This window comes from Melanotaenia boesemani, chromosome 10, assembly GCF_017639745.1.
Source record: "Melanotaenia boesemani isolate fMelBoe1 chromosome 10, fMelBoe1.pri, whole genome shotgun sequence".
Lineage (NCBI taxonomy): Eukaryota > Metazoa > Chordata > Actinopteri > Atheriniformes > Melanotaeniidae > Melanotaenia > Melanotaenia boesemani.
In genome coordinates this window covers 32,149,901-32,220,928 of record NC_055691.1, presented here as the reverse complement: position 1 = coordinate 32,220,928, position 71,028 = coordinate 32,149,901, and the positions used below count along the sequence as shown (strand labels likewise).

General features: G+C 38.1%; 1 protein-coding gene across 1 annotated transcript; it reads right to left on the bottom strand.

The window, feature by feature from the left end:
* Window positions 1–16,172: 16,172 nt before the first annotated feature.
* On the bottom strand, window positions 16,173–66,670 carry trim44 (tripartite motif containing 44). Its single transcript, XM_041997234.1, has 6 exons — window positions 66,378–66,670; window positions 65,111–65,706; window positions 62,806–62,883; window positions 54,143–54,439; window positions 47,577–47,599; window positions 16,173–17,530 (listed from the first exon to the last, which is right to left on the bottom strand). Exons 2-6 carry the CDS (start codon window positions 65,699–65,701, stop codon window positions 17,446–17,448), a joined length of 1,074 nt encoding a protein of 357 aa, XP_041853168.1. The 5' UTR covers window positions 65,702–65,706; window positions 66,378–66,670; the 3' UTR covers window positions 16,173–17,445.
* Between the last annotated feature and the right edge of the window lie 4,358 nt (window positions 66,671–71,028).

Here is a 71,028-nt window from a genome sequence, read left to right as displayed (position 1 = left end):
AATCTTGAAAAGATACACACTGGGACAGGTTATGTATGAATCTGCAAATGAAGGATGATGATGTACATATTAAATATTATTCTGTTATGCTAACGCCGTAACATAAAATGCAAGAGCCTGTTAAATAAATAAGACAAGTAAATGTAAATAACCGGTGTCTTCTAATGTGCAAATGCTTATTAAACCAATCTGGATATAATGGCAGGAAAAATGGCTTGTTAGGCTAATTATACCACAAATAGAGGGTTACTAATTCATCCATTAAATGTACAGTAAAGATTTACCTTTGTTTCTTTACTGTAAATAGTACACTGGAAGATTGGACTGCATTTTACTTATAGTGACTCTATTGTGATGTGAAACTGTTTGAGTTTGTGGAGTTATTCTGTGGTGAATAAACTCTCAAGGCCACAACCGTCTTCAAACAACAAGCATGGACATTTCTAAATAACAGCCTTAAACAAGGTCAATTATAGCTGAGCAATGGCCAATCTTCTCTCACTTATGTATAATTAGTAGACAGTTAACTCTGATCAGTCATCAAGATTTTGTTCCGCACATTTTGTCCTTCATTTTCTGAAAAATATGAGCTGAACTGATGCTTGTACAACCTTCTATGTCACCCTAAATGATTAAATTATTGACAATTGAGTTTAAATGGCTGGTTGATTAAAGAGAAAGATACACCAGGGGCAGCTTGTCAGACTCCAAATGTCCTTTGTGAGCATCTATTTTGGCACCGTGGTGCCTTGAGCTGAATGCTGTGTACAGCCGAGGCTGCTGGGAATGTTATTAGTTTAGCTCAGAAAACAAAGTATTCACACCAATATTCTAGTCTGATTCGCGTATGTAAGCGAGGGGATAACCAACAGAAACATAAACTATTTCTACCAAACAGTACTCTACCCTAGCCAAGACTGATAATTACTATTGCTACATAAAAAAAAAAACAAATACTCTGTGTGTGAATTTTGATCTCCTAATGGGGCCATATTAAAAGTAAATTTGATCATTAAAAGTCAAAAGAATCAGTTTCTTGGGAATGTATGAATGTATACATCATTGTTTCAGTTCTTTAAAAATGACATAAAGTGGTACTGGCAGAAAAGTTCAGGATTCATAGAAAGATTCATTCCATGAATACCCTGGCTGTCTGTACTGAGTGTATTCAGTATTCATCAAGATATTTCTGGCTAACTGCCTCTGGGACCTGCTGTTAGCATGACTGAAACAAAAGCAGTAATGATTTATCCAAGATTCATGATATCCAGTATTCAGGTTTTTAATGAAACCTTTCTGCTTAGGTTCATACAAATCAGGTTTTTTTTCAACAGCAAAGAGGATAGTAACATCACACTGTTGTAAAAACTTAGCATTAAGAGTTTGCACTTAAGTAAAAAGTAATGAGTGTGTCTCAAACCGCGCACTTACGTGAGTGCACTGGAAGGTGTATTTATTTATTTTAAGATATATGACCTTCCTACCTGCTGCCTGTTGGTAGCGCCACTCCGTTAATATACTTTTTTTTAGGACAATCCGTCCAAGTTCTTCCAAAATCCAAAATCACATTCACGTATGTGTTTGCATATCATACTTTTATGTTATTAAATGCCTTCAAAAGGCCTCATTTGTGAAACAAAGTACCATTGCCTACACCGTATTAATCTACCTAAGTTGATAACAATAGAAACCATCAGCACACACGTTCAGGTGTCTTTGCATGTCTCCCCCCCATACCTGTTAGCTTTTAAATATGCAAAGATATCTTCACTGAATTAAAGTACTTTACATCATACATTTGTTTTCATTGTGTTTACACTGATACAGTTCACATCTGGCAAGTAATGAAGAAGCTAAAACACAAGGATGCAGAAAACTTTTTATTGAAACTTTTTATTTAAACATTTCTCTCTTGCCGCCTCCTCTCCTCCACAGCAGCGTCCTAGGCCCTGGTGGTAAATGCCCTAACCCATCTACGTCCACGAACCCGGCTAAAAAACTGCTAGCATCTACGTGTGCTAACTCTACTGCAGCCTCCAACAAATGATCAGATCCATAACTGTTGGCAGAGATAGAAGAGATAGGAAGCATGCTGCTGTTTATATTAGAATTATGATCGAATAACTTCACACTTACGTCTATACAAAGTAGCCTCCGCCTGCATCTGTACCGCTGAGTCGGTGGCTGCCATTATTCGGCTCTGGAAAACTGGTTGAAAGTCCCTCCCCTTCCGCTACGTCAGCAAGATGGCATCCGTTTAGTGCGTGTAGTGTCCATCATTTCACACTAGATTTTTGACCAAGTTTAGGGCAGCATCCGGGTACTTTTAGTGCACAGTTTTTACTGAAATTTCTGTGTCAGCGCACTAAGCACTTAAATGTAGTGTCCGAAGTATAGAAGTGCGCAGATTGGAACACACCCAATGCTTTTTTTCCTTTCTTTTTTCTTTATTTCTAAAGCAGCATGACTGGACCTTGGCAGAATTTTGCACTTTGATGCCCCCTAACAATGGCTAATTCGACATCTGTCTTGCATCCTGTCTCTTCTCTGAGCTCTCTCCAGCAAGTAAAAATCTGTCCAGTGTTGACTCTTGTGTTATCTCTTGCTCTGTTGCTTTTTTTCTTTCTTTTCCCTGCTTCCTTTACTAATGATCTTTTGAGTTCTTCACCAAATCAGGCATGATGTGTCTTCAAAGCAGCTAGAGTGTCAATATTCAGTTGCAGGTTTGTGGCGCAGTGCCAAAAAGCAAAATGCATCTGTAAAGTGATGCAGTGGACTGAGAAGAAAAAAACAGTTATGAAGTGCATTTTCTCAGCCCTGGGTCATTGCATAGCAATGGTGGCCTCACTAATGTGTATAATTAATGTCAGTGTGCTTACAAAATGAGTCAGAAGCACAGAGTTTTAAAGTTGAAATATATGTAATATTCCTTTAACATGAACTTCTTCTTCATCAGGGGACTTTCTTTTTCATCCTTTACATATTTTTTTTAAAACCATCCCTAATATGGTGCAACATTGAAATTATAAGAACTAAAACTTTTCTATTTTGCTTCACCCCTCAGTGCACAAAAGCCTGGGCATATTTGAATAACTGACCAGACAGAACCTTATAAAAAATAGAACAGAGGGAATGGTTTTACCACAGAGAATGAGCGAGAGGGTGAAGAAAACCAGGCAGACAGCAGCATTAGGGCTAGAAGGTCATGTGATGAAGTTAGGCCAAAATGAGAAGCGGCACCAGTGCTCCCAGCAGGCTTGGCCTGTTTTATAGCGTTCATTTTGGCTTGGCCCACTACTCACACCTGCCAGCTGCCTTCATTTAGAAGACCACCAATTGTCTCAGGTCTCTTTTTTTCTAGGCCAAAGTAGGCCAGTCATTCCCTGCCTCCCTGTGACAGGACCCCGTTCTACATTTGTGTTGGTTAAGGAGACCTAGATTTGCAGAAGGGTAACTGAGTGTAACCTTGAGAAAATTACATGATGTTACATATCTACAAAATAATAGAAAGGAAAGACGTTTAGAGCCCTTGGAAGAGACAAGTGACACATCTGAGCTATTGAATATTGAATTAGAATAGAGGGAACAGCGGACAGTGGATGCAAAAGAAAGTTGGATAAAGCAGGAAAAAGTGTAAGTCTGTGCTTAAGATTCAGCAATTAACATCATGAATGCAGTTGAATGTAAAGGGAGGTTAGGAGAAAAGGGGAAAGGATCCTATCTTAATTAGATAAAAATTCATTGTTGCTGCAAAGAGATTTTGTGAAGAGTGTGATGAGTGGATTGTGTGTGAAGCTCACAAGGCAACGCACAGGGGAGGCTAGCAGTGTAACAGCATTATGGCTGTATAAAGTAATCTAAATAGGCCACGACTCAAATCAGTACTTTGCATCTGGGTGCAGTTACAGCATGCAGGTTGACAATGAGAGGAGGAAATTGGGTTTGAAAGGGTAAGACTCAGCACAGTGAGGGGTTACCAGGCGGGACCAGCAAGATCTGCAAGACTCTGGGATAATAAGCAACACCGCCACAGGGTTATAACTCACGCCTGGCTGCGTTTCTCTGTGATTGGAGCAGCCAGCAGAGGGGAGGGAAAGGAAAATAGGGGGAACTATGAGAGGGGTGGTAAGGGAGCTTGCTGAGAAGCGGGTCTTTGATCATAGGGTGAAAAATTATCAACTCAATGCCCACTGCTGCTGGGTCCCAGCCCCAAAGCACCATGGGAAATGTTCACATTCAAATGTCAGACTTTCTCCCAACACTGATTCATTTATAGGCAATACACACACAAACGCTGAACTAGACACACAAACAAACAAATCACTTTGTTCTCTAGACTTGCTGTGGGGCAGCTCTCATTAGAGTCATTGCTGTGAAGCAATGGGGCTATGACACATTTACACAGTTTTTCCATGCAGAAACACACATTCACTTTTTAGTCTACAATGAGATGCTGAAGCATCCGTTGTGTGCCATTTGTCCCTTGTCTGTTTAACTGTATGTAAGATAAAAATATAAATGAATTTATAAAAGAAAAAAAAACCAAAAAACAAAAAAAAAAACCAAAACAGCTTGAACTATTAAGATGTTTTGTGGGGCATCTAAATTGCCTGTAAACTGCCTGGACAAAAAAGTAGAAAGATGTTTCCTAAATAATGGAAAGGAGGGCAGTGGCACAAAAAAATCTTTATGCTCCCTAGCAAACTGAAGCCCTTTTTCTCTAGTTAGCTTTACTAATAGGGGTTTTCTTATGGCTACACAGCTGTTCATTCCCAGTACTGTTTTTATTTGATTTCACTAAACCTTTAAGTAAATGCAGAATTTTTTTCCCAAACACAATTCTTCCTGGAAGACAATGATTCCCCACTATCCTTCCATTTTTTAATAATGCCTTGGACAGCCAAGATCAATTCCTGGTTTCCCCTGACTACATGTCAAAGTGTCCTTGGGTAAGACAGTGAAGCCCATGTTGCCTCCCAATGTTGTCTGTTGGGGTATGAACGTTTTTGACAGGAGGATAAACTAAGTATATAACAGTAGAAGTGTTGTATGTGTGTGTGTGATTGGGTTAATGTGATATGTAGTGTAAAAATGCTTTGAGTTGTCAACATGTGACTAGAAAAGTGCTATATAAATACAGTCCATTTATATGTTTTCTTGTCTTGATGAAAGCCCGTGATTTGATTCTGACATCTAACATCTTTTCTATGACCACGGGAAGTGTCTTTCCACATGGTTGTTTAAGAAATGAGAAGCTTGCATCAGTTGGGGTTAAATACCTTGTTGCCAGTTGAAAGATAATCACAGACACAGTAGTTATCCAATAGGAAGCTTGTGCCTATTTGCTTAGTTAAATCCAGGTGGCAACTTATTTCTGGCCAGACAGTGTATGAGATTCGTGCAAGGTGTTCTTCACTATAGATAACTACCATTAACTAGCAGTATAAATGCTTCAACATTTCAAATTTTTACTTCTGAATATATGAATGAAAGTCCTAGGGTTCATACAGGCTATGGGAATCAACAGCAATGAAAAGGGCTCTGCCTGGGTCACTTTAAGTTACCAAAAAAAAAAAAAAAAAGAAAAATTTAAAAAGTAAACACACCCTAGAGACGCTGCCAGCTGCCTGCTTGGTTGCTGGTGGTAAAAGATGACTCATCAGCTCGCCTGTGTCTACCAATGACCTCATCCTTTTATGGTGCATTCACACCAGGATAGTTCTCTAGACCTGGTACGATTGGGGACTGGGTTTAGTTGGGGGGGTGTAACATTCTTCTGGACATTGCTTCCAAACCCAGAAATTAATGTTGATTAACTGAAAAGCAAATGGATTAGGATTCTAATCAAAAAGGCTGCTGTTAGTGCACCCTTAAGCCCTTGGATTTAATGAATCTTCAGAAAAACCCTCAGTAGTCAGTTAAGCTCTATTCTTTCTCTGCGGATCTTTCTTGACTGGAATAATTACCAGCATTTCACCATCCTGAGCGAGTATCTGCAACTCCAGCAACTTGCGTGATTTAGGGCACTTTTCTAAATAAAAAAGTTATTTTGACATATTGACATCTGGACTTAATACTGTTTTTTTAATCCTGAATCCAATACAAAACCATAAAAAGAAGTAGTAGTAATAATAAAAACAACCAGGGGACCCTGCAGATAAAGATTTCTTTTTTAAAGTTTCTGCTTGTTATCACAATACTGTTTATTTCACAATAGAAATTTGAGAATATGGCTCATAAGATTGTTGCTACACAAGTGGCATATTTGCCAGTAAGAGTGGTCTCTTTCTTGGTGACAGAACCAATGTTGACTTAAAATGCTAAATTAGCTGATCCATATGTGCTGAGCTGCCCCTTATTACCTTGGTGTATCCTCAAAAGGAAGGGTGGAAGAGAGGTGGTGGAAAGTCACAAAATTCAAGAGATCAGTGTCCGTTTAGCTTTAATTTGTGGTTTAGTTGAGTCTGCGTAATGTAATTACCTAGTTGAGTTTATGCTTTAAATAGCTATACTAAAAACTGCTTCACAATATCAATTCATGGGTTTAATAATGTTGTATTCAGTGTTCCTTCAATGTCAGAAGTTGAAATCAAAAAATTCTTTTACCTCAGCACATTCAAAGCACAATACAGGATTAAAAGATAAAAAAGAAAAACAAAACAAACAAACAAACAAACAAACAAAAAACAAGTTTGTAAACTTTCTAATAACTGACAAGAGTAATGGAAAAATTACTGAGATTAAAATGCTAGGAAATCCCCATTTGGGGGATTTCATTCATTTTTCTTAAGTAATGAAAAAAACCTTCAGAGATGTTATTGGAAGCAGAAATGCTTCCCTTTACGTTCCTTATGTTCATTCTGACCTTGCTGTGGTATGACAATGCCTAAATTTGTCTTTCAGTGAAACATTTATGAAACATTGATTTTCCTCAAACTAAGGAGATGAAAGTAAACACACACACACACACACACACACACACACACACACACACACACACACACACACACACACACACAAAGAAAATAATGATAATAATTTAATAAAAAACACAATAGCTAAAGGCAAACATTTAACACTTGTAAGCAATAACATAAATCTTCCGAGTACTGGGTTCCTGGTCTTCGGAGCATGCCTGAAGATTACCCATCTGACTGATGAATAGGTGTGTATGGTCTGATTGCAGTTTTAAAAAAAAGCAAACAAAAAAACAGGGTGTGGGAAACTCCAGCAGGGGAAGGCCGTACTGTATCTAGCATGTGCATGCTGTATAATGCATAGTATTATAACTAAACTACACAAACATTTGAAACAATTCTAATAGCCTTTGTGGTAATTTTTTTCTTTGTTTTGTTAAATAAAAAAAGAAAAGAAGGGAAAAAGAGGTTATGGAGGTAGATCAATCTGTGTTTTATGGGAAAGTCCTACTCAAGAGTACCTGTTGAAAGCTGTGGATAATTTAATGGAGAAAGTCAACATTAAACACCAATGGTGGCATCTGTGTTCATTGAGTTGGTTCTTTCATTATAGCATGACTGGATGGATGCTTAATCAGACGACCATTTCATTGTCATTATCTTAATGACAACTCATATATCATAGCCTTAGTCCAAATGAGTGTTTTCAGTGTGGTGAAGTGGCCACAGTGTTAAATGAGAACTATGATTGGCTAAGACAGATGCTTCAAATGTAATCTCAAAGCACCCACGGGACATAGAAGGTTGATGTTAAATACAAGGCAGGGGAAAGAATTTTGTTAAATCCACTCAATATTCTACTGAGACACTGACAAAGATTTCATGAGGAAAAGATTTAGTACATGGTGAAATTATGACTCAAGTGTGGAAAAACAGATTCAGGTTCTCAAAAACAAGCTGCTTACTCATTTTCCTCTGAATTATTATCTCGTGCTCTCAGTGAATTAATTTGCATGCACATTGTTGACATCTTTTGGCCTTTCATTTGCCACGAAACCCATTGTGATGGGTACAGAGCGGCCACGTTTGAGATGATGATGCTTTATATGCTTTAGATCTTTGGATGTGGAGATATGTCTGCAGAAATGAGGCAAAACACAAACAAATAAAGAGAGAAGAGAAGCTGTTTTTAGACATTCATAAAACCCATTTATTGGTGTTTTTGGTATTCCACCCACAGACAGAGATCACAAAGCCACTATGAAACAGGCCAAGCCTCTTTGGGACAGTTCCAGCCTTCACTTCACACTCTCCCTATATTGTGAGATGTAGCAGGCCACTCAGAGGGGTGGTAAAAAATTGGAAAACATTCCTCTCGATAGCCTGCCTGCCAGCACTAATAGATACTAGCCTGTTTTGGAGAAACAAAGAAACTGAAAAAAGACAGGATTTCAGGCTCCTGTGGACATGAATGAAAGGGACAAATAGCTGTAATCTCTGTGCGTGCATGTATATTATTCTTAATTTCAAATATAACAGCAGCTTTTAAATGCATATTGTTTTTCAGCTTTGTTAAAGTTCTAATATGCCAGCTGGTAGTAATTAGCTTGGAGCATGGCATGGCTTTTTATTGCTTTTTATCCTTTCATCTCTTCTTTTATTGGTTGAGTCCCATGGCCTTTTGTTTTATCACAGCCAAAAATAAATAAAAATCCCAATTGAGATGTCTAGTTTTGGAAAGAGTGTTAATTTTTTCTTAGTGGTGGGACATCTGTATTTGTGCGTTGAGCTTTGACTACACATCACAAGGTATTTTCTGTCTGCAGTCACATTTACAGCCAGGTGTGGAATCTGCTCCATGCCTTGTTTACTGATTTTGTTTCTGCACTTTGTTTCAAAATGCACCTCAGTTCAAATGCTATTTGTAAGGTTTCCATCTACTTGTAATATAGCTCTGTCCTTTCCAACAAGAACACCTCTCCCTTGAGACTACATATTCTATACCTTATAAATATCTGCTCTGCCAATTTCTAGTTTAGAAATCCAGCAAAGATGCAAAGAAACTCATTTATCTACATATCGATCAGAAAATTCCATGTGCAGTAATAGCAACCTAAAACAGCAGAAGAATGACAAGCAATAAAAGGATTCTTCTACAAGATTGCATCTTACATCTGTTACAAAATAATCTCACAGATGAAATTTGCTCAGTTTTTTTCAGATTCTGATTTCTATGCAGAGGAAAAGTATTACACTGTTCACGATGGTGCAAAAATAGAAAACACAGTTTCCTTTGCTGTCTAGAAGTCATTAGCACATCTGTGACTTACCTGCAAGTATTTCTTTTTCTTTTTTTATGGATTACAAGTGTTACAGCACCAAAGAAGTGACAGACACATAACAGAAACCAGAAGTCAGTTGGATGAAACAGAATGCACAGTCGTTCATCTTTCCTCATTCTATCGCAACAAGAATCTTCTTTTACCTAAAACTTCCTCTCCGATAAGTGTGTCAAACAGAAAAATAAAAAGTTTTATTACAATAAGAATTGTTTAGAAACTTTATCTTCCTTCCTGTTAGACTCTTATACTTTCCTCCTCATCATTTCTGCATCTAATTAGGACCTGTTGTCTAAGTTGCCTGTAATGGACTGATGACTTGTCCAGGGTGTTGGATGGATGGATGGATGGATGGATGGATGGATAGATGGATGGATAGATGGAGTTTAAGGTTGCATGTCCTCTTTATTTAGCTGTTATGTTGAACTGAAGGAGCATTTCATGGGTGGGAACTAAATGGATAAAATCCTGCTGCATGCAGTCATTTTGCTCGTACAGTCATTCCTGCATCTGTGTTGCGTTCCTTGTTTTTTTAATTTCCTAGTTCAGCCTTTTAAAACGTGTGTGGCCATTTCGGATTCCTCACTTGAACCAAAGCCTCTTTAATTTTGTGCTGAATCACTTTATCATAGTTGGAATAAGATAAGAAAAGATAATGCTCATACACTCAAAACACAACTCATTAGGTGAACATAAAATTATGGAAATAATTTTTGTTTAAATCAAACACTTTAATTTTAGTGAGAAAGAATTTTGTTGACTGAACTAAATTTTAATATTCGGGGTCAGCTTGATGTATTTTGGTTACTGTTAGTTCATTATCATGGTTCTGTCCAATTATATCTGTGGATGTAAATGTAGGATCTGACTTGATTCTCTTGTACCAAGTACGAGGTGATTAATTTAGTGGGGTAATTACAACTACCTTTTAAAGTAGTTCAATAACATAATTATTTGTGCTAATTTAAAAAAAAAGTTAAGCTTATTCATCAGAAATGCAAATGAATTATTTGTTTACCCCCAGCTGATGTTAAGATTGGAAAGGAAACAGGAAATTAGATTTGGTGGATCCAGTGGAACTGGATTTGTTTGTCTATAGCCCAGCTGTGATCAGACAAGAGGAAGAACATACTCTGGACAGGTCACCAGTCCTTAGACAGAGAGACAACAACCATTTCCACTCACAGTCTGTCCTACGGAGAATTTAAAATCACATGTTGACCTAACAAGCATGTTTTATGGACTGTGGGAGGAAGCCAGAGTTGAAGCAGGAGAATGCTCCAGCCGAGCCTCAAACCTGCGAGGTAATGGTACTAACCACCGCCACTGTGCCGCCTCATTTAAAATGGCCAGGGACTACAGATGTAAAGTAGCCTTCGGGCTAATTCTGGCATATTTACATTTATTTGCTCATGAATATGCATTGTCCCTTTGAAATAAAAAAAAAAAAAATGAGATGGACATACTGTTTCTTAAACACCAGCAGTCTTAAGTGAAAATAAATCGATTGTCTAACAGATTTTGTTAATCAGAATGTATGTAAAGAATGCATATGTTTTATTCCAAAGAACATTTTTGACCATCTAAGCCATAAATCTTTAGCAGCACTTTAACTTTACAGAAGTATAAGAAAACTGATGGTTCTGGGCCAACTGTGCCGAACAATCCCAGGTGATCTCAGAGTGAGCATGTTCTGGTCACAGCACAAGCTTTATCCTTGTTTTAAAATCCCACTCACATCCTAAAAAAATCCTCAAACCAGCAACAAATAACAAAAGCTACTGATATGTGCAGTGATAACTGGAATCGCTCCACCATCATGATACACCACCCTGAAATGCACAAAATATCTGAGATAACCTAAACTGAGCAATTCTGCATACCATATCTGGCCAAAAGGTGGGCTACAGTGCAAAATGAAAGAGGCTTTCATTGCACACTAGTGAGAATTCAGTGAAGCCTGAACAGGAACGTGTAAGTTTTAACATGTTGCTTCAAACCAGAGGGTTGATGAAACTGAGCAGCAGTTTGAAACATAACAAAATGTTTCTCTCTAACCAGCAAACTATTTAATTTCAGAGCCAGAGAACTGGTTTAACCTTATTAAAAAACCAAGACTGATTAATAATACTGTGGTGTCCTAAGTTCATTTCCAAATATTGCACACCATGACATTAAAAGCTGCCAAAAATCACCACTTTTACCAGCAACAATTAAAACTCTCACACCAAACCCAGAGCAACGCCTGATGCATTTCACTTCACCAACCGTGATTTCACTGTAACACTTCACTTTCACTGAACACATCACACTCTTTAGCAGCAGTTGTGTAGCAGCACCAAAGTACCAAGTTAGTTTGTACTGGAAGAAAATGTTCTGCAGACTGACAGAAAGGTTGTCAGGTCAGAGTTAGTGTTAAGGTGTGTTAAGGTGAGCATGCTAACTATTCAACCACATTCCAAGGTTGTGGCACGTTGCATTAATCATATTACATTTCTGTGTTGTCACATTTTATCTTTTAGGATTTTAGAGTTCTCTCTTCTGCTCCTCTGCAGGGAATACATTTGTACCTCTCTCAATTTGACAGATGCTCCTGGGACAAAAAAAAAGAAAAAAAAAATCTAAAATTCAACCTTAATAAATTTTAGCAAGGTATGCATATTTTAAATTGCCAATCCTTCCTTTTCAATCAGTGGAAACAACATATTTTTGGTGGTTTCATATATAACCAGATTTCACTTGGTTCCTTTCAAATGCTGCCTTTGATTTAGGATCATTACTTCTGTAGAATATCCAATCTCTTCAAGGAAGGCATGATGAATGGGGGGCACTGACAGTAAGCTACAAACTGAGGGAAAGCTATTTGTGCAACAGCTGCCGCTTCAGTCTGCCATTGTTGTGCATGTGGGTCTACACATTTTGCATTTATTCCTTTTTGCATTAGACTGAAGAGAAACAAATAAACTGAATAGATAACACTGTGCCCCTGCTGTAATATAAAGGCCAACGCAATATAAGAAGATGTATAGCTACTCTGCTTATACTGTATATGTAAATGCCCTACACTCTGGTCCAGCATGCATAAATAAATAATAATCTGTTGTTTTTCCATCCTTAGTCATTTTAGTATTTTCTTTTTTAGCTGTTTTTTTATTTACCTTGTTGGTTATTTTATAAAAGCAGAGACCTTTCTTTATGAAAAATAACAAATATTTCCTTTAAATTGCACCAAGACGATAAAGAAACAAAGTTAATCAGTATCACGTTTGATGGTATTTTTAATATTTTAATGACATGACAAGTTTTTTACTTAAGCAAAATTACCAGTATATTCTTATTCTGATGAGCTTTACTACCCTGCAAGACTCTTTGGCTGAATTAACCAAACAGTTGTGTGAGGATGAAGCAAAGCATGCTTGAATAAAGCAGATTAAGAATAAGCTGCATACTGTATGTGATTATGCTTTGATGACAACTGAATGGTGAGTGTACATATAAAGAAAATATTTTAACACTTAATTTCATATGAAATTTGCTGAGCTAGAGCACTGTAACAGAAAATGTGATGCAATAGAATTTAAAATAATTGAAAGTGTTACTTAATGACTGGAAGATAAATGTTTGTGTTACAAGACTAAAGCTTGCAATTAAAATACATAAGGTGTATAATTAGCTTTCATAAAACTACCATACGGATGTTACATGGACAGATAAGCCATCATTCAGCATGCGCTGCTTCAGTGTACACCATGCAGCATATTCCAACAAACCCACTAAAGACAGCAGTACATTTTAGACAGTCCCTGATAAAACTGCTAATCAAACTTATCAAACATGGAGGAAAGCATCTAATCTTGTAGCCTTAGGGCAAACCTGGAGGCCAGATGGCCGCACCCTTCCTTCCTGAAAGCCAGACTAGAGCAATTACTACTGCTGCTTCACTCAGACTTGTGTCACCAACGCAATTAACAAGCTCCGGAGGAGCCTGGGCAACAGAAAGAGGCAGACTGTGTACACAGCATGAATGACGAGAGGACCTAAGATGGATCGAAAATAAAGGAGGGAAACACGAGTGGATCATGACAAGCTGCCAGGCTTTGGTGGAACAGTTAGGGTGGGCAGCCTAAAAGAGGTAATGTTTGAGATTGAATTCCCCTTCCCTGAAAAAAAAACAAAAAAAACAAACAAAAAAAAACTGTTTTCATATTACAGTAAAGGATATAGTGTTTCAGTTGTAAAGTCCCTTCAGGCTCACATTTTGTAAAGTGGGTCTGCAAATGCTGTATTTTGCCTCCCACTTCTCTTCATTCTGCATTCATCCTGGTTGTGAGGATGATTCATCACAACCGTGGCGGAGAAGGTATAATGCGTTACAGCTCCCAAAAGGAAAGGCACTAGGTGTTATCAAGGTGGAATGTTCATTTTATTCAGAGGCATGTTTCATTATCAGCTGGAGCCTCCGGGCTCCTTTCCACTGCAGCCACGCCATTTCGATCATCACCATCTGTGTTACCTCATTAGTGACCAGTCTTATTCCTCTACCCATATTGTGCTCAAAGTGAAGCAATACAAACAAACAGAAAAGAAATATGCTTCATTAATGCTGATCTATTTTGGGCTAAATTGTGTCTATGAAGCTATTTTTGTATTAACATATTCTTTCAATGGACATTTATACTCATGAGCACATATTTAATTAAATAATGCCACATTTATATATTTCAGACACCTGTAATACAAAACATAATTTGAACTCAAGTCATCATCGGGGCAAGTTGAAACCAGTTTACTCGCAGTGTCTCCAGCTCATTCTAAACTTTCATCCTCATTCATCCACCCCACTATGAACCCTCTCATCTGTTGGTCTTTTGATCATGATATCCCTTTAGTTCCACTCTTTCTTTTCCTACTCTATAATTCCCTTACTTGTCCAAGTAAGATGCCAGAAAAGACTGCAAAGAGGTGAAAGAAAGAAGCCCTAAGGTATCTTCACTGATTTGGGTGTGAAAGAGTGATGGAGGCTGTCTAGAGGGGAGATGGATTCCTTGGCCTGTCTCGTCTTCACCCGGTCATTGTTCATAAGCCTGAGCTGCCAGACAGCTGCCTGTACCTGCCACCTCTGACAGATGCCTACTGTCAGTCACTTTAAAATGGTCCACAACCTGCATCATAACCCCCCCCAAAAAGACTAAATATAAATAATTGATTATTACTCCTTGTTACCATTTCACAAGTGTACCTTAGCCTTTCATTGAAAACATGCACCTCCATGCCTTGAATTGTGATATGAAGTCATTTTAGGAACAATGAAAAGCTTTCAAAAGTAAAGGTAAAAAGCAGTTTTCATTCTTCACAATCAAGCATTACAGTATGACAGAATCAGTAGATGGACTCAGGGCAAGCAGTGGAATAAGTAAAAAATCTAGGCAACAATTCCTACTGTAATGCCTATTTCATTTGTTTTGTGTGTGTGTGTGTGTGTGTGTGTGTGCGTGTGTGTGGAGAGGCCAAGGGGAAAGATGAATAAGAAAATGCATTTACTTTGAGACAAGCAATAGATTCCTTTGAATGGTGCAAGAACATGTAATTTGAGGATAGGTGGAGGTGTGGATCTCTGGAAATAAACTGTCATTTTTCACAGCCCAATGCACACTCTGCACACTCTCAAAAAACACACATGCAGTGCACACACACGCACACCCAGGCAGCATCTAATAGTAAAGTGTGGTCTTTTATTACAGAAATTTCCTATTTCTCTACCAGCTCTTTCATACTAATGAACAGAATTATTAAGGCGTGTCATAGTGGGTTGGTGGATCTGCTCCATTACTGTAAAACCGCAGACTCCAACTGTCTTCTTAAAATGATGGGAGAGAAGCAGGCTCTATTAAAGGCGGCAATCAAAGCCGCATCACCACTAGCAGGCATGTCACGTTGCTAATTCAATCTCACAAGCCATGAAGCAATTAATTCATGTCAATACAAATACACAAATAGTCTTTTTTCCCCTTGTTGGGAGCTAAGGTCTTATGTTTGTTGTGCCTCTGTTTATTTCTTGCATCTTTGTGAACATACTCAGTGATGTGGACCTGAAAGAGCAGGTGTAATTGGGTGTGGAAAAATGTGAACCTTGTGGTCTCAATGCCTAAATGAGATCAGGCAACCTTCTTCTCTTCATTTCCTCCCCTGACAACAGGGACACTGTCCCCTCCTCAGCTTTGTTATTACTGCTCCAGGACATCTGAAATGCACATAAAGGGATAACAATCATTTTCCATTTGATAGCACATGAGCTCTATCTAGTTATGCCCAGGTCCAGCTAACTTACACCACACACATTAGATGAGAAAATCTCCAAAGGACTTAAAGTGATCTGGGGCTTGTTCAGCAGAAAATGCTGCACAGACAATACCACCGCGGCGGCACAGACCAGTGGCTAAATTTGCATCCATGAATCCATCCAGTATCTCAGGTGTGATGCTAATGCGTGATGAATTTTTTTCTTTTTTAAGACTTGAGAATGAAATGGAGCTGCAGAGAGAGAGGAAAAAAAATGTTTCAGACTGAGGATATAAGTTAATGAAAGTTTGTTCTGGCTTCTTTAGGTCTGGAGGCATGAACAGATTCTAGATTTAAAAGCATCTGTGGAGAAGCAAAGACCCTAAAGAGCTTTCCTCCTCTACCCCTCATTCCCAAACCTCCTGTTCCCCGCTCCATCTAGATGCGTTACTGCTTTGAATTTTAATGAGGGAGAACTTTCCACTTTCTAAATTCTTCTTTAAGGCATTTCATCACTTTTCCTGTCTACATCACTAAATAAAAACTTACACTCCTCTAAGATTAGCTGATAACTAGGCTGACTCATGGGTTTCTCATGTTTTTTGAGTTTTTCAAGAAGCAAATATTATAGAAACAATACAGGAAACAGGTTGTTTATTCTTAGACTTAAGACCAAAATAGACAAAGAAAAACAAGAAGAAACATCACACAGTCAGACTCCTGTCTGTTGTCATGGTAGAATACAGAATAAGCTCTTGCTGTTTTTTCAATACACTGTTGACACACCAACAATTCCCTTGGGAAGGAACACAGCTTCAGTGTATCTTAGTGCAGTGCTACAGTGAAGTCACGTTGTCCCACATTTTACTAGTGGCATGCTCCTAATTCTGGATTTAAGGCATTTGAATCAATCACAATTAAAACAAACTGCTGATATGTGGACTCGAAGCCGTACATCATAAGTGAAAGCTGAGTCTGAGCAGGTCAAAGTAGAAAGTGCACACATTATTCTAGACTACAATCCGTCATATGCTGCAGATTGGCTGGGAGTAATGAGCCTTTACCTGACTATACAAAGAGAGTTGATAAATGTACAAGTGCTGTTTTGCACAATCAAATTACACTTTGATTTTTATCTAATAGTGAAAAAAAAATTAGCAACTATCACAATCAGTAAATATCAAAATGTCCCCTGATTCTGATAACAGATGTGAAAAGCACATTAAGAAATAAAAACAAATAAAAACTGTAAATCAGCAGGTATGGCTGAGGGTGAGGAAAAAAGAGGTGATGAGTACAAAAGACACTCGCTTTTTTTTTTTTTTTTTTAACAAGACAAATGAAAACCTCAGAATATCTTTATGTATTCTCCTGACGGTGTAAGGCATTGTGGCATCTGAGAAAATCTTCCCTTTCTACATCTCAGACTGTCCAGAGAGTCCAAAGAGCAGAACCAAAATCATACTGCCATTAAATGAAGAGTGAAAAGCACCAAGTCGTGACTTTCCTTGTCTTTACATCTGTGGGGTTTAACAGATGCTGTGCTGGGCTGTGCCGACCCAGGCTCCTCTTCGAATCAGCCAGGCTCACCAGTAGCCAAGGATCTGACTGGCTGTGGAAATGGAGCCTGATGGTAATTGATTGCACATAACTTGCATGCTTCAATTATAGAAAGTTAGCAGCAAGTGAGGAATTAAAAAAGTTTGAGAGTAGAAAAGACATGGCCATCCATATTTGTCACAGCAGCCTTCTTCAAGGTCAGTTCATTGACAGAGAAGGGGGGGTGGGGGAGGAAGAGAGGGAGATGACTGACAGAAAGGGGGCCGGCCTGACAGCTCAACAGTGCTGACGGCTGCCAGAAGCAGATCGTGAAGGACAGGTGGATGTACAAGGAATCTGGTTTGCTCGTATCAGGGGGCGTGGTCCATGGATGGTCCAGAGTCGTTGTCTTCAAAGTCCTGGGGGTCCATGGGGTGTGCCCTGGGCTCTGGCAGCCTGGAAGAGTAAACAAATAAAACACAAAAATGCATCATATAGGTGACAGTTCTCCAGTTCTTCATTTCTCCTGTTTCACAACAACCTGCATACAACATCACAAACACTTTCCCAACACACACATATATGACAGGAATATAGCAAACCTTGGTGAAATGTAATCAGCTTCAATCAAGCTAAACCTTAAGTAGAAATCATCCATTCTGTCGGTTTTATATTAGCAGCAGGTGTGACAGAGACAAAGTGATAGCTAAATTGCAGGGACCTGGAGTAATCTGAGCCCAGCTGATATATTCCACTGGAGACACTCTACACTAATCATATGCTCTAATTGGACAACGTCATGAGGGTGACAGAGCTCTCCCCGGGAGTCAACTCTCTTATAACTTCTCTCTATCCTCCCTCCATCTTATTATGGTTTTCCCACTAAATCCACAGAACCACAATCTATTTTCAAAAGACTATATGTCAGCAGAATTTTCTAAACACACATTCCGTGTACCGTGTATGTTTAAGTCAATGAAATTCAACGTGCTCTTATAAGATATGTCATTCGATTTCTTTGTTCAAATGTCATTTGATTTGAAGCAATCCCGTCCAAGGACCTTCAGCAGCTGGTTTGCATTTTTATTTGTGAACTTACATAAGATCAAGGGAAAAAACTGTGGGACACGCTGGAATGCCTGCAGTCTCTTGCTCAATTTAAAACTGATATTATAGAAAAATTCCATTTCAGGGTCAGAATAAATATAGTTTCTACAAAGCACAGATGTAATCAGTGTAAGCCACTAAGATCATTTGCTCTCTCATTGTTAGCAAAGCATTCATACAAACAGTGCAGATGTGTTGCTACTGTATTGACAGTGGTTCATGACAACCAATGGAGCGAAGGGTCATTTGAAAGCAAAGCAACTTTATCCCTCACACAAACTGCTCCAAACACAGTTAATAAAAGAGATGAATAATCTGTAAGACAAGCACAGAGAGCAATAACAAAACCCAAATGAATAAATTGTGTATGACTGGATGGAAATCTTCTGTAAACAGCAGCATGGCAGTAAGTCATGAAGCAAAAAGCCATTGTAGAGTAGATCCAGTGTGTTACTGATGGATCAAAAGGATTTCAGCATTTTCATTTTTATTTTCTTTCTCCAGTTTTCCTACATACAGATGGGCAAAGTCTGCAGAGCGAGCTATCACCAACTGTCCCCCTATCAGTAAACATAAACTATCAAGGATGCAAATTAAGACCTTGTTATTAATTAAAAATGAAAAATTAATAGCTGGAATCAAAATTAGCTGAGACCTGTGTAAGTTATATGTCTTCTTCTAGGGTCACTGTTTAAAGTTCTGTTGAACTTGTCTGTTATCAGGATGAGAAAATGAGCTGCTCAACTCGTTTTTTTTTCTTTTTCGTCAGATTTAAAAATAAACAAACATGTTTTTCACAGTAGTCTGACAAGACAGCATTCTGCTTCTCCATTTCTGACTGCAAAACGTTGTGCTGCATTTAAAATAGTTTCCTGCTTCCTCTCCTTCAGCAGCAAGCTGACAAAGTCATCTATCATAATGAAAAATGTTGCAATTTTTTTGGCTAATAAAAGCTTAATAAAAATAAAGTATATCTAGATTTAAAATGCAAAGAACAATTTCAGTTTATCCTCATTAGTGTCATGAGCTGTGGAAATTGATGGTTAGGAACATTGGAACGAGATGGCTGACGCAATATCAAAAACATTTTGTTGGGGACGAGAGCTGCAGTTGGAGGGTGCACTTCTGTTTACAGCCAGTGTTAGCTGGGATGAGGTACTGCTTGGGGAGAGGGCGTGTTTGGCTGAGAGGCCTAATCAACCAAACACCTCCACCCCCAAATACAAATATGCATTTTATTATTTAAAATACATATTTGAATATTTTTCCCACAATTTTAAACAAGTATTAACATGAATCCAAAATACTGTAGTGAATGGATAAGTGGAGGCAGAAGATGTTATCTTTTTATCAATTTATCAGAATTAGACTCATCAGTGACACCCGGGGAATATTTTAAGCTGGAAACCGGCTCACACACAGCACAAGACCAGCCTAAACCAGTCACTTCAAGTCTCCTAAACACAGAGGAGGCTGCACCCCATTTACAAGGGCGCACGTTACATGCTGGCTCTGTCAGATTACCCATGACTGGCGTAGTCTATTGATTTAAAAGCTGTCCAAGATCTCAAATACAAGAATGCATGCACCAATTTTATATGAATGTAAAATAAAGAAGACATATTAAAGACAAAAAAATATAATAATTTACTTGATCCACGAATCTCGTGCATGCAGATCCAAATATTCCAGCTAAAACACTGCAGCTCTGAACCACAATGGCCAGCTACTGAAGCCAGTATATTGTAATGTCAACTGTATGGACACTGTTGTGGGCTAAAATGGAAAGATTTTCTTATTCAACCAAAACACTTCACAATCACAAGAGGTGAGGGTCTATATCTAGAGCCATATCTCCTCCACCTCAGAAACCACCAGTGAAAAAGGTGGTGAGGCGGCACCTGCTGCAGATTTAGCAGCTGATAAGAGAGAAAGTGCAAATGACAGACGGCTCGAAAATATCCATGTAATGATTTAAAGTTTGGATTTACCTTCAATAAGACAATGACATTGGATTACCTGTGTGTACCAAATATACTCCACTAAGCGGCTGCTTTAAGAAGTGGACTAATCGCACTGATGAACACAGTGCATGCTACACAGGAAGTCAGTCACAAGTGTCAGATGTCATAGACTCAGTCATGAAAGGTGTCAATATATTAAAGATTTCTTTGCAAATATGTGTCTTTTCTAATCTCTGTGTTGCTGAGGGAGACGAAGACACTGTGCAGCTGTACCACTCTGAGGTTTAATGGTTTTCACATGGAACAGTGCTGTCACGTGCTGGACTTAAACTCATCTATCTGGATGACACTGTCACAGAGCTGCTGCACAGGGACAAGGTCTGGGTCACCCAACTCACATCTCTTTACGAAATTTTTTCTAAGCTTAACAAACTTAACAGTTCCATACATGGTCGCAGTACACCATCAGCCAATCAGCTGCATGATGGTCCCTGCTCTGCCTCTGCATCCATTTGGGGGTCCTTGGCCTGAATAATGTTGAAGACATTTTCTCTAGAGGATGAAGCATGTGTAGCTGCTGAATAGACTACGTTATGAAGCAATAAATTAAATAAATCAAACATATTAACAATAAATAATAACCTGGGCTTCCTGCAGTATGATTAAATTAAAATAATGGAATCTAATTTTGTAAGATGGAAAAAAAAACATATACATATATGAAAAATGTTCAAAGTTGTCTAAAAAATACGGATTATAAACCTTTAATTGTCAACGCCATGACTGTCACAACCCTGTGTTTATTTTGGAATTTACACACACTGCCCCAGCTGTTGCAGAAATACAGTGCACTAGCCAAGATCTCAGCAGTAAACCGCTTGCTGATCTATAATGCAATATGGAGAGCCATGACAGCTGAATGTTTCAGGACAAAAGTTCTTCCCCCCCAAAAAGCTGCTAATAAATAAATATTCAATAAACCTGCATTTTTTTCTTCAGTTTATTCTTTTATCTCTATCTCTAATCTCTCTGACAAGGACACATTTGTAAGCATCTCTTTCTACAGCCTACATTTGCTTTAACACCACATGTGCATCCTCATTTCTCTCGCCTTTGCCATAAGAAGCAATATCGGGGAAATAAGCTTGTAAATAAGGCCTTCTGAGGACTGCTCCCTGAGTATTTCTGTCTGCTTCTGCCAACAGAAGTATGTCAAAGAGCTGCTTCCTCTCTCTGCACCTCCTCAAACAAACTCAAACAAGTCATGTAAATAAAGACACACGCACACCAGTGCCCAGTATTGTGCGAGTAAACCCACAAGCAGAGCCTCCTCAATGTTCTAATTCCAACATACATAGCAGTCACGTTCTTCAAGTCTTTTAAGTGTTAAAGTGGCAACAATATGTATACAGACACACAATACACACTGCTTGGCTTTAAGTCCCAAATAACTGTCTGCCAAAGAAAATGATGTTAAACACATCCGGGGTTAATTGCTGTGTAGTTATACCATCTCTCCAAAGTATATAACTGAGACATTAATTATGCAACAGGGTTGTTAATTCAAATCCTTGGCTAAGCTGCCACTTGTGTTTCTGTCCACTTCACCGGTTTTACTCAACTGTCTGCAACACCAAGCAGGCCATTTTCTCTCCTTTCGCAGCCCAGCACATGCTTTCTCATGTTCTCACTCAACGTCAGCCTGTCTGAACTGGAGTTTAGGGTAAAACGTCAGTAAGAGAACAGGAATGTCATCTCAACACTCCAGTCGACCGAAACAGTGACAGCGCTCTTTTAAAAAAAAAAAATAAATAAATAAAATAAAAAAATAATAAATTTATATATATATATGTGTAAAATTAAAAATATACTGACATGACAGAAGGTGAGGCCTGTGGATGCAAGTGATCCATTTATATTCAGCCTGTCTTTGCTAAGCCTTAGGACACAAGGATGTAATAACTTATTTATGCCACCTACAGGAAAAAGCCCATTACACGACAGAGAGGCATCAAGTTGAATGGGTAGAGGAGGGAAAAAAACAAGCTTTAACACAGAAGAAAATGTCAGTGCATGGTTGATAAAGTCCCTTAAAGTTAAGGCTTTTGCTTTGTTCTCTTTTTCTGTCTGATAATCTTTCCTGGCCAAAAGTAAAAGACTATTTCCTCTGTGTGTGTGTGTGTCCTGACCACTGGGTTCTTTCAGTTCATGACTTATTCATAAGCTTTAATGCAGTCAATGTTTTATTGATCAGTAATGATCACTGCCTCTTCCACTTGATGCGACCATGGCCTGTGGAAAAGAGTGGAGCTGATGGTTTGGGAGGCTGGCCACAGATCTGGTCTGGGCCTCAGTGAAACACACCAGCTGTGCTTCTGGGTGATGGATGGACAACAGCCATGGTTTGTGGAAATCTGGAACGTTGTGAGTGTGTGTGTGAGGGAGAATGAGAAAGAGATAAGAGTTTAGATAGGACTGATTGAGTGGAACAAAGTTAATCTTACTAATATCTCTTTTCTGAGTGAAACAGAAAAGTTTCTCCAATAGCCCTAAAATGAACCCATCACTCATTGGGGAAAAAAACACTGGTTCCTGTGAGGAAAACAGAGTGTAGGAGTGTGCATGATGCTGCCTAGACGTTGACTTTTGTCTCTCTCATTCTATTCCTGTTTTGGCCTCAACCCCATAGAGCTTGCTGGGAGATAGAGAAGGGAGGGGTCCTTGCCCTGATTAAGTTTGAATTCCCTGCTCTTGGCAGCAAAGCTGCAGGACTCCTAAGTCATCATCCGGAAACACTCCCATCACGCTGTGGCAGCCGTGCCAGCTTGATGCAGCCTCATTGCCACATGAATATTCATACTGCTGTAGCTTGGATATGCTGAATGAGCCTTAGAGCCGTGAGTTAATATGTGGATGTAAAGATGGAGGGAGGTTGCTGATAGGGGAGAGAGGTTCCTCTTGATTAAATGAAAAGGTTGAATAAGGCCATACCTAGACATCTTGGCAATCATCCGGAGGGGAAAATAAGCATTCCAATTTACATTCCTAAACAGTGGTAATGCCATCTAGGCATACTCCATCACACAGGGTGGTTGAGCCCATTTCTCAAGCCTGGGGACCTTGTGAAGTTTGGTCTAATGAAAGAGGATCCTTAATGGTTATTGATGGAGCCCAAGAGGACCGACTCTTAGCCTTACTTTCCAGCAGAGCAGTTCACTTTGCCATTACTTAATGAAGCAAAACCTGTTGCTTCCAAATGATGATTTAATGCTACAAACATCTTTCTAACAAGAGATGACTGTGGTATGGAAAATAGGTCAAATGAATAAGTGAAATGAGGATAGAACATCAAAGATGTGAGAAAAAGAAAGTGAATATAAACAGCTGCTGATTTCTAGAAGATGGCAATTTAATGTAAGGGGGAAAAACATTTTATGTGCTGTTAATTTATTGTCTTTCTTCTAGTCTACCAACTTCCCCTCTTTTCTTAATAGTGTTATATTTATTCCTGTCACCTGGAGCTTTTTCTAGGATGTCAAGTATTTCCTTCACCCTCTGATTATCTTGAAAGCAAGAATTTAAGATATAGATGCATTCTTATGTGGAGAAATGCTAAGGGGGAAAATAACTAAACAAAGGGTTGAAAAAAAAGGTTGAGAAAAGGCATAGGAGAAGGAGAAGACCATTAAATTGAGCTTCAGGAGGGTGAACATTGGGAGGAGAGTCAGTAATATTATCTTGATCGATAACTTGTTGCTGGGACGTGAAACAGGGAGAGGTGATGTGTAAGTTTTAAAGCTGCGGCTTACAGATTTTAAGAGTTTCTATTACAGTTCATTGTTTCACGTTAATCAGGCCTTTATGAGAGGCAGCGGATTTCTCTCAGCATTGTCATTAAATATTTTAAATACATTGAAAATATGCCCAATAAAGCTTGGTTTGCATTGCAGATTTAATTTTCAACAAAAACACTTTATTTCAAGAGAGATAAGCCTCACGCACACACACACACACACACACACATACACGAGGCAGATTATGCGACTGCCACCGAAGAGTAAGAAAGTGATTGCCTTGTCGCCGCACCAAACAATGTTAATGAGATGTTAGCCAAGCTTTACACAGAGGATAAACTTCAATCATTTCTAAAAATATAATCTTTCCAAGTTTTTTTTCCAAAGCTGAGAAGAAATATTTCAGTGTGCAGTTTGAAGAAAACCTTCAATTTAAAAAAAAGCTTCTTAAAATCCAGCCTCAGGTTATAAATATGCTAATGCAAAGCCAAAAATGAAAATCAAGCTTCAAGTTCACAGAGTGTGAACAGTCAAGCTTTCACAGGACCAAATCTTTTAGAATGAGGTTAAATTTAGACCAAAGTCTTTACAGCATCAGTGTTTACCTCACATCATTAGTGTGTGGTCAAAATAGCTCATATCTGTGTGCAGTTGTTTCCTTTCAGATCAGTGAGTCTCTACCACAATTCTCCTGCTCTGTTTTGTTGAACATGAATTTGTGAGTGAGTGTTTCATCTGCTGCATTCATGAACTGTGCTGTGTGTGCTGCTGTGCTTGACAAAAGATAACTAGATAAGAAAGCATTGTAGGGTGTGAGGTGGTGTGGATTGTGGATCTGCTCTTCTTACAGGGTGTTTGGTTGTGGATGCTAAAAAAAAATAAAAAAAAAACCTTGTGAAATGCTATTCTTATGCAGAGGTGTTTATTTTGAATATATTTTTTCTATTAACAAAGACAAAGCAGTGATGGTAGCTCTGTGCTCTGTGGATGTTATAGACCTGCATGTTATGGACTGATGCTTGTTTAATCTCTGTAATACAGCCAAATTATTACCAGAACTATTCTATTCTATTCTATTCTACAGTCATTTAGCAGACGCTTTTATCCAAAGCGACTTACATTTGAGAGGAAGAACAACACAAGCATGAATTCAAACAAGATGGGACGTCATAATTAAGTGATAGTCAGACCGCTTTTGAGTCCAGTTGGACCCAGGTGCTGTCATGTAGTGCTAGTGCAGTGCATATAATTTTTTTTTTTTTTTTTTTTTTTTTTAGTCATTTTATTTAAATACAGGATCACGATTTCATCAAACAATATCAACTAGGTCATAAGTTCATGATTTCATCACACAATATCATCTTGGGCATAAGTGCACACAGCTTCTTCAGTACTTGGTTGAGCCAAAAAGCTGGACAAATCTTTCTGACTCATTTAGTTAACTGTTCTATGTTGACAAAGCATTGGAAATGTGTTTGTCATGTTTATGCTCCTGTCTATGAATCTCCACCCTCTGCTCTGTGCCGTTACCTTAGTTTATTTAGGTGCAGCTGTTCAGATTTTATCTACTGGACAGGTATGGGGGTGCCTCCTGTACATGCCATCGTTGCACTTGTTATTCTAAAATTTACCTGAGTAGTTTTAAAGCATGACTGCATCTTCCCTATTTTGACAACTTTTAAGGTTGCTCTCTAGATAAACTCTACCTGAATTGTGCACTTAGGACTCTGGGAAGTTACAGTAACCCACCTCAGGATATCTGGCTATACAGGTTGGTAAAAAGTCTCCACATTACTCCTAATGTTCTAACTTGTTGATGTCGGATGATTTGGTGATTCCTTTTCCTCTCTACAGCTCTGTCTTATTTATATTTTGAAATATGATGTAGAATTATGTTCCACTAAGGTTTTCTCCTGTCATTGCAGAAAGGGAAAGCTGTAACCAGTAGCGGTGATTGTTATTGATGAACGAGGACTTCATTAAGATTCCTCGGTGAGAGGTGCTACCATCTGTGCGGGTACTGGAGCTGCATGGCAGACAGGATGAGTCACAAGCTTGAATTTCATAACATGAACAATTTTACAGTTAAACCGCCAACACACAGGATGTGCATGTGATACAGCTACAATATCCTCAACAGCATTAGCATGCCATGCGACTGTAAAACCATCTTTCAAATGATAGAATGCAAACAGACTGTAGGACTTATTTGTATATTTAATTATTTAAAAATGTGCTCTGATTTATTTTTACCTATTTGATAAAACTGCTATTTAGGACTGTTCAGATACAGCTGAATCCATCTGTGAGGTTTTCTGATAGAATAAAAAATACTCTGCAAAGGAGGAGATTCATGATGACAATGATTCGCCTTGAGACTAAGAAAACAACTACAGCGATGTTCCTCCTCCATGTAATGGGAGAAAAATCTACAGGGGTGTCAAGGTTCCCTGAAAATCTGCATGTTTGCAGCAACCCCTGGTGAACTATGGAGAACTTGCAGAAGTTTGGCGTTGTTACATCTTGACATATTGGACTGAAGACAATGTTTACCCCCAGTTAATACAGGTTTTTACACTCACAATATCCAGGCTGACCACAGAAAATGGGCTACACTATGGAATAAAAAGTACTGCTGTTGAATAATAGCTTAAATGGAAGCTTGATCACATCAAGTGTTACCTTGTAACTTATTAATTACAAACAAAGCACCCTAATTAAATTCCTGCATCATCTTGATAGAGAAAGAAAGAACCTACCATCATGTAATAAATGTTCGGAAAAAATGATTAATTGCTACAAACAGCAACAATCTGCTTCTTTCAAAGTCACTGGTCCATTTATGTGTTCCAGGTACTATGTTCCCTCTGTAAGACAATGCAACGCACTGTGGTGCTTTTCAAAAGACCTAGTCAGTTCACAGAGAAGCTAAAGAGACAAGGGACAACAACAGGCAATGCATCACAGCCCTACACGGAACCACGAGTTGGGGGATGTTTAATATGACCCTGCCTGTGCACGGCTTCTTTTATCAGAACAATACGGGAGAGGCAAAGATAAATCCATTTCATTATCTGCCACATGTTTCACAGCAAGCAGAGTCCATTCAAACTCATGTTCATATAGACGACTATTGTCAAGTTTAAATCATGCAATGCATTGTAGTGCAAGCCACTCTAATCAAGGATTACTTGCAGGAAGCTCAATATATAACGCATGAGCCGGTGCACAGCCAGGCAGAAAAGGTCAGCGATGCAGAACAAAGCAGTGTGCTGATGCTCAGCCAATCAGAATAATCTCATAGGTTTGTCGGTGTTTCAGCAGGTGAAAGGAGTTGGATGGATACCGTTATTCCTCCATAAAATAAAATCTTACATGCCATGACAAATGTACCCGCCAGTAATCAGACAGAGGAATTAATGCAATGCTTAAGAGCATTAAACTACGGTAAAAACTTTCATTGTCTCATTTAATTATTTCACAATCACTAAATGAGCAATTGAGGAATTAATTATGGATGACTAGTAATTTCTATCCACGATTAAGCAGCTCAATATTGTAAATGTAACTTGTAAAATCTACCTGACCATAAAGAAAACTTACCTTAGGTATAGTTCATGGCTGTGTCTGGACTAGCACACATCATTAAAAGCCACTTTCCACTTAGAGGCTTTTAGTCAGTCAACAGTCGACAATTACTCTGAACATTGCTCGCCTATAGGCACACCACTGTCCGCTCCAGTTTTCTACAGTCATTATGCAATGGATGGCAAAATACAAGACAATGTGATGCAAAGAAAATCCCTTAAAGGGAAGCAACAGCAAAATAATAGAATCATTTCATGGTTTTTCAAAATAAAAATACAACATGTTTTATTTTAACACAAAAATGGAGAGAAGACAAATAATTCAGCTTTATTTGTATTGAACTAAAGTATGTCAAAGCAGTTTTACAGACCATCCAAAGTCTAAACTAGGGTGGATGCAGTTGGTTAAAAAGGTTTTGGATCTTTATGATGGTATTTTGTGCCATGTTATTTGCCTTATAAGCTGCTGTTCATTTCTCTCTCCAAAACACAAAAACACTTGAAATAAAGAAACTCAGGGGAGGGGGTTATTGTAAATGTCACAATGTAATATCATATAAGTGGTTTATCTTTTCTGGTGATAGAAGATAAATCTTTGGTGAGAGACTGAATCTAATTTATCCCATCACAACCTGGGCTCAGTTTGCTGCAGAAGGATGGACAAACTATTGGATGCTGACAGGTGCACGTATATGCAATGCATACATAAAGTCATAAACAGTCAAACTGTAATGCAAATTTAGCAAAAGAACCAATAAGAAAATAAATTTGGGAAGCTGGAGCTAATTTGAACAGAATCTCTTAAAAGTAGTTTGGCCATCCAAGTAAAAATATGCACACACACATACAGTGTATTTTCATTCATGTGTTTTCCTAAATAAGATTAAATGACAACAATTGCATTTATATTGTTAATCAGTTATGCACGTCAGTTGCAAACGGGTAGTTCGTCAGGAAAACCCTCCTTTATTACAAATGTAATCATCTGTGATAACATCAGTAATGGCATGAAAATGAAGTATTTACTGTATAAAGAGCTGTCATTGTTTCTGTGGTTGAATGAGAGAGAGGATGTTATTTAAAACATCACTTCTGCCATGTGGTTTATACATAACTGCATCAGACAAGATACAGCCTAGACTGAGCTTGACGACAGCTCCGAGTCTGGGGATAAATTATATTTCCCAAGAAAAGTGAAACCCTCTTTTCTTAGATGTTACAAAAATGCATGATTTAAATGCAGGCTATGTCTCTGGCATAAATTGAATTTTCTGTAATATGAAATACTCTTCTGAAGTTTGAATCTCAAGCTCACAAGAGTGATAAACGGAGAGAGAAACATATTGGAGAGATAAAGTTTATCTTTCCTTTCTGTGGCACCCAGCTTCAGCTTACAGGTAACAAACAGTGAGAGCCCTTCCCGTCCCCATTCTACCATTTAGTATCATTTCTTCCCCATGTACTAACTTAACTTTAACTAGAGTTAATTTCTTTATTCAGTCTCCAAACTTGATGATATCCTGTGTCAGTTTCCTTTTTCTAAACTTGACTTGATTAAGCTGATCTTGATCATCATCACCTCGACCATCCATATTCCCTCCTTGTCTGATCTTCACAGTCTGCCATGTGAGCCCTAAGCTGGCTCATTCTCAGAGGCAGGCAGCCATTAATAAGACTGACTGGTCACAGTAGTGCCCACACATTTGGCAGCCTGGCAGAAATGCCCCCTGTTGTCATTTTCAAACAAATCCCCTTTTTCTTTAACAGCAGAGCACTGACGCCTACTTAATGAGAGACTGCTCAGGTAGCCTGACAAGCTGTCGTGGAAACTGGAATGCTCTGGAAAAAATTTTAAAATGAAAAACCCTGTCGCCTTCTTCTCTGTGTGCACTCTCCCCCATCAGAGATGGGGGTGGATGTTATGGACACATGTGGCCAGAGAAGAGGAAAGAAAAAGGCAGAAAAAGTGTGTGTTTGTGAGACAGAGAAAGAAAACAGACAGAGTTAGAGAACAGACCGGCTATTAGGCAAAGCCTTCTGTCACATGAAAACTCCCCCTCCCCAGCATCCAAGCCCTGTCATCCAAGCCCTCAGTGTGAAGGACACCGAGACAGACAGCCCAGAAAAACCTCAGCTCCAGACTGTCACAACTCTTATGCTGCCTGATAAAAGTACAATACAGCTCAGCTTTCCTTTTCTGCTTCTTCCTCTGTGGAATAAAAATTATATAGCAATTAATGGATTTTTCAACGTGATTGATGTAAAGAACTTCTGACTGCACAAAATGAAATTGATGCATTTCAACCACAAAACATACCTTGATGCTACAGTTTAACATATAAAGTATGTGCTTTACAGATACTCTACAAACCGAGTTAGGGGCTTTATTTCCTCAAACTATTATTTTCTTGTTTTGTTCCTGTAGTAGCAGTAGGGATGGGACGATACACTTAAACTCACGATACAATGCATCTCGATATGGCAGGGTCACGAAACGATACATCACGATACGATATGAAAAGAGAAAAAAATAAAAAATATTATTGTGTAATTACAACTTATTTATTTTTGTTTCAGTTGCACACAGAAAGCACACAGCCTTACATGCCAAACAAAAACAAGAACACTCCCTTTGTGCAGCTCTTACCCTAGGTTAAGCTCTCTCACCTTCTCTTAAGTCATGGGCCTGGCCTAGCACTGGTTCTTCTTCAGAAAAACTAACATATCAACATGTTCTGGTGTAATCAGTGATCTTTGAGCAGACACAATGTCTCCTGCTGTAGAAAAGACACGCTCGCTGGGCACTGACGTAGCAGGAATGCAAAGGTAGGCTTTGGCAAAAGGGGCAAGTATGGGGTAAGCATATGCATTCACTTTCCACCACTCAAGTGGACTACTGTTAAGTGGGATAGGAATCCCATTTCTGTAGGAGAGTATCTACATTTCAATCCCTCTGCTGGACTGCACTGCCTCAACAGTGGTGTAGGAGCTCCCAAGGAGATCTTCTAGCGCTGTCTTCTTTGGTGGGGGAGGCTGGATCACGTCCTGCATCTGCCTTTCTCGTTCTACTGGCTCTTCCTGGCTCTGCTCTGCTCCCTGTGCTGCCTCAGCCATGACAAAGACCCGCTCTGCTGCAGACCCTGATGTTGAAGCACTGGCCCTAGTTTTTTCATCAGTGTCACTGGTCTTAAAAAAAAAAGACAAAAGAAAAAGAAAAAAGAAGAGAAAAACTAGCTCAAACATTTCTTTCAATCCCTCACTCCTCTTTCTTACAGACACACTCTCTCTCTCCATCTCTCTCACTCCGTCACAGACACGCCCCGCCCCCTCTCGCTTTCACTGTAACTACTAATTAATTTATATTAATTATATTTATATATATGAGAAATAAGTTTTCAGGCTGTAGCTTACACATATACAGTTACACACGCACAACCCAGCTCCATTTTTTTCAAAAAAGGTTAGTCTACCTTGTTGCGTTGCGCATGAAGTCCTGAAGCTTTTTCCCGTATCCTCGCATAGACGGACTCACGTTGTTCATCATTCAGGTGGGAGAGGCTTCGGAATCGTGGGTCAAGCGCTGCGCACTCCTGCAACATGTCATTACAGTCCCCAGAGTAACGGCCCGTGATGTCAAGTAGGATGGCGCTTTTCATGCTGGCGATGGTCTGTGTGTCATTTTCATCTGGTGACATGCTTTGCTCGATCATGTGCTTAAGTGGCATTATAAGTGAAGCAGTGGGCTCTTTTTCATCACAAAGAACTGTTGTGGCGGTCTTCAGTGGCTTTTAATGAGAAAGCCAAAATACTGCCAGACATATGACCTGTATCCAGGCGGAGCGTCCTCAATTTCGACCTCATCCGACATCTTTCGGCTGTTTGGGGGCAAGGTAGTTGGTGGTGCTAACGTCCGTTAGCTCGTTTAGCCTACAGCGTTGTTGCAGCACGCGCCGTGACCGACTGACGTGATAACGCACTGACTGCACCATTCACGGATTTTATTTTTTTTTTTTCATTTAGTTTTCTCCTGCTTGACCCGCAGAGAGTGCTGCCAGCCTGCCACCATAAACTACACGCACATTTACACTGAATTATATACTACAAAAATCATGTGGCAGTGCCATCTGGCCTTTATTTCACGATCCATTTTTTTTAAACTCGATGCATTACGTCACGCTTTGTATCGCGATATTTCGTCCAACGATATTTCGTCCCATCCCTAAGTAGCAGTGTCGTTGGATCCAAAATTGCTGCAGAATAAAATTGAGTTGTGGGTCTCAAAGGCTCCCCAGTGTTGCTAATCAAGTTTTATGTGTACTAATGCATCCTGTAAGTGTAAAACATCAGTCATAAAAACTTGGATTTTCCTGAAGGTGACTGACTTTTTAATCATCAGGAAATTTGAAGCAATGTCACAGTTTAAAATAAAGAAGAAAATAAAAAAAAAAAAAAAATCAAAAGAACAACAAAATAACCCATTTCAATAATATATAAAATGTAAAAAAAACATCAACAAAGCAGCTGAGGAGGAAATTATGCAAATGCACAAATGGAACAAATCTCAGAAAAATCAATTTCTTTTTCCATTTGCATCCCTCCTCAGAACAACGCTGGATGAAAGATGAGTTTGGTAAAGTACATGCTAAACCTCCATTTAGAGTTCTGCGGTAGCTAAATCTCCATCTTCTCAAAGCTCTTTAACCAAAACTATAAATCTACATGATGACAGAGCTTGTTGTGAGACTGATGAATTAAACATGCCAACCTTCGCACACTTCTGGTTCCTCCTACTTTAAGAATAACTGATTAGAAGGACAAAGTGGGGACAGGGAGGGGCTTGAATGTGTTGTGCCATTGTTGCCTTGTTTTACTATGGACGTAAGATTTCCAATGGTATGTGTGTGTGTGTGTGTGTGTGAGACAGAAAGAGGGTCTACTGTTTCTGTGTTGACAGTTCATACCTAGAGCAAGAGTTTGATAAGCCTCTGATTCATGGCCTCTTGGTTCTTGGTTCCTTTTCTCTAGTTATCTAGATTTTATGACTGTTTCTTTTGTTTATGTATGATTTTTAGAATGAATAATGAATGTTTAATCACAGTGTGACAACTTTTGAGAGCTTTTACAGTGTATGCATGAGCACTGAATGCACAACAGGGTACAAGGTGAAGTCTCTCAAAGATCCAACATGACAATCTGCCGTGTGGATGAAACACTAAGACAAAGAATGTGCTTGTTTTTTTAGAAAATGTAAAGGAATTTCAGAGAATGTATTTTTTTCCTGTTGGGAAATGCGTACGATTTTTTGACAAGAAAAAAAACTGCTCTAATTGGCTTATCTACTTCCAGTGCAATATGTCACTTCAGTCGTGCTCAGGCAAAATAATGTTATTTTCAAAGCAAACGAAACCCTCAGGCACCACAGGATGACCGACAACGTGTAACATGCCCAGAGGATCAATAATCAACTGGCTGGCTGCCAGTTTCTTGAGGTAACCTTTTCTCATGTCAACACTGGAATCCATGCAGTCCAGATGTTAATGTTAGAGTTGACTGAACTCTTCAGAAGTAGCCAATAAAAAAATTCCAGACATAGATCGATTAACTGAGGACATGGCTGTCGGAAAATATCACAATTCTTGTAATTGCCTCTGTTTTTGGGCACAGTTACAGTATGTCTTTAGTGTTGGTAATGTGTAGCTATTGATTCATCTGTCAGTTGTTGTACTTCATTGTCCCAGACTGAAATAACTCAAATGTTTTTGGACTGTTTTGAGGGGACGTTTTGTACTGGTTAAAGCCTTACATAACACATTAAGTTTATATCCAAAAGGAGATGAAACCGATTTCATTTATAAAAAGTTCTCCATAAAGTCAGAATTGTTTCAAGAAATGTGTGTGTTCACACAAAAGTGCTGAAAAGTTGTGCTGACATTGGGAATATTTGTATGTAAAGGAATGTGGGTGTAATAATCTAGGGCTTCAGCCTACACTTCTTTGGTCATTCATTTGTTTCTTCAAATTTAAATGAATTCTTGATCAGTAATATTTGTTTGTTTACCTGACTTTTGTTGTTGTTTTGGAGGAAATTTGGAATGACCAAAATATAAAAACATATTTAAAACACTATGGTACATATGCCAGGCCTGGAGGTAGCGCTGTAATGTGCCACAGTGATACACATAAATAAAGAATAAGATGGCACATGAACATAAACTTGAGCAACGTAAACAAACGCAGATGATGGCGGAGAATCGAGCTGAAAAGGAGACATTTATGGGGACTAGGGCTGGGTATCACCAGTAATCTGATTCAATATCAGTTAATTTACGGATATTTATGTAACATGCATTTTTCTTTAATATTAAAGATATTCTCAAATAACTATTTTCATAAAACACTGAGTCTGTTTCCAGTACCATCAAAATCAGTCACTTCCTTTTATTTATTTTTAAATCACTTGGTGTTTGTTGAACATGGCAGAGCCCACGGTCTTAGCGCTGGCATTTAGATGCCCTGTAACAGCTGAGAACATAATTCACCAAAGAGCATTAACCCTCCTTATTTATGAAGTTTCTGATATTTTTCCAGCCTTCCATTTAGATTTTTTTTTATCATTGGGTGTTCAGAAACAAACTTATTATGAGTGTTATTTTAAAAATGCAAATTTGGCATTATCTAGGCGAGAACAGCTGATTTTGGACAGAAGTGACACGGACAACCTTTCAGCTGTGTATACAGTAGGTACAGAAAGTATTCAGACCCCTTTAAATTTTTCACTCTTGGCTTTATTGCAGTCATTTGCTAAAATCGAAACTTTCATTTTATCTCTCATTAATCTACACTCAGCACCCCATCTCGATAGAAAAAAAAACAGAAATGTAGAAATATTTGCACATTTATTAAAAAAGAAAAACTGAAATATCACATGGGCTGAAGTCTTCAGAGCCTTTGCTCAGCATTGAGTAGAAGCACCTTTTTGAGTGAGTAAAGCCATGAGTCTTTCTGGGAATGATGCCACCACCATGTTTCACTGTTGGGATTGTATTGGGCAGGTGATGAGCAGTGCCTGGTTTTCTCCTCACATACCGCTTAGAATTAATGCCAAAAAGTTCAATCTTGGTCTCATCAGACCAGAGAATCTTATTTCTCATAGTCTGGGAGTCTTTCATGTGTTTTTTGGCAAACTCTATTCAGGCTTTCAGATGTCTTGCTCTGAGGAGAGGTGTCCGTTGGGCCACTCTGCCATAAAGCCCAGACTGGTGGAGGGCTGCAGTGATAGTTGACTTTGTGGAACTTTCTCCCATCTCCCTACTGCATCTCTGGAGCTCAGCCACACAGTGATCTTTGGGTTCTTCTTTCCTTCTCTCACCAAGGCTCTTCTCCCACGATTGTTCAGTTTGGCTGTACGGCCAGGTCTAGGAAGAGTTCTGGTCGTCTCAAACTTCTTCCATTTAAGGATTATGGAGGCCACTGTGCTCTTAGGAACCTTGAGTGCTGCAGAAATTCTTTTGTAACCTTGGCCAGATCTGTGCCTTGCCACAATTCTATCTCTGAGCTCATTGGGCAGTTCCTTCGACCTCATGATTCTCATTTGCTCTGACATGCACGGTGAGCTGTAAGGTCTTAAATAGACAGGTGTGTTCCTTTCCTAATCAAGTCCAATCAGTCTAATTCATAAACAGCTGGACTCCAATGAAGGAGTAGAAGCATCTCAAGGAGGATCTGAAGAAATGAACAGCATGTGAGTTAAATGTGAGTGTCACAGCAAAGGGTTTGAATACTTATCACCATGTGATATTTCAGTTTTTCTTTTTTTGAATAAATGTGCAAAAATTTCTACATTTCTGTTTTTTTCTGTCAAGATGGGGTGCTGAGTGTACATTAATGAGAAATAAAATGAACTTTTTCGATTTTAGCAAATGGCTGCAATAAAACCAAGAGTGAAAAATTAAAACTTTTTAAATTTAAGTAGATTCTAATTAGTTCATATTTTTTTTAACCAAGTTCTAATGTGAATGGATGATGAGGAGAAGCCATATCAGTCTCAGTAGTGCAAACACACTGTAATCCGCCATTGTTGTAGCTGTTTGCACATGCAGGCATGCGGGTTCAGGGAGACATAGTGCTATGACATCATTGGTTCAGGACGGATCCGAATGGGTTGTAGCCATGGAAACAAAACTGTGGCATTTTCAGATTTATTTTCTTTGGGACTTCATTTAAAAAAAGTGCATTTTTGGCTCTCAAGACGTCGGTTCCATGTGGAAGAAACATCGAAACGATGAACTTAAGCTAAACCCATCTCCATGTGGACATAGCCCAAATCCATATTTTGCTTTAAAAAAAAAAGTCTGCAAAACTCTTGAAGACATTATCACATGATTTTCACATGAGCAGTCACAGCAACTTCAGTGATCCCCTGATGATTTGAGCTGGACCATGAAGACTGGCAACTCCAGCACAGCTGAGGACTTCTCATTTTATTGTCTCAGCAAGCTTTGATTCCTCTTTTTTTTCTTTTTTTGTCAGATAACTGATTAAAATTCAACACTTCAAAGTCATAATCTATTCTTTAAATAATGTAAGACTGCTGCTGTTATACAAGCAAGATCACGCTTCATAGTCTGACAGCAAAATACCCTCCAGACATAACACCATTTTTACTACAAAATACTTCTCATTAATAACAAAATTCAATACAGAAGGTCATGTCATTACTGCTGCATGTGAGGACAATATGTAGATGTCCATCTTTTGCTACACTCTGTCACTAAATTACTTTTTTTTAATAATTACATGTTTGCATAAATAACTCCAACACTACAAGGCATACATGAAAATCTCATTTCATAAGTGGGAAAGTGAGGTGTAATCCACACATTTGGATTCATTTTTATGATAATGATTTCTCACAGCCTTTGTCTTAGAAGACACCAAACTGCAGTAGGTTCTGTGGCAACATGATCACTAGATAGGATGGCGAGAAATGTCTGGATGGGTCATTTAATGAGTGAAAGCAGAGAAAAAAGGAACAAAACAAGCTGGGAGAAAGGAGGGCAGCATCGTCTGTAAAAAGCAAAGCAGATAATATCCCATCAACACGCTTTTATGATGAAACATAAAAATGACACGTCCAACCTAAATTTACAGTCACGGGTAGTAAAAGAAGGCAAGATCTGAACAACAACAAAACACGACTGTGGTTTCTCATTTTAAGTGACTCGATATGATGTTCAGCTCCACACTCGACAGCACAAGGTTATCAGGAAGGTATTTGTTGAAGTAGATACAGCAAAATATGGACCAATGGAAGAGATAAAATGCTCATTCTAGAAAGCTTGGTGAAGTTTACCGGACTAACCTATTCTTGCTGTCTTGTGCTCTTTGGCCTTCTGAAATATTACTTGTCACCTTTCCTCTCATTTAATGTGCCTTTTCCCCTCTGTGTTACCAATCTACCTGAAAGTTCACCTTAGTTTTCCTGTTTTCAACTTCTCTTATTTTTTCTCTCTTTCTACTTCAGCAGTCATCCCACACCTGCCTCATTGAAGTAAAAATGCATCTCTACAAGCTGTATGTTCGTCTCATCTCAGCCTCATCACAAACCAACCTGTGCTACGTTTCATTTAGGAGATTTAGCCTGATTTGTAAAATATGAATCGCCAAGGATCCAGACAATCATTTTCAGTTAAATCTAGTCTTTTTTGACACTTGAAGGGCAAAGTTCAGCAGATATGTATATTTAAAGAGTCCCGGGCTTCCTGTTAAATGGTTGAATCTCTCTTATTTGAATTTCAATGTCAGCAGAATAAAAAACTGACAATCTGAGTATAAAATTCTGTGCCGAGAGAGATCTTTTAACCCTTTAATACTGGGTGGAACATTTACACCCTCTGTGTTCTGTTTTTATTATGTGTTTGTGATAATTTATATTAAAAATGAATTCTAACTGCTTCAGAAGATAAATATTCATGAGAACACAGATGGGCATAAAAATGCTTTTTTATGGACTGCAAACACCTTCATGCACACAAGTTAAATAAAAAACAGCAGTGGAAAGGCAAGAAAAGGCGTGTGGGAGAAAGATGTTGTACACATGGATTAACATTCCATTATTCACAAGCATTAGAGGCTCACAACATCAACACAAACAGCAATATTCTGATTCTGGCACAACATGGTCTTGGATGCATCTCAGATACTTAATGCAGACTCCGTGCTCTCTAGGATCACTGACTAAACACACAACACCAGTAAAGTACTCATATTTAAGTATCTATCACAGCAGATCATCAACAGAAGTACACTCTAACACTCTACCCCATGCCCTTATAAAGCTATAATATGGGAAATGAATAACTACACATATCTCCCTACAGTCAAGCTGATTAGAGGGCAATCCCCACTGCAGCCAGTTTTCAGTTTGAAAAGGTATACGTCTCGGTTCCTGACACTTTTCAGACTATTCAGTTAAAACTATTTTCCTACTTGCTTTTGAGTCATCACTAGTAGGTGTGTGTTTGGGTAGGATTCATACACAATTTTTTTCTAACTTTAAAATTGAAGATTTCTGCTTTCTGAGACCATGTTATCTGCAAAAATCTTTACAAAAAAATTCAGCTATTCCAGACTTTTATTGGACTTATTTATACTATACTGCTATGCTGAATGAATATTTCATTGCTCACTACTCAAATTTCTTGTCTCTTTAACAGAAAAGAATAAAAAATGAGATGAGAAGTGTTGAATAATGTGGTTTGATTTTAAAAGCACATGCAGAGCCTTGCTTATTCAGTTTCCATTCAAACAACGAAGAATGGAGGAACCGAGGTTACTATGTGTAGAGAAAACTATCCATTTCCAACATCAGTGCATTGTGTAGGCAGTGCTGTTTTTTATCGAAAGTAATTTAGAAGCAGGTGTACAGATTTGGCACATTTAAAAAGGCACATACGGCAGAGCTTTTTCACAAATTCCCACTCGTCCCTGCCATGTCCCGTCTATCTATCCACCACACTGCCATCTGTTAAGCAATAGAAAAAAGAAATTATACAGTGCAGTAATGTGGAAGGGCTATATGTCTGACCGTAACCAGATAGAAAAGAAGATCATGTGACAGAAAAACAGATGGAGTTCTGTGTCGTTTTAGCTACTGAAGGGACTATAGATGGGTAAACTATTTTTTATTACTATATGGACTTGGGTAATATGATTTTTTTTATTCCGTTACTTTGGTTGTTTTCTTTAATGTCACATTTAAATTTGTTTGTTTGGTCTAACTTATAAAGATTGTTCAGGTAGGGAGTGTTATAGATTGAAAGGCGACATATAATCTACAATCATAAATGAACCACACTCAAAGAAAAGCACATTTACCTCTTATTTTATCTTACTCACCACACCAATAAAGAAGAATTAATAAAAAATATATAGCTATAAGATGTATGGACCAAACCATGGATGAAAAATTGAGGTCTTTGCAAAATAGGGGATTTGGAGAAATGGCTAGTTTGGATGCAATCTAAAGGTTCCAGCATGCAAAGGAAAATAAATAGCTAATGCTAAACCATCCTAAACAGAAGTATTTTTCCTACATAAATGACCTCATTTATATTAAAGCAAAGCTAATAACTACCATTAGTTATATCCAAAGGCAAAGCAAACAAAAGGTATACACAAACACAAATGTAGTTTCCCCCTCCCTTTAACAGTTCACATACATTCCCCGAGATGACAACATTCATGAAACACGCTTGCACACATGCCAGTGCACTCAAACGCAGATGACTGACATCTTAAAAATCGAGGGAACAATGTGCTTGTGGCATAAATTATGCATGCTCAAGTCTATCATTGTCTAACTGCATGTCTCTATATTTTTCAGTTTGGTTTGTGTGTGCTTAGCATTCATTTGGGACCTCAGGTCCGCCCGTGGGACGGTGATGGCCTGAGGAAGAGAGAGGTGACAAGATGACAGAAAAAGAGACAGAGTGAGGAAAACCTCACTCATGCAAACAGACAGGAAAATGGAAACAATTCTCACTGAAATATTTTAACTTTCTGAATGAGGGTATTATGTTGACTCACATTTTTTTTTATATTTTAGTGACAACATTAATTAACATGAGATATTTCCTACTCTCTTACCTTAACCTCCACAATTAAATGACCTTAACTCCTACTAATTCTAATGTTTACTATGAAACTTACTCCTCATTCAGCCTTTTAGGGGAGTTAGAGACTAAAAGATGGACCAGTCAAAATGTCAAAAACTCAAACTGTGTCTCACACAAACATTTAAAAAAAGACTAAAAATCAACATGTCCTCATGTCAAATTGTAAAATATCTATGCTGCTTGGCTGCAAAATATTTAGCAGTTTATTAATAAAAACTAAAAAAAGCTGATCTACATTTAGCTTCCAGTTTTAAACTGCGATACAGCTCCAACTGCCGATGATGGTTCTCTGATCTACGGGCAGGTCGGGTGGTGGATCGGCCTTCAGGTGTGAGCTTGCTAGTCAGAATTCACAAGTTTTTCTGTAATAGTCATCACTTACGTCTGTACTACTGTGTCATTTCTAATAGTTATGGTTATAAAAAGATAATTCGTTATGGGCTGTAAAGTTTTATACTGATTGGTTTTGCTTCTTGTCATTTAATGTGTTGCTATTCGGCATAAAACAACTGCCTTAAAAACTAAAACTAAAAATAGTTTTTATACAAATCTGAAAGGTAGATTGGGAAACTAATATGTATTGTGCTTGTGGAAAACATTTATATTTTACAATTTGAGAATGGGCTGGAACAACATGACTGCATGGGCTCTCGGTGGCTCCTGTCGTGGGAGACAATGTAAATTTTTCATGAGAATAAAAGATGCCCCTTCCCTCCACGCCTTCATCTCCAGCTGCATCATATGTCCTCTGGCCACTCTCTGCCGGCACCTCCTTGCTTCGCTTAACACATCTACTTGACCCAGTGAAGGGCAAGAAGCTCAGACAGATAAGCTGCGTCCCAAAGAATCCGCTCTGCCTCCCTGTCAGCCTCCTTTTCTCTTTTGTGCGTTCATGTGAATACAGGCCGTTGATGTGGGTGGTCTTCAGCTTTCACTCGGTGGGACAGAGATCTCTCTCATTACCCTCGTCTGTCAGTGAGGATGCAATGATGGCAGATCACAAGTAGGGGAGAATATAAGGATGCAGAACAGGAGCTAAAGAGACTGCAGGTTTTTAGCGCAAGGCTGGCAAAACTGACTAGAATTAAAAACTTTATTTGACTTAGTGCTCAGTCACATACAATAACTTGATGACATCATTCCAAGCAAAGCTCTGTCCTAAAATCAGTCCAACTAAATAAACAGATAAAGTGGAGTATATTTATTATAACAATTGAAATTAATACTAGTCCACTTTTTGAAAACGCAAATGTGTTATTGTATGTTAAATATTATAATGAAAAATACTGAATCACATATAAAACATGTTAATCATGTGTTATTGTTTCTTTCTGAAAGGCTATGCAGAATAGTCCATGTGTGTGTCCATGCAAGACAAAAACTGTAGAGGTGAAAAGATTATGGAAAAAATCTGAATGTGTGTGTGTTCAGGACCATGCATGCATGATAAAGTAAGTGAAGTGATATGGGAGCTGCAGAGGACATGCAAGAATGGAGAGCAATGGATATTTTGAGAGTGTGTGTTCCTACACTGCTTCGTGTACAGCCGTAACAGCTTCCATCATTTTAGCTAAGCCAATCTGCCACACATTTCCAATTTTTACATGTCTTGATTTACTTGTTGTACTGATTAGGTAGTTTTTGACCTCAGGAATATATTTTATCTTTTGGAATTTCATATTTTGTGTCATTACATTTAAAGTTGCATTACATGTCCAGTTTCTTCAAAGTAAAAAAGATTCACACTGAAAACAAACGTGAGCTCCGATACTCACACATATGATATTTTGAGCAAGTTAAAGGCGATTTGGATGGGTAAACTTGATAAATCCATGAAAACAACGACCACTACTGACTTATTTACTTAGTTACAAGACATCCAGAGCTCCAGCTCTAAAAGCAGTGAATTACTTCAACACACTTGCTTTAAAGGAATCTTCCAAAGTCCCAACAGAAGGGATAAATGTGAGCCTAGAGAGAGGAATTTCTTAGTTTGCATGTCTTTTTCTATCATTGTCTGTCTTCTGACATTTGCTCTTACTTCTCTTTTAAGCACAATACCTCTGGAGACAACATGAAAGTGGCTTTTAGATATTAGTGTTGCTGTAGCTGTAAAGCCTTTTTCCCCTCCTTTGCTGTGTGTGCACATTTATGAGTTTAAGTAACTTGGAAAGCTCTCCTCTGCTTAGCACTGTGATGGTGACTCCTGATATATCATGTCTTTTCTGTGATCACTGAGGACTCAGGTAGTGATATGTTAAAGCATATGAGTGGTGTTGGTGTGAAAGAGGAAAGATAAAATTGCATCCAAGAATTTAATGCTACATTTTAATATTTTTCTGGAAATCTAATTTACATATAAAATATATTAAATATACTATAGGATCCAAGCAAAATTTTATTTACACTTAAAGTGCATGCAGTATATGCACATGCAGTCAGCACGCATGGAAACTTATCTATGACGAGATTGCAGTAGCTCTACATTATGTTCCATCTCGCCTGGTAGGAAGATTCATACGTACAAATATACAAAAACACTGAGAGCTAAACACCTGAATATTAGTAACGTGTAATGTATGAAAACAAAACAAACATCCACACAAACATTTGTAAAGTCCAAAATGCCAGAGCCAACAGCTGCATGGGGGGTTGTGCAGATTAAAACCAAAGAGTGAAAGTGAAATTTGCAATGCATCGCGTTAGAGGCAGAAGTGAAATGGTTGGGCATCTGGGAGTAAAGAAAGATTTAAATTCAGAGGAGAACAAATCTTGGCAGGCATGGAGTACCTATGTTGACAGGCTTGGGGAAAGGCAGGGATTTGTATTGATGAGCGAGTCCAAGAAAGATGCGTGTGGGTGCAGGATTGAGGTCCTGTGGGGATGCTCTGTCTATGGCAGCGATATGGGGCTCAGACAGCGGATTAGTGTTTCTGCTCCATAATCAATTTGCTGTCTGGATCCCACAGCATATAACCCTAAACATCCACTTGTCGCTTGATCCTCTAAAATCTCTTCCTGCTTTCTCTTCATTTCTCCCCATGCCAAATTTGATCACACTTTCACTTCACCTTCAAACCTTGAGAAAACTTTAATCTCTTTCACTCAACAAGCATAAAGTCATCCAGAATGTACTTTTGTTTGTTTTCGCAAACTACCTACAGACTTTCATTTTTTATATTGGTTATTTATGTTTTTAACCTTTTTTTTTTCCCAAAATGTGTGTCGTTTTTACACAAGACAACAAATTCTGCTTGGACTGTGTTTTTAGATAATAGCAGGTACTCGGAGTAATTATATCAGGGTGTATGTTTGTAAGAATGTAAAATTCAACCTTGTCAAAGGGCAAACTAATAGCTGCATCTCACCCTTGGGTCCAAGCTGGCTGCCATCTGCTCAGGAACTTAGGGGTCACAACACAAGCTGACCAATCAATAACATATTACATGCTGGCACCGAGCACCACCCCTAATTATGACTTTCCTTGCTTATTAAAAGCAAGGCACATTACATTTTCAGCGAGGAAATATAGCACATTTCCAACAAGCAGGCAGCACCACATAAGTAGCACAAAATGAAATCAACAAGTCTATTTCTATTGCCGGAAATAAGCATGTTGACCACCAAAAGTGTGTTATACAGTGCACAGGGCTGATTTTGTATTCAACCCTCGCTTCAACTAAAGTCTGGAGGAAAATATGGTTCTTTTCACCAAGAACAGATGCACTGACATTTCCTGAAGGTGTCTGAGCCTTATTTATGTATGTATATGTGTGTATCTCTGTCTGTAGGCAGGAGAAGCCTTTTCAGATGAAAGCCCACTGAGACAGCTAATGGGGTAGGCAGAGATATCAGGTGGTGCTGAGTGCTTCAGTCTGGGTGGAGAAGTCAGGGAGGTTTTCCCATCAGCAGATCAATAAGTGCAGAAGACTATCCATTTCAAATTGTCTAACACAGAGAGAAAGATCATATACACTGCCCGGCCAAAAAAAAGAAAAAAGGTCACATACTCTAATATTTTGTTGGACCACCTTTAGCTTTGATTACAGCAGCATTCACTGTGTTATTGTTATTGTTTCAATAAGCTTCTGCAATGTCACAAGATGTAGTTTCATCAACTGCTGCAATAATTTTAACCAAGATCCTTTATTGATGATGGTAGAGTCTGACCACTGCACAAAGTGTAAAACAGGGTAAATCTGGACTCATCAGACAACATGAACTTCTTTGACTGCTCCAGAGTCCAATCTTTATGCTCCCTAGCAAACTGAAGGCTTTTTCTCCAGTTAACCTCACTGATTAGTGCTTTTCAGTGGTCTTGAGTCCCAGTGCCTTGAGTTCCCTTCGTATTTTGTGTGTGAAAATGTTCTTACTTTCACTATTAAACATAACCCTGTTAGGGAGGCCAAACACATGACAGTATAATCGGCTCGACACACGGGGGGTGACCAGCGACAGCGACAGGCGAAACTCATCACTACCCAGATGAAACCGAACACACAGGACGGGACCAACAGCAGTGATGGTGGCGGTGACAGGCATTGAGCTCTCAGATTGCTTTTCTCCAAGAAATTTGATTGGTTATTTTATTGGAGGGAATTTTGACATTTATTCCTTTATTATATCCTATTTTACAAAGTAGGAAACAGCATGGTCAATATCATCATTTGATGGTGAACCTCAAGGTTGATCCAGATTAATCCAGAACCTACGTTCGGACAAAGCCACCCGGGTGCCACGCGACTGCCTTTTCATTTACATCTCTATAACCTTTGCGTGAAATATTGTAAAGTACGGGAAAGGCAGACACAGCTAAAATGATCTGTTCTTCCATGTTTAAGTGGTTGTAGTGCGTTGCAACAGCGACAAAAAATTTAACATTTTTCTATTTTCTTGTGTCGCGTCGCAAGCCCCCGTGTGCACGTCTACATGAACAAGCGCAACATTTCACATGCATGAATGTTGCCTGTTGCTTGGCTGGAGAAGGGCAGCGATTTCCGCCTCATTGCGCAAGTTCCCTTGGAAATGATGAAGGAGCGATATCGCCTCCATGCGTCGAGCCCATATGACGAACACTCTTGGTTTTAGAGCAAATTCAAAATCAAAAGCAAGCTGTGATGGTGGTGAGTTTAAATGCTAAAAGTGCCTTTGATTGTGTGAATAGGCAGTTTATATTTGACTTTAGGTAAACTAGGATATAACAAAACAGCTGAACAGAATCAAAACTCTATAGTGCTCCCACAGCCAGAATTAAAATTAATGACAACTTGACTAACAGAATAGAACAAAGGTCGACAAGACAGGGGTGCTGTTTTTCACCAATTCTTTTCAACATTTTTATTGAGCCTTTAGCACAAGCTGTGCGTCTAAGTAAGGACATCAAGGGAATTCCAATTAGATAAAAGGTACATAAAATTGGATTATTTGCAGTTGACGTATTGGCTTTTCTCACAGCAGTTCCAAACTTAATGACACTATTGGAGTCATATGATCAGCTCTATGGATATAAGATAAATATGCCAAAAACTCAAATACTTACTATCAATTACAAACCTTCTATAGAATTTCAGAATAAATTTAAACTTACAATTTCTTACAAGTACGATTAAATATCACAGAATTTGACAAATCCCTACAGTCTAAATTATGAGGTAGTCAACTCTGAAATACAAAAATATATACAAAGGTGGGCTTCCTTGCCCTTGGACTTCAACTCAAAAATTTAACTAACTAAAATGAATATACTACCGAAACTATTTTATCTTTTCCAAGCATTACCAGTGGAAGTTCCCAAAGAACAATTTATAAAATGGGACAAAACTCCTCCTCCCAAAACTAAAATAATATTATTTTGCTGCTCAGCTGAGAGCGGTGAACTGCTGGTATAGAACCGACTACACAGCTTCAAGAGGGATTACAATTCCCAATCCAAGCTAGAACTGGAGATGATTCAATATATAAATCACTGAAGAAAGAAATTCAATTTCAACATATACACTAGCAGTTTGGTACAAAATACTAAAAGTGTACAAATTACAGAAACAAAACAGAGTACTAAGGTGGATAACATGTGATAAAGATTTCAGATATTTTGCAAAGATTTAAAGATTGGGCAAATAAAGGAATTACAGCCTGGTGCACTCTGGAAGTTAAAGGTAAATTCAAAAGCTTCCAGAACCTTGTGATCTCGAACCTACCGAGCCTAAAAAATAAAACAACTAGCATAATCTCATCATTGTACAAAGCACTTCATCTTAACGAGAAGCATAATACCAAATACATAAAAGAAAAATAGCAAGAATTAGGGGAAAAGATCGAGGATAGAGAATGACAAAACATATGTATTACAGAACAGACAACCACAAGCTCAAACATTTGGAGAATGTTTGCCTGGATGCTTCATAACACCAGACTTACAAAGTAAATATTTAAAAACACCTCAGAAGTGCTGGAGAGACTGTGTAGTGCAAAATGTTGGCCATCTGCACATATTTTGGAGCTGTCCAAGAATAAGAGGGTTTTGGGAGATGATATTTGAGTTGATGGAACAGGTTCTTGACGGTAGAGTACCAAGACAAAGCAAGTTTTGCTATTTGTGTTCATTCACAGAAGCAGTAGTAAAAGAACAGAAGTACTTAATCAAGATAATGCTTGTGGCGATTTCTTGGATGTGGGGAAAGAGTGAAGGCTCAACAAAGGATCAATACATGACAGCTATTGAAGAAATCTACAAACTGGAGAAGATGACACATAAACTAAGACTCCAGGAGTCTCAAATAGAAGATAAATGGACATAATGGATTTAATATGAAGCACACTGTGGTGACACTTGAAAGACTCGAAGCATACAAGGACCCGATAAAAGACTCATAACCCCATGAACATAGCCCTGAGTTCTGCTGGTGTTTTACTTTGATCTGATGTACCCAAACGTTTAAGTGACCGCCAGTCATGATGATTCAGGATTTCTTTTCAACCACATTTTTCCCTGGAAGATGATGCTTCCTCACTATCCATCCAGTTTTCAATAATGTGTTGGACAGTTCTTAACCCAATTTCAGTAGTTTCTGCAATATTTGCTTGATGCATGCTCATGATTCGACCCTTCTCAAAACACATCTTTTCCACAACCAGAGGATGTGTCTTTCTATATGCTTGTTAAAGAAACGAGAAGCTACTCATGGCATCAGTTTGGGCTATATAACTTGTTCCCAGCAGAAAGATAATCACCTATGCAGTAATTATCCAATAGAAAAGCTCCTACCTACTAGCTTAGTTAAATCCAGGTGGTGACTTTTTTATTATTTGTATGTGTATGTATGATATGAATATACACATAGCAGCTCAACAATAATAAGGATGCATGAGTATTGTTCCTCATATACATGCGTGCCAGCACACCGAACTGAGTTTCTAATAGCAGAAATGAAAAAAAACCTATGTTGTATAAGAGTGAGACTTGACCCCGCTAATGACATAACAGCTTGTTGTATCACAGCTGCATGCACACAGACACACAAACACACACACAGTTAAAGCTTTAAACTGTCAGCCGCTGTTTTGCAATGCTTTCATCGGTTCAGGCAGATTGTCACCTCTAGTGCACCGCTGTGACGTGCATGTGATCAGATTCGAGGCACGACAGACCTTGTGTCTGCAGTAAGCTTGTCAGATATTTAAGAACGAAACTGGACTGGCAGGTGAAAAATATGAGGGAAAGTGTATATATATATATATATATATATATATATATATATATATATATAAATATTTATGATATTTCAACAACCTAAGGAAGGAGGTACTGAAGGGTCCTCTGTGGCAACTAAAAGTGCCCTGATATAAAAAGTGAAGTGAGTATGAGTGAGTCTTACCTTGGCCTGGCGTCAATGTTGTGCTGAAAAAAAGAAAAAAAAGGAGAAGGAGAGAGGGGAGGGAAAGAATTACAAATCTGAATTCTTTGCACAGGTGTTATGGATAGCAAAAAAAACATAAACAACATAATTGACATTAACATGGGTCCACAGCTGGTGTGGCTCTAAATCTGACCAATTAATTTTCACTTTTATCCACCATGTGTGTTCATGTATATTAATGAGCTTTTAAGAAACAATCTGGAGCAAAGCACCAAGTGAGCTGCAAACATTATTCATATGTCGGCTTTAATATCAAATTTTCATCAGGTCTTAAGAGACTCTACAGCATCAGACTGGTGGATGTTCCTTAGCTAACAGGCAAAGAACTGAATCAAACCTTCTTAAATCCTTAACAATCCAAAGGCATAATCTTTAGCACTGGACCATGACAACCAACACTAATTTAGCTTCCACACAACGAGCAACTAACATCATCAAAAGACTCTGAGCAGACCAGCAAAAAGCTGATGAGTGGGGGCTGCAGAGGAACGAGTGGCTGTCTGCCTCACTGATTACGCTGCAGCTTTGCACCAAACTAGCTTTGAATCTTGGCAGTGAGACTTTCATTCATTCTTGTTGTCAAGTCCTTCAACAAACCCCAAAGCCATCTTGTAAAATCAGAACAAGGACATTCTTTAACCCTACAATGCCGTATGGATCATGTTTGATATTTATAGTTTCTGGGACCTTTTTGCATCATTTTATGGTTAAAAACTTGGCTCGAAACCCAGTTGTACACAATCTGATGCTGGTCCTCTGCCCCCAGATGGATACAGTAACAATACTATAAATGCACCACAGTAATTTTGACATATCACAGTAATAAAGGGTTAATATACAAAAAATATATTTTTCTCGGGTCGTGCTGTAAAGGGTTAAACAGCAAATTTCCCCTTTGCAAACTTGCAAACCTCTTTATAGTTATCCATAAATTAGTTAAAATAACACAATCAAGAGTTAACAGAAAACTGGGGCAAGTTACACATTGTTATTGACAAAAATATTGAGGCATGTGGCACATCCCATTCTTTTTATATAAACCCTACATAAGCATAAACTCTTCTGCAAAGACTTCTTTCCACATGGTGTAACAGTTTGTTTATGGGAATTTTTGACCATTCTTCCAGAAGTGCATTTGTGAAATCAGGCACTTCTGGTCTCTGCTCTAATTCATCTAAAAGGTGTTCTTTGTCGTTAAGGTCAGGGCTCTGTGCAGGCCAGTCAAGTACATCCACACCAAACCTGCTCATCCATGTTTTTATGAACACCTGAATTAATGATTTTGAAGGATGCACCAATAATTTTGAAAATAGTGTATTTCCATATGTACAAGCTATAAAAAGATATATACACAGGGATGAGGATGTATATAAATAATGCTCAAAAGGAAAATAAGGACAACAAAAATCAATAAATTCAGATTTTCTTTTTTTTTTTTTTAAACACTATTATCTCGCAGGGAAAAGTATATCTGGACACACAGTTTTAACAAGCTAATAAAGCAGACTGCATGTGGGCTTTTATTTAACACTGTCAAGCAATTTTTCAGATGCAATCACTTCTACAATTTAAGAAAGGTTTCAGTCCAGTGAGGAACCAACCTTAGGACCAGTAAGAAGCCCAGGTCTAAACATTAAGTACTAAATCAACTCAAATCTATTTCAATGATGGCAAATAAGCAGAGCAGATACATTAGTTCAAGAGATACCAGGTTAGATTGTTAAATGATTCTTCAAGGTATAGAGTAAGACCCATGCTCCAATAGCAGCTGGTAGCTCATCCCACTTTCTGGAGCTAAATAAGTTATTATTAAAATGAGCCAGCACAATGAATTATCACATCTTTTTGCTTTTATATATTTGAAAACAAAACTGCTCCCCAACACCTTAAGCTAACACGCATAAATAAAGAAGATTCATATGAGTCAGTGTGGAAACACCAAAGCAAAGCTTCACATCTTCTGACTAATGGAGCATCTAGACTTTGTTTTCATGCTTGGAATTCTTTAGAGCTTATATGAATTGAGCATCCCGAAATACTTCACAAGAAATAATCACAGATATTAAGAACATTACAAAACCTTCTTGGTAATACATATGCAAATGTGGCATGACAAAAGTGAATAATAAGCAGGATGAGGCAGACTCATGCAGGCTGGAAAATGCATATCATTACCAACTTACAGGAACATACAAGTCAAACATTACTCTCTCATCAGTAACTTTTAAAGGCTTTTATGAACCAGCTGAGATGTGAAGCACCCTCTGAACAGAAGAGCTTACGCTGTATTCAGGCTTCAAAAAATTAACATATTAACAATTCTATAGCCTAACACCAGTATTTATAACTGTGCACAGTGCTGTCTTGCTTCTTCACTATGCACCTTTATTCATAGAAATTTACATGACCTAAATTATGAAGTTCTTACTACGATGTTGTCGGATCAACAAGCACAACTGAATTACTGATTACATGAGGTGGGAATGCACCTTTCTGCATGAAACCATTTTTTAATCAAATTGTACCAAAGGACACTGTTTTTGTTTGTACTGAGAGTTTTAATAGTGACTGGTTACAGACTGAGACAAAGCAATCTAGTATTCTCCCTCTGGCTCGTACTGATTTTCAGAAAGCCATTTTCATCTATACACACCTGTGTACCACTGCAGAAGCATTATTTACTTACAATAATGTGTCTGCTTGAATTAAAGCTGGAAAGCTTACCTTAATAATGTGATTTATTCTCTGCAAGATAGGTTTTAGGAGGTAATAAATGTTTTACATCATAGATGCGTTCTACAAGTTGCAGTATTTGAGCTTGACATGCATACAAAAAAAAGTGATTGCATGCAGCTGAAAATCCATGTTTTGTTGTAAAAACTTGAACTCAAGGCCCTACTTCCCAAAGGTCTGGAGGCTGCAACTGTAGCTCGGGCTGCAAACAGGATTATAACGTGCTTCACAGGAAGAAAGTGGGCGACAAACATCTTTAAAATATTTAAATATCTACTCTTAGTCAAACAAAGCTGAAGAAAATGAATTTATTTCAATGCACTCTACTGTTTCTCTTGTGTTGAATCAAGTCATAGAGGGCTTATTCTGCTTCTGATTGTACAGGAAGCCAGATGTAGTCTTACCAAAACTGATGAAAAAGGAAAAAAAGGGTTCTTTTGGATGTTTTTGCATTTTTATGTACATTTAAGTGAACTTTTTTTTAATTATTGAGAAGATAACACCTAGACAGAAGCTTTGGAAATCTGACACTGGCACTGTAAGGAGTTAGAAACTCATCTCAAATTACCAGAGGATGCAAAAAGGAACCCTAACAGCGCAAACCTCTTAAAATATACTCCTCATTGATTCAAAACATACCTTCCAGGTTAATAAACTACTAGCATGTATCACTTCTAACATCTCTAATGTGTCTGAGGGTGAGCTACAGGTATCAATTCACTCATGCATTATTGTTATTTTATTTTTTATTTATTTATTTATTTTTAACAATTTAGCATCTTGACCAGCAATTTATGCTGTGTGTATATGTTGCTGAAGGACAGCAGATGGCCTGCCTTGCCAGAACATAGACTTAACCATCACCAAGATTTTGTTATAAGTCTATTTTTGCTATGTTTCCTTCATTTCTGAACCTGCATTCTACACCAAAAGCATAAAGGATGTTTTTGTATTTGTGCACAAGATTTATTTCTGCTCTACATTTTCAGGACCTGCTCTAAACTGAAAAACATTTTTCAGTAAACTGCTCACAATATAACAAACTAACAGAGTCAGTGAGGTGGAAAGTGATATTATGTTTATTCTCCTTAACCATGAAGTGAAATACATTTAAACAAACAAAAAAAGAGTAAGGAGTTGTGTGTGTCATGTGAATAACTTAAACTTACTCTTCCTCTCATCAACTGTCTTGGTGGCAGCTTGATCCTAACATCAGATCTCACACTTTCTCAGCTTAGAAAAACAACTGAGAATTGTTAAAAACCCACACAGACAGATCGGGACACATTTGAGTCAATCGCTGTATAAGCAGCCTCTCCACTCCTATACTGCACTTCTCCAATGACTGGAAATTCCCAAACAACACTGTCTATTGCTTACAGCAGCAATAACGAAACACATAAGAACAAACAGGGTAACCATTGGCATTCAATTAGAGCCTTAATGAACCTGGATTCATTTATCAGGGAAAAGGCAATCTGCACATCAGCCACTGCCACTACAACAGCCTCTCTAGTCCTGCATAGCGTCTCCGGGGAACACGTCAGCTTCCTCTTTTGGCTGTGGTGACTAAAATAAGGTGATTGACAAGAGGACCAATGGGATACTTTAGCTTGGGGCCTATCAGTTGTTCAAGCGTTCGCTGCAATTTTAAAAACGAGGCATACGGGAGTGATGTGCTGCAGAATTTGAGAAGTGTGAGGATGTGACTTGCACTTCTGCCAGTGTAAAAATCCACACCGACCTCTGCATCACACTCCACAGCAGCTGTACACGCGTTAGGTAGGAATTGTTCTTTGGCATGACGTTGATTGGTCATTCTGGCTTTAGTTTTGTCCTTGAAATTCTGCTTGATCAGTTTAGGTTGAGATTAAGATGACTTACTCTGCAACTGCACAACTATGTTCCAGCTTTTTAATCCTTCAATAATCTTTTATTTTTCTTACTTTTGTTTTCTTTTTAAAGAATGCTGCTGTAGAAGTGATCCGGCTTTTCCGGTAATCTGTCCTTTTCATCTTTAAAGCTAATGACTACTTTGCGCATTATTGTGAACCCGCTATAATTCCTGTTGAGAAGTCTTTTCTTTTTGAAGAAAAACAGGTGATCATGATCAGAGGGAAAGGTTTCCTATGTTGGGAAGCGCATTGTTATACTCTCTTTTTTTTCAATCCAAATATCCCAAACTATTGATTGAGCCACTTTTAATGTTCCAGCTATCTCTCTGATGGATTTGTTCTGTTTTTCCAGCCTAAAAATAGCCTTTTTCACTTGCAATGAGTGCTTCTTTGACGACATGCTGTTGACTCACAGCGACAGCTTACAAACTGAAGTGACAGAATGGACATTTTGTCTGCTTGATGAAAAAAAATCTTTGAAACAATAGCTCACACCTGCACACGAAACAGCTTTGTGGTCAAGCTGTCCAATTACATATTTCCTCTACTGGAAATATACTTTAACTGTGTATATCTTGTTCTGGGATTTATTTGCTTCTACACGTACCAATGTCATAACACGATACATGAGCATTGTGTACGTGTGGATGAATATTACAGGCAGTCTCACCTATATTTGGAGCAAAACTGTGTATAGCTACACCTGATCTCTATATTTATCTTATTTTATTGCATTACCTTATTAACTTGTATTTAGCAGCAGGTTCTGCAGTCATTGGGAAGATAATCCTTTAAATTGAAATCTATTTATGTATCAACCCTTTCCAAGTATTACTGCTGTAAGGGACCAATTTCTAACAAACAAAACATATTTTTAGGCTAAATTAAAGGCAAATATGAAAGGTTAAGATGCTACTCCAAGCTATGCTGTGTTATGACACCAAGTTGCCAATTTATGATCAGAAACAAGCACCTTTGTGCTGGCTGGAGAACTCACTGTAATTGTTGATGAGTGAAAGTTAAAGTATCTGTTCACCAAGGCTGCTTTTAGGAACATTTCTGTCAGCAAGCATCTGTGCTTAAGGTTTACATCAATCATTGGCTTTGCTTACTTCTGTTTTTTTTTTTTCTTTTTTTTTAATTCATACATCTTTGTTATTATATCCAATGCACTGATGTTTTGTTAATGTTAGTAATTACTTTCAGTTTGCAAAAAAAGGTCTGACTGCTATCATAATAAAAAGGTTAAAGTTTAAAAAGCCAATCTCAGACATGCATTTTAAGTTCTATAATATGCTCCCACCAGCAAACTGAGACCATGCATATACGTAAACCATGAACATTAAGATGATAAAATAGGTTAGTATTTGGTCAAAGTTAAGATCATGACAAACAATGCCACAGGTGCAACATTTTAGATGCTACTTAAGAGTTCTAGATCAAGAACATCAGATATATAATCCCATTTGTCTCTGCTTGCACTGACATACCTTGATATCACATTTTATGTAAGGTTATCACAGAGTTCTGAGGAAAAGCACAACTAAAGATTTAAAAGAAACACAGGATGCAAAATGCGAAAAGCATAAACAGACATATGCATAACCAAAAGCAAAAAATAATGTCAGCTCACATGGGATGAAAAATTGTCTAAGCTTCCAGACTTGTTATACTGCAGCTTATGTAAAACTAATAGAATAATAATATGAAGGCAAAATGATGTGTTTCCATGTGGCAAAAAACTAGAAGCTCAAATTCTAAAGCTTTTCGCTTTCTGCTTTCTTATTTTTTTATGTTTTATCTATGTCGGTGTGGAAATATACTTCCTTGTAAAGCTAAATATGTAGTTAAAAATCCATTATACAGACAGATAAAAAGGAGGGAAGATGTTCTCACCAGGGCTCTGTGGACTGGTCCGGGCACTGCTGCAAGGACCTGTGCTGCTACAGCAGGACTTACTGCCTGTGCCTCAGCCTGTTCCAATAGGCACAGCTGGTGTGTGATGTTGTCCATCTCTTCCTGCAGCTTTTCGGTCTCCACGGTGATCTCAGCTATTTTCTCCGCAGCAGACGCTGTGAGAAACGCTTCCTTGAGGTCTACGAGGTGAAGGGTCCTCCTCTCCTCCAGACGCACCAATTTGCGAAGCTCATCAAACTGACTGTTCACGTATTCTTCCAATTCCTCCGTAGACATCTAAAATATGCAGATTAAACACAAGAGAAGAAGAGGGAAAGAGCAAGAATGACCCAGAAGAACAAATTTAAGCAGCAAAATCTTTCTGATTTACAACAGTGGATATTTATACAGAACTGCTTGGAGTTAAACCAAATGCACTACATCGGTTCAGGTGTGAACAATGGAAATGAACACAGACAAAACAGAACCAAAGAGATCAAAGTGAGTTATATTAAAAGATAGGACCAAACTTCTGTATTTTACTTAGACGTGAATATTATTTCAGTAAGCCCACAAGTCTCTGTCATGCAGTAACTAATTGATAGCATATAAGAGATTCCCTGAGGGCAAACTCCCTGCACCCCTTCTGTAGATAGAAAGCGCAGAGGCTCCCTTGACTACAGAAAGCCATCTGTTTTGCTTTCAAGTCGGCTGAACTGCTTGCGGAGATACCTTTTTAATTCCTTTCTCTGTTCCCCAGTGAGGCCCTCTTTAGCTATGACTCATTACGTTAAAACACATCAATAATCAGACTCCTCCCTGCAGTCTTTCCCACTTGAAATGACTCCACCTTAAATGAAGATGCTGCCATGACGTAAAACAACCCAAAGCAGCTTGTCAAGATCTCTGCTCTTGAATAGTTATAATTGCTTCAATCTGTGAACATGAGCGCTCTTCCCTGAAGCAGAGCTTCACTTTCTTCCTTTCCATCTATTTCATCTAGTTTCCCTCAGCCTTCCTCTCTCAAGTGAAGCAAAGGAATCATCTGTCTTTACAAAGGCTGGCAGAGCAACTGCCCCTTAGGGTCCAAAGTTTTATCATGTATTTGCTATTTCTGCACAAGCAATCAGATTCTGCAAATTGCCCATTAAATCAAGCGCAAGAAGTAACACTTTTAATTTAATTTCCTTGTATGAAGACAGAAAAAGATGCACATCAGTAATTCTGGGCGAGATAGGAGGAGTTTGTTAACATCTAATTGGAAAGCAATGAATAGCTTTCTTCTCTTGCCTCAATTAAATCAGTGCCCTGAAAATGTGTCTGATAGATGATTTTCTACTGAGCTAGATAAATAATGTGCTCAACTTCTGGTCTAGATGTGAAACGTACATTTGAATGTGGAAGTTTTGGCAGAAACCTGGCAGCCCGCTGCTCTCTAGTCCATCCAGAGATGGATCAAATACAGAGCCGAATTTCCCAATCGTGAATCATAAAGTAAAAATGATTATTTATATTTTTATTACATAGCATGTTTTCCTGTGTGCATAGTGTGCAGCCCTATTTGAACCTAAAAGTCTGAGAAATTAAATCTGATTGTCTTAAATTAGCTAAACATTAGCTGCACTTTTTTCTTAAATAGCTCAACAGAACTGACTTCAAGTGAGCAACTTTAAAAGTAAGACTTCTCTTTCTATCACAAATAAAAAGTTCAGTTTATATAAACAGTAAACCATGATGTGTTATTGACAACGAGTCAATCTAACAGGCTTTTAGCTAGCTTTATGTCTCTTTTTAGTACTTATGTTAATTTATTTGAAAGCATTTGCTGTAATCTAGGAATAGACCATCATGCTTGATGAAAGGCAAAATTTAAAAGGAAACTTTAAATATGTGGGACATTTTTTGTACAACAGATAAGCACTAATAAACACTTTAAATTTTGTCAGAAGGGAAAAGGGGGAAAAAAAAGTTAATTAATCAAGTCTTTAGCACAATCCTACGCAAAAGCAAAGCCACACCATGAAGGTGGCAGACTTCTAACAAAATGGCATTAAGACTTACTGTTGGTATTCATCAATAAGGTGCAGTGGTAAATTAGTGTCTGAAAGGCTTGGTCACAGTGATCTTTGCTTCTGGCACTGGTCTGCATGTATTTGTAAGAGGATCCATTTCAGAGTGCAAAATTCAGGGAGTCAAGAAATCAATATTGAGGAGTAATTTACTGAGAATTAAGTCTACTGCACCATTATATATTGATGATAAGAGGCATGTCCTAAATGTTGAGCTTGACTTGGCTGTGGTTGTTGCTGCACAGAACCACATAGGTTGTGCAACACTAGTGGAAAGATAGAATGTGTAACAGAAGAAATTCTCCACTTATTTGCAATGCCATAAGACGTTATCTTCTTATCGCATTGCAAAACTATGCTATATTTAAATAACTTGAGGAAACATAAGGCAACATAATGGCCTGTAATCTCCAACTTGGAGTCATGGTACCCATTGTACCAAACCTGTTCCCAGTTTTTCATATTTTTATCGTTTGCACAGCAACCAGCAGAGCTTGAGGACATCACACACAGATTTGGACACTCCCATCAGTACTATTTGTGGATTGCAACCAGACGCTAATTTGCTCAGGAAAGAAAATCTGCCCTTCGATTTTCTCACTGTTCAATCTGCAGGACCTTCACAAAGCCTTTTGCCCTTTAAACGAGTCTCCATGGCCTGCATGGTAGATGGAGACTGGGATCTGAGATCTATGTGTTTGTGATGTATAGCCCTCTGCTGCTGGACCTTCACTAAACAAAAAAAGAATTGTTCAAATTGCAAGGAGCAAGCATTTGTGTGTACTAATCTTCATTTGGACTGCTGCAAGCTGATGCCACAGAATGAGGCCTCAGGAGAGACAGCAGCACACTGCTTATACTGGCAGAGCTGTTATAAGGACACAAGGCACATTGGAAGGACATCGGGCAAATTAATAAAGTTTTATTTTCTTTTTTTACCCCACATCATAACAGGAATTTGAAAAATTAATATGGATGGATTTTAAATGGGCTTATATTAAAAGTTTATTATACTGACATTAAATATAAAATTTATTTATATTTAAACTATAATTTGTGATTGATTCAAAAATGGTTCTGTTATTTATTTGTGTTGATCTAAAAAGAAGAACAACAAAAAAATACTAATGAAGAAGAGCTGAAGCCCTTGGGAGTGAAAATAGATCTGTGTGAACGCGCACAAGTGAGCGGAGCTATGGTTAAAGTTTCTCCAAACAATTAAACTGGACCCTTGTCATCGTCCCATTTACATCCAAATAAATGAGTCAGGTTATTCAATGAAGTTTTCCGATGATGCAGCACTGTGTAAAAAAATCTTCAAGAGATTCTCTGACGAATAACCATGACGCTGGAGATGATTGTGTGTCTAAATACAGCTGCAAAATCGTTTTTTTTCAGCTGATGCTATGGTTATGAAATCAGGATTTTATTAGAGTCTGGAAATCTTTAAAGTCACTCAAAGTTGACTCAAAAATTTACCGAGCTGACACTTATGGAAGAGAGATTAATGTGCCGGAGTTCAGGAGTTGCAGGAGGAGTTTGTGTTTGTGTTCTGTAATATGCTGACTGCGTTGCATGTGTTTGAAGAGACATCAGGAGAATTTGTACAAATGTAGAACAAATGCAATCTAAAAGCACAGCAACACAGTAGTGAGAGCTTCAGGAACTTTGATGAGTCCATTATAAAAGACATTTTTGAGGAACAAAGGACTCTAATTTATAGTCAACTACAAAAGTTAGCTAATAGATCTGAAATGTACAAATTTACTGGTTGCAACACAAGTGCAAACAAAATACTGGCAGTCTTAGAAGTGAATCTTTTCCTAACCATGCTGTGGCATCGATAAAGTGATTAAAATATTGATAGATATTTTTTATTTTAATTAGAGGGCACTGTTTTGATCAAATATCTGAAACCTGTAGCTAAAATCTCTGATTGTTTCATCAATTCTAGCCAACTGTTCTGCCATTATTCAGAGCTTCCTGCATTGTGATGCCTTTATAAAAAGGACTAAAAGGCATTAATAATACATTAGACATAAATGGATATGAACTGCCCTTGCCCTTATGAGTGGCCCTGCTCCAAAGGGAACACAACTCTCTTACTTTCATGCTCTCTCTCATCTTCCCCAGTATTAGACTTTCCAGTTTTTCCTCAAACACAACATCACAACAAACAGTTTATTTGAAAAACCCAGTTCTGCAGTGGTCATCGAAGTAGTGGATGAAACTGAGGGTCAATACTTTTAAAACAGTAAAGTTTCAATACCGGCACCTTTTTATTGATTTTGAGTGAAGCAATGTCAGCCAAGGATCTTCCTGGGCAATGGTACTAAGTAATCTAATTAAAATGCTGAGAGGGAACAGTAGTGACAGCATTAAAACGCAATGGGACAAGGGGAGAAAGGGGTAGAGGAGAAAAAAGGATAAGGCAAAGAAGAAGCAGAAAAAGTAGAATGAATAAATCTAATAGTAGCTTTTTATGTGTCTCTTCTCTGTTGCGCAGCCCTGGCTCTCAAAACCAGTTTTAATGCGTCTGCTTCTCTAATAGATCTTATGAGGTAGATAAAACAGATTTAGATGAAAATGCATGAGCATTTGGCTGGTGGTACTGTGCTGCGTTCAGGTACTTTTTTCTCTGTCTCTGCAGAAAGCAGCTCTTTCTGCACTCTGTACTCTACTCAATACTCTAAGGGGTAGAAATAAGAGTAAATAAAGCATAAGAAGAAATAAACTCATTTTCCTGGTGAGCATCTGCAGTACGCTTCAAATGTCACAGGATGCTATCTGACCAAATATAATGCTCGCAGACAAAGTGAGTGACATCCACTCCTGTCATGTCACACCTCTGGTCCTCTGTTAATATATTTGCAGCTACATTGTCCAACAACTTCATTCTATTCACTTGTGGAAATTGACAAAATTAGCTTTGGAAGTTTACAATGCCCGAACCAAAGCAAATAATCATGCAGGCCAGATTAAATAAGCAGAGACTTTGCAAGGGTTAAATTTTTCATCCACCCCTCACTCAGACCTCCTCTTCCCCATAGTCCATCAGGATGTCAATACTATGCAATTCAACCTCTCTACCTCTGTCTTGCATATCACTTTTCTCACTAGTAGGCACTCTGAAGGTCGCTTTTCATGCAATAACATACGCTGACATTTGAGAGTGACAAAAGGGCACGTCGAAAAATCCAAATAATGTTCTCCAACATAGAGAGAGCAGGTAAGTGCTTTTTGGCCCAGCACACTGCATCCCTATAGCAGAACAGCACAAGACTAGAAGTGGAAGAACTCCTTTGGGCAGCAGTGATATTTCTCTATTATAATGACATGAACTGAGGTGGGGTGCCAGTGACCAGAAAAAAACTATGTCGCTCACAGGCCAGTAAAATTAACCTTTCATACTATGCTACTGTGCCTGAGTCACGTCGCTGCAGATATTCAGTTTTGCTCGTGAGTGCCACTGGTCTCAGATGGGTACTGAGAAAAGGTATAAATGCAGAGTATAAGGCAGAACAAGGGCTGCAGGGGTGGTTGAGAGAGCAGGTGCTGCACACATTCAATAGTAAATTGCAGAAAACCCAGCTGTACTTTTCCTGATCCTAACTCTCACTGTTCCACCTCTCACTGCACAACCCCGTAACTCTACGTGGTCAGGTTTTATTTTTAGTGGCAGAACATGCCCCCACTATGGCATCTGTAATAGAAATACAGAAACTGCTTTCAAGGTTGACTTGTCATGAAAATTCCCTTTGAGTAGCTTTTGTTTTGGCTGACATCAAGAGAAATGTGGTTGCATGTGCAATGCACAAGGTGCCCTGTGGTTTTTTTTTTTTTTTTTTCTTTTAAATGGCAAACTCAAGGAGTTTTGACAATAATAAAGTTACAAACTTGACATGATGATGAGAATCTGAGCTGTCACTTCCCCTCAATAACTAGCTGGGGATGTGCTCTTGCACAAAGCACAACCACAAAGAAACTACAACAAATCAGTTATCTAAAGAAGTTGACTTCTTTGGTACGAGTGTAGAAGGTAAATGAGCATTTATTAATGGCCTGAACACTTGAATAGAAACAGTGAAACTCATACACAGTTTTAGTCTAAGTAGTCCTGTAAAAGTACAAACTTTCCTAATGTTTGTATTATTATTGTATTCTTCACCATGCCTGTTTATCATGACAAATATTAATCGCGTCCCTTTTTTTTTACTAAAACAGTTCTGACCCACTAAAGCATTGACTTCACTGGACCAATGAAGGTATGCTGAGTTATCTGGCACCCAGCTTTCTGTATCAGACCCTTTAAGTTCTGCAAGTTCCACGTTTGTGCCTCCAGGGTCTGGGGATGCTGGACTGCACTGTAATCTGTGAATATGAAAGCCAAACGAACACCTTGAACTTGTGTTCCTCAAACCAATTCTGGAATGTAGCACAATCCATTATCTTGTGCTTCCATGAGCCTTGGACATCCATGACCCTGTTGCTTTTATCTGTGGACCACTTTTAGCAGGTCAAGAATGGGAGCATCCCACAGGAGCAGCAGTAGCAGAGATGGTAAGACCCCACTTTGCAGCCATTGCTCAAATCCATCTGATTGCTATTTTTTCTGCTTCCATCAAATTCAAGGACAGAATGTTCACTGGCTGTGTAATGTATTCCACCCACTGCCAGGTGCTGTTGTAATGAGATAATATTTTTCACTTCACCTGTCAGTGATCATAATCTTTTGGCTGATTGGTGTGTACTGATATTTTGCTCATCTCATTTACTCATATTGAGAGATACAATTAGTGGAAAGTTATTAAAATTCAACAGTGTATAATACACTGTGTTCACCATCTTGGTTTTCTACAAGGATTACCGTCTTCATGAGCTCAAGAAGATTTTAAAAACAGCTGGATGCATTCAGTAATCAACGTTTCTCTTTATATTTTACTTTATCTGAATCCATGCCAACCTCTGACTTAACACAGATGTGCTGACAAAAATAAGTGACATCAGCTAAAGCCTCAACATGTCCTGACTCATGCCAAACTTCAAGAACAACAATATCTGAAAAACACAAACCGGCAGACCTGTGATCTGTGAATGGGGCAGCACAAGATGTAAATGGATTTAAATACTTGGCAAGTGTTTGCAACCAAATGTCTTTATGACATAATCTCTTCCTAATCCCCAGTTATTGCGTCTCATTCAGCACTGTTGTATCTCTGCAACTGCAACGTCTCTATGACTCTACTTCTTACTGCTGTAATCACTAAATCAAAACTGTATAATCAGTGGCTCATTGATTTTATTTATTGTTTTTCCCCTTGCTGTGTTACGGCTTCATATCGGGATTTACCAAAGTATTTTTAAATACCTTAAAAGAAGCCAACATAAACTAATTACATTCTATGACTCTACACTCACAGCCCATATGATTAAAAAGAATAAAAACAAATACATGAGGCCTGCATATCAAATATTAAAGCAAAACATAACTATCAGGCATCATTTATATCAAGATCCTTGTAAAAACCATCATTTAACAGGTAATATGGCTCTTAAAGTCCATGTAAGATTCTTATTAACATTATCATGTGTTATAGACACTATGTAAGAGTTAATGGTGGCGCCATAACTTATAAATGCCTTCTAACTAGGGCTGGGCTGAGGAGGAAAAACAAATACAGTTGCCGCTGTATTAGCTGAAGGCAAATGTCTGGGCATACTTCGGATTTTACAATTTCCCGGTAATGAGGAGCTTGACGTTAAATATTTAGCGTGAAAAATCTCTAAAATGAAAATCAAGTACTTCGGGAACACTTCCAATGTCCGAGCCCACATCTTACGCCATCATCCGGAGTTAAAAGAAGCGGAGCAGCGGCCACTGCCAACTCCTGACCAACACACACTCCATCACTTCCACAAATTTCCAGCCAACTCTGAACGGGCAAGACGGATAAGTAAATCTACCGCCTGTTTCATTTCGAAAGATCTTGGTCCTTACAGCATTGTGGAGAATGAAGGCTTTATATTCATGGTACATACGACTGGGCCCAAGTACATCATCCTGTCACATCAGTTTTTCACAGAGAAAGCCATATCACAACTTTACGGAGAGACAAAAGTTAAAGTTGAGGAAGCCTTGGCCACAGAGTAGCGCAGAGTAGCCACAGAAACTTGAAAAGTATTTGACGGTCTTACTTTCATCGCTACCATTAAGTGACAAAGAAATGTTAAAGCAAAAATAGATGCTACCTTTTGGTCAAAAGACTGCCTCTATGTGTAAATCCCTTCATTGAACCTTGTAAATCTGCATTTTCTTGAACATAACCAGTTTTCTTTAAAGTAATAATTTCTCAGAGCTCTTTCTAGCTAACAGAGGAATGTAGTTAATCTTGGAATTGGCACACTTTGTTACTAAAAGAGTACTGATTGTGAATCGAGATCGGTTTGAATCGAGAATAGATTCTGAATCGAATCATCACCCCAAGAACCGGAATCGAATTGAATCGTGAGCTGTTGCAAGATTTACATCACTAGTCTTTAGAATTCATGTCAGCTTTCAACTCACGAGTCCTGTAAACATGGGTTTGCACTCACCTCAGGGTTCGTCCACTTGGTCTTGATCCTTTCTGCCATCTGCTGTGTATAGCCCAGCAGGTCATAGCCCTGCCTGCTCTGCAAGGTAGAGAGCACCAGCAAGCAATAAAAACCACTGTGTCACAACATAAAGAGCAGCATGTGTTCTAACAGTAACTTTTTGTTCAGTAACACAAACATCCAGCCAATAATTTGTGAGTGTCGTCCATCACAAAGAAGCCCAAAAGAATTGACTTACTTATCAATTTTTATGTGAAGAGAGTGGGTTAACTTGGTTTTTGATTAGTAATACACATATAATATTACCATATTTATAAGGGGGATGCTTTAAGAAAATGTTAACACCAAATAAAAAGTATGACGTATCCTTGGCTGCAACTTCATATGTAAAGAAGCTACAGCTTCTTCCCACTCCCTTTGAGCATGTTACTCAACATGACTGTTGTATAGTAAAAAGCTAGAGTATGTTTAGAATAAATCACATGCCTTTGGGCTGTTTGTGTGACCTTCTTTGTCTCTTGTTAATCCATACGTGTCTGTGATGTAAGGGTAAGCCAGTGAAGTGTGCTGCTCTACTTTTTGTTTTCCAGATATACAACCATGGGGCAGAGAAGGACAGCACTGCAGATGTAAGTGAATGAACATGATGAATTAATGTGGCGACATTCAAAATGTTCAGAATTTTCTCATTTAGTTTGGTTCAGTGCTCACCAACAAAAACTGCGGCTACTCAAATTATTTATCTGCAGCTAGACATAATGTTTTATTAAATATTTAACATCTGCGTTTTATTTATTTATTTTGCTAAGAATTGTAAATCAATTAAAACCTTTCTCCACCTAGTTGCATCTTTTCTTCTGACAAAAATTGTAAAGTGCAAAATAACTGAGAGGTGCAAATACATCAAAGGAGACCCTAGTTTAGGTCTGCTTTGTGACTTCTTTTTTTTTTCCACCATTTCAAGACATCCAAAATTTTTCTAGTGAGTGACAAGTTCAGACAAAGTTACAACAGAACCACCATGTCTTAACAGGTGCAGAGTATAGCTTGGTACTTTTTAGCTGCAACAGACCAGGCCTGCACTAAAAGAAAAAAAGATATCTGAGATATCAGCCACAAAAAAAAAAAAAAAAAAAAAAAACTGGATGCCCTTCATTGTAAATTGTGCCTTCACTTATGAGCACACTACCTTTGTTGGTCCCACTAATGCACCTTAATCAAAGGATGTGGCTTTTAAGTTGTCTGCTGACAACAAGCTGAGTGGTTCGACTCTTCACAAGACAATAATTCCTGATTTCGATTTTTTTTTTTTTTAGGGAACAACTCTGTTTTTAGTTTGTCTTTATTCACCTTGTACCCACATACTGATTTCATTTGTTGAGGCTTTCTACAGAGATTTATTCTTTAGTTAATTGAATTATGCATCTCAGATAATGAAATTTAAATATTATGTTGAGAAATGTAGTGACCACCTAAATCAAACATTGGTTTGTGTTTTCTTATTCCAAACATGAAGTTGACAAATGATGACATCCTCAAATTCTTTAATCTTTCCCTAACTTAATCGCCCCAGCATTCTAGGGAGCTATTTTACATAACACATCCTTTAAATGACCTGTTTATTTTAATTTAATTTAATTCATTTTTTTTTACATTTTAAGATGTTCCATCTACTTTTTATTACAATCTTTTTTATTTTTCAAGCGTTAAAACATCTATTCATTATATTTCTCTCATTCAAACTGTTTCAAAACCTGTTTCATGCTTTTAAGATATACTATTCATATATTATTTTTAACATTTGATTTGTGTTTGTGCTTTTTCCAAAAGAGACAAATTACATTTAGGTCACCTGCTGACTCAGAGCTTTTTAAATATGCTTGAAAAAAGCAGCATCTTGGAAAACAACGGAAGCATGAAAGCATAACTGGGAGAAAGCCAAATGTGATTCATAAGGTTTCATTTGCATTTTACTGTTTTCATAAAAATCTTTTAATATAATCTGCACAATTCAATCAACTTATTAATGAAGTCATGTAGGAACTCATGAGTAACTGTTGTGTTTAAAATATTATACAGAGGACTTACATAGCCTTAATAAGTTGGCTTAAAGACCAAAAGGCCTCCAGCTATTGGGATACTACTTGGTACTAAATTAGAAATGCAAACTAGAAAGGTGATGCTCTGAATGCATTATGTTACAGAGCTGCAGATGTTGTGAAGCAAGATGTAGTGATTAAGTACAACACTTACAATAAATCACAAACCACACATAAACCTGTCGTGTTGTGAGTGTGCAACTCACCTTCTGCCACACATAGGCTTCATGGAGAGTAATGATCTCATGCTCCCTGTGCTCACCCTGCACAGCACACACTACACAGATTATCTTCTCATCTGGTTTACAGTAGAGGGAGCCCTCCTGTCCATGCTCCTTGCAACGCAGCCGCTCTACTGTCACAGTGTCTCTTTTTGCAGCCTCTCCGGCAGCCATGGCCTCAGGTCCAGCTTCTGCACCTTCAGCCTCCTGAGGTGAACAGTTCTGGGCTCCTTCTCTTTCCTCAGCATGCCCATTCTCACCACCGTTAGCTACTCCCACATCAAGTGGTGCCATCCCCTGATTTGCCCTATTTCCTCCAGCCTCATCATCAGCTTTGTCTTTGACTGTATTCAGACCATCAGCCTCTTCGTGGTCATAAGGCATTAGCGTATGACGTGTGCTGCTGGTGTGCTTGCTAGCATGGATGGGGCAGAAGGCAAAGCTGCAGATGTGACACACTTGTGTTGCTGGCTGGGCCTCATCAGGCTCACATGCATCACATGAACCATCCATTTGTGGCAGCTCCTCTTGCTTCAGTCCAATGGCTCCTTCCAGAGGTTCCACTTTGTGATCCATAGTGGCTGAAAAAAAGAAAAAAAAGTGTGTATGTGTGTGTATGTAAACTTTATATAGGGAAATAGAGGACAGTGTATAAATAACTGTGACCTTCTATGAACACTTCTCATATTTGCACTGGGGAAAGTCCAAGATTCTCAAGACTAATCCCTCTGATATAAGGTTCCAACAGCAGATGACCCGGGAGGCCATAGTACACAGGAAACAACGACCAAAACATTACTATGAAGTCACAAGATAAAGCATAATTGTGCAGGTGCTTCAACCAGGAAGTTCCCATCTAACCTGCTAAACTGCCTCCGCGTGCAAACACTGTTTACTGCCTCTCCAACTGAAATTGCTGAGTATATATATACCTGCACCATCAGCATGTCCAAGCACTCCCACGCTCTCACGAGGCCCTGACCATATACCTATCTTTTGCTTTGTTTTGTGGGCTATCCCTGTTATATTTTTGTTTCTTTTTACCTTTAATTTCTCCTGAAGCCCTCCTCTCTTGGGCTCCGTTTCTCTACTCCTTCCCACTGTTGTGCTAACTCAAACACCAAACAGAAAAAGTGCTGCAATGCGGAGCTCTCCAAACACTTTCAGGCTCTCGTTTTAACCCCGAACCACAGCCATTTTTTTCTCCCTCATACAGCAGGTCTGCATGCAGAAGGGCAGTGTGTGTACTCACTCGTCTGTCTTCCTCTCCCACTGTTTTTCTGCGTATGGCTTCTGAAGATGATGTGGACTCTGTAAAATAATTAGCTAGCTAGCTAATTTCCTTAGCGCAGCTGTTGCTGTTTATAATGCTGTTTCTGAGCTGTCGGCTAATCTACTTTCACTTTGGAGAAAAACAGGAGCTCCATGTCCAGTTCGACATCATTTACTTCCTTATTTCCATCAGGTCTTGTCTTCTTTTTTTCTACTTCCTGCTTGTATCCTGCGGTGTGTGGAAACGACAGAGACACACAGAGGCTGGGAGACAAAACTCGTTTGACATGCAGAATAAAAGCAAAGTCCAACCCGAAGCAGGTATGAAGCAGAAAGAAAACGAAAGATAGATTTAGGTTTTTGGCATACGCTTTTCACCATGTTCTCTATGTAGCAAAACATATGAATTTTCAGCTTGAATTGAAAATAAAACCCCAACTATTTATCTATTTATTTATTTATCCATTTAAAGTGGCGGTTGCCATAATAAAATAATATTAAGACTTATATAGCTTTTTCAAACAACACTACAATGTGCTTATAATATAAGAATGATTCCCTTATAAATAACTAAACAAATGAGGAAAAAACAAAGATATTTGTCTTCCATATGAAGAGAATAATTACTCCAGTGCTTAATCTTCTTTTTCTTAAAACTGTGTATTGCACAATGATCATTGACATATTCTGGACATTTTTAATGTTGTATAAGTTAGTGTGGGGTAGTACTAACTACAACATCCAGCAGAATTATTGTTCACTTTGGTTAGAATCAGTGTGTGAAATGAAGGGATTCTGGAAACCCTCAAATAACAGCTTCAAACCCCTCCAATCTTTAAAAGCAAAACTGTGTTTACAGGTTTATTTTTGCATAATTTCCAACTGCTTTAATGATAGCTTTGACTTTAAAAAATATGCAAATAAAAAAGATTTTGCAGGAATTTGTGGCATTTTAATGAACTCTGTCACTACATTCTATAAAAATAAAAAAAAAATATGACAATTGAGTAAGAGATAATTACAAACACAAAGTCCTCTGTTTTTAAGGGTCCCAAACCCTCAGATCCCACTTCCCTCTACTCATATCCGCCCATATTTCTCACCCTGGTTAGCCACATATATGGTGTTGACTCTTTTAAACAAATACATTTGTTGACGTTTGTTGTTACTTTCTCTCATTATTTCAGAAAACACAGATTTATACTGTATTTCATGACAATATTAAAATCAACTTTATTTATTCATCACTTTATCAAATAAGAGCAGCGTGGGAGGACACAACAGTTATAGCAATTGAAACAGAACTATTAAAAACAATAAAGATTACAGGAATAAAACTGGCTAGCTTCAGCAGCTGCCAATCAGACTTGGGGCAGTCATTTAAAATCAGTTAAATCAACTTTTAACATCTTGTTTATAATTTCTGTACCAATTAAAAAAAAATCAAAATTAGATAGAAAATTATGTAATTGTATAACTGGTGCATATAAAAATTGTATTACACAGAAAAAATATTATTTTTATTTAGCAAGGACGTTGCAGTTAAAGGTCTGTATGATGGCTCAACACTTCTGTCCGATGCCAGTCATACTTATATATCTATTTCTGTAAACTTAGTCTATATAAGTAGTATTTAACAATAGATTTTGAGACTTTCTGAAGGTCTTTCAAGGTTTTTTGTTTTATAGCTTCAAGAAACTTCAAGAAAAAAAAGAAGAAGAAGAAGAAGATGCCCCTCTTAACAAAGAACATATTTTAAATTCTACCCTTTGGCATTTTGTTGCCTGCAGCCTGTCAAAAATATTTACAGCTGTTCTATTTTTATAGTTACATTTTTGGAAAATGTTTTGTGTGTTATCGTGCCACCAAGGTAAATCTGAAAGAGCCATTGTACATCAACTGAAATCTGAATGTACATCTAAATATAAATTGGCTTAAATTTAGCAACCCTTTTACCTGTGGATCAATGATCTGTACAATGCCGAAGGCAGTCTACACTGCAATAAAACCATACAATAAAGACAGCAAAGCCATTTTCAGCTCATACATTTGCAGTGCAAACCATTCAGATTGAAACTCTCAGTCCCTGAAAAATCACATACTTGAAACAGTAATACTTGGTTAGTTTTTAGAACCAGAATGGTTTACATTGCAGTTTATTCACAGGGCTCAGTTCAAACTTGTCCTGAGATTTAAAGGATTTGAGACTCATCTCCAATAATAGCTTAAATGTGTGATACTGTGCTTGCCTTTAAACTTAATTGTTGACATGAACAGGCAGGTTTCTCTGGTAATCTAACCTAATCAGTGCTGGAATGTGACCACATGTAGTCAAAGTGCATAATACTGTAGTTTGTTGCTTGTTCGCGCCATCAGTGCATCATTCATTACTGCTATATTTACCTCATAATACTTAAAATTATTCCACAGTGTAGTGCTGGTAGTATTGGTAATCATCAATATAAAAGTCTGAAAAACAGCAGTGGTTCTAATCAGGGCTGGAGAATGAGAGAGAAAAAACTCATTTCCATAGAGGATTAGGTTGAGTGTGCTTATATCATAAAATGCAGTGGTGATTTCCTGCTGTGTGCATTTGACAGGAAGTATAGCAAATGTGTTGTATTGCCTAGTCGTACGTTTGTAATTAATTAGCCTACATAAAAATTAACATGAGGCAATGTGGGTCCCTATGTATTAATAAAAAAGAGATAGAGGAAAGGAAAAGACCCAGCAGGAAGAGTAAACTAACAGTGAATTTCAACACTAGTCCTAATGGGGAATTTCTAATTATTATATCATCTTTCCCCTTCTGTTCACATTTTTGCCCTCCATAAAGCAGCACTAAGAGACAATGGAGCAGGATTAAAGGTCTGCAGAGAGAGGCAGAGGGAAATGAGGAAAAATCAAGCTGTTCTCTGTGGAGAAATCTAAAAGGCTGCAGAACTGGGCTTCACACAAGTTGGATTTAACAAATACTTGTTGGCTTTCAGTTTCATTTAAATGGCAAGTCATGAATAACCACTGACCATGTTCCAAAAAAGCCTCTTGCATCCTCCCGATATAGATGATTAATCTATTTTTGCCCAAGGTTTTTAAGCTTTTTGAGGGGGTTCTTCTGTTATTGAAATATTTACACTCAAAATCATCATAAGACTAAAAATGTAAAATAGGATTAATTGAGAACATACTTATGAAAAAGCTAATTTACTTTGGCTTTAGACAGTGTTAGCAGAGGGCATATTGTCCGAACAGATGTATGACGTTGACTGGATATGTAGTTAACTTGTAATTAAAAACACAAATGGTTTTGCCACGCACATGACAATGTGATCCCTCCCAGCCCTGTTTTACTTTGCACTAGTGCACGGTCAGTGTGGTTTAGTCATTTGGCTCATTTCAAAATCTCACACTGCATTACATTTTATTGCACAGTGAAAGAAAGCATTATCTTGCATTTTGCAATTTACTGAAAACAATTAAAAGGCTCATTGATCTGCAGTTCATTAAAATAAACATTCGATATGAATATGTGCCGACTGATCTGTTTTTTCTCTGCTGGGAAAGTGTAGTGAAACTAAATGTCACACACAGTGGAAAATACATTTGTTTACCTAAACTGTATTTCTGCAGCTCAGGAAAGGATGGACTTGGATGCTGGCAGTGCAAAGAAAATCAGAATCTCAGAAATACAAGCCAAGAGTGAAGGAGGGTGCTTTGGCAGATGAGCAGAGCAAACAGAAAAACCTGACTTAATGCCTCAGCTTAAACATTGTGTGACTGGCATGAGGTCAGTTGTTGGTCTCAAGATGAAAATTTCTGCAGTGCAACAGCACTGGTCTGTCAGAACAGTGCTTATTTAAGTGAGTTCACATTCGCTCTCCAAGTATTAGCCAAAAAAAACATAAAACAGAATCAGTTTGGAAGGTTACTGTAGATGTTTGAAATCTATCTTAACCAAACATTGAACTCTTTCACTTCTAAGCTGGTTTAGAACAGAGTAAACAAGTATAAAACTTTACTCTGGGTGAGAACAGAAAAAGCTCAACGTACAAGAACCAAAGGAAAACCACAATCAATGTATCTCAATTTTTGCCTTAGAATTAAAAAAATAATTTGAAAGAAAATTCAGCCTATAAATGCGGTTCATTATGTGAAGGAAACCTAGTTTCCTGAAATTTGTATTTTTGTGTACAATTGTCATATTATCTTATGTTAATGATGTATTAAACTTATATAAGCTAGTATAATAAATTCTACAGTAATAAAGGCCACAAAATATTATTTATTTATTTAATGGAAGTTGAAGTAGCAAGGTTTAATTTGGTTATCAATTTTCAGGCTGGAATTCTTTGGGCATTATTGTCTTTTCTCAGGAGGTCAAGCGGTTGGTTGTTGGCAGGATATGACAAAAACTTGGTAGAAAGTTTGTACATAGGCAGAAAAGGAGCCATTAAATGTTGGGGTGGGATTGGGGATCACTAAAACTACAAATACAGTGTCGGCCTTGGTGGACATCATGCTCTGTGAGCACTCTTTAGGCAATGATACAATAAATTGTTTCATACTGAGAGATGTGTTGAATAAGTAGTCTACTTTATATCTGGTTACAGGTCAACAGCACATCATTAACT

Bases quoted from the DNA above. Each gene is read 5' to 3' on its own strand.
- trim44 (XM_041997234.1), bottom strand. From the start codon at position 65,701: ATGGATCACAAAGTGGAACCTCTGGAAGGAGCCATTGGACTGAAGCAA. The intron at 62,884-65,110 runs GTGAGTTGCACA...TCTACCTTGCAG, and splicing joins AAGCCTATGTGTGGCAGAAG to AGCAGGCAGGGCTATGACCT. The intron at 47,600-54,142 runs GTGAGAACATCT...TCTTTTTTTCAG, and splicing joins GACCAGTCCACAGAGCCCTG to CACAACATTGACGCCAGGCC.